At 38.2% G+C, this 60,948-nt stretch overlaps 1 protein-coding gene across 1 annotated transcript; it reads right to left on the bottom strand.

The window, feature by feature from the left end:
• Positions 1-32,437: 32,437 nt before the first annotated feature.
• LOC124165877 lies at positions 32,438-59,896 on the bottom strand. The gene is made up of 13 exons (XM_046543414.1): positions 59,700-59,896; positions 52,109-52,527; positions 51,909-51,967; positions 50,078-50,433; positions 48,072-48,282; positions 47,764-47,954; positions 43,533-43,837; positions 42,075-42,547; positions 40,569-40,664; positions 39,544-39,936; positions 34,886-35,041; positions 33,582-33,687; positions 32,438-33,426 (listed from the first exon to the last, which is right to left on the bottom strand). Exons 1-13 carry the CDS (start codon positions 59,894-59,896, stop codon positions 32,768-32,770), a joined length of 3,621 nt encoding a protein of 1,206 aa, XP_046399370.1. The 3' UTR covers positions 32,438-32,767.
• Positions 59,897-60,948: the final 1,052 nt, after the last annotated feature.

Genomic DNA, 60,948 nt, shown 5'->3' on the forward strand with positions numbered 1-60,948 from the left:
AGTTTACCCTTTTTCGTTTCGTAAATGAGCAGTGACGGAAACTTTTCTTAGAGATAGAAAAAGATATAAATTAAGTGAAGAATTTTACTTTTAAACTTTAGGCTTCAGTATTCTACAATCAGTGTTTTTTTAATACAGTAATTTTGTTGGAAAGGGACAGAATGTGAGACCAGCTGATCTACTAAGTACAAGCCTAGGAATAACCTATGTAATGGTAATCCTTAATCGTGCACGCACCACGGCCCTTATTTTTAAATATAGGAAAGGCTTATCTTGAGGTGTTTATCAACTATTTTTCTAGTGCGTATTTTCTTCAAGCAAATTGTGGCATCAACATGTATGTATGATAGGGCTACAAATTGGCCCTATTTTCACTATTTTGGAAGTACGTGAGAATCACTAATGCCCCGTTCACACTACGTCCTTTTTACGCCGGTTAGCCCCGACCATGGTTACAAAACGAGGTGTGAACGCAAGTTCCCGTTAACCGTGGTTGGGATTCTGACCACCGTTTTCCGACCATGGTTGGCGGTAGTTCATGCGTGTGTCGTGTGTGAACGCAAGTTGGTTAAAAGCTGGTTAGAAAAAGAAGAAGGCGAAGCAGCAACGAAGTGGGATAGGAGGAAAGAAAACAGAAAATAAAGTTTCGAAGAGGAGACGGCCGTTATTGTTGAATTATATTCGTCAGAATTAATTCAAAGGAAAGTGCTATTGATTCATTCCGTAATGTGTTGTATAGTATGAGATTTTAAACCTGATTTAAGTTATGCGATATACTTTATAGTTCGTAGTGAATTAGCTATTAGCTCGTATTGTATTGTTACGGACAGATTGAATAATCTATATTAATATTTTGCTAGAATTAAGTAAAATGTGCGAAACTACCATAGTAAAAATCCGAAGGTCACAATGATTTTAATAACAATGTTACATTGTTGTAATAATAAGGAAGGTCAGGAGAAGAAACTTTATTCAATGATTTTAATGTTTTGGTAAGAGTTCTTTGTCCCAGTTTGAAAAAGATCACTTATGCTCAAGCTCATCCTTGAACAAAAGTTCTTCCCATATCAATATAAAGTATCAGGCTAACGGCCAGTCAGATGTAACGATAGAAAATAAATTTAGAAACGTCGGGTGATACCACATATCGCAAAAATTACCACGTTCTCTCTCTTATTTCATAAGTTAAATTTCAACAATCGTCACATTTCTGCAAGTTATTCGTCCGCATTTGAAGAAGAGGTAAAAGAGTTTTAATTTACGGTATAGCATCAGAGTGGATCATGTCCTTTGTCAAAGTCAGAAAACAATAATATCTAAGAATGTAATGCAGCGAAAAGTGTATCTCCATCCCAAATCACAAGTGTCTCAAATTGAGGCTCAAGTCTCAAGATTAGTCCTCGATTTTCTTCACCTACATCAATGATTTGTCGACACATCCGAATCAAGGGCAAGTAGTAGTATATGTTGTTGATATCAACCTAATTATCAGCAATATTCGCTTTCATTCGTATTAAATAGAGCAGTAGAAGAATGCAAGCCACACTATGGATGAAATGATTAGTTGGACGAACACATTTGAATTACCTTCTACGTAGCAAGGAACAATGATTGTCGACGCTGGAATGCAATTTCTAATTCATAAGCAGCTCATAATATGCACATATGTTTAAATTCATCATCAATATCATTGCGATTAACACAAGAACTTTTCCCTGCACATTCTATATTTCCTTCCAACAAGTTATTCGCTCTTGTCAATTCATTTTTCACTTTGAATTACTCTACCACTCATCAGATGTCGCCAGGGTCTAACCATGGTTGAGTGTGAACGCGCGTTGGTTCTGACGTCATCTTACGCTGGTTAAGAAAGATGGTAATGTGAACGGGGCATTACGGCCTGCAAGTTTTACTCCAGGTAACCTACTTCCTCATCCCTGGCTGATAAAGTTGGGATAAAGATGTAGGGCAAGACGAGGTGCAGGATCTATTAGCTGACGTAAAGAACTATTTAATTCCAATCAATTAAATATGGTGGAGACGACAGATTCGTGTTTTTTTTCGGAAAATTGCCAGTTAATTTTTTTCATTTATTAATTCTTCTATATCGAACAAATATTTCAACAACTTAATATAAAGTCTCCTGAACGACGTTGAATCCCTAAAAAAAAGGGTTACGAGCGAGTTGATTTCCGTGTTCCTAATGGCGAAATCGTGCCCCCAGCCGGCCTTTTGGGGTTTACCAGTGGAAGCCAGGCGTCATAGGTAACTCTCACCACTCTTTTAACGGGTAAATATTTTCAATTATCTACTCCAGTCAACTACGGGTACAAAAATAATCTCAAACGCCGCGACGACTTAATAACATCTACGCTCGTTTACTCAACTGAACATCGTAATGATTTCCTACGTCTCACTCCCGTGTCACGATGACCCGTTCGTGAGTCGTTCCCGAGCTACCATGAAGATTCATACCTAGATAGTGAACATTCAATCTTAATGGTGGCCAGAAATCGACAATGGAGCGAAAGTGGCGCCGCTCGATTTGTTGCAAGACTTTTGCAAATGATAGTACATGGAATGTACTGAAACCATGTACCATGGAATCAACTGAATTAGGTACATAACCACGTCTAATTTCGATGTGACTACGATCCCAAGTCATACACACAATCATTTCAAACTATACAAATTGTTATACTTCCTAACCCACGGACACGTATTCAATGCATTATGCTACCTGCATATTTGTAAGTCATTACGCCATTCATTCCAACTTGTTTCACGTTCTTTTTGCCAAATTACTCGTCCAAATAACAACGCAAACGAACTTGTACCGTCAGTGACACAGTCTGCCTATTTATCGCCTAATTTACACGAGAATTAAAGTCACTTGCACTTATATTACTCTATCATAATATCCACATATATCAGCACTCATGAAATAAAGTGGTATGATTTTATTATAGCCAAATACTTAATAAAAAACAGCAATATAACATATCTCCACTCGCCACCGGAATGAGTTTCCGGCACCTCTAGCCCACTCGACTTCTATCCGATAGGAAAGCCGGCCTTGAGTCGATAGGAAGCCAGTCTGAAACGCACGGATTGCCTGGCCGATAGTAAGTGACGCAGAATCCGCGTCAAGTCTCCCGATCCGCTCGGAAAGGGAGACTCTGAAACACCCCCCAGGAGTTGGGGAAGAATTTTGGAATAGAGAAAAATGCATCGGTTAAGACTTTCGCGGACGGTGACAGTAAGTCAAACTGGCCAATTCAAAGCACAGAAGGCATAGGCAATACCCGAAGTTCGTGCTCATCGGAAAACGTAGTTGCTGGCGCTGGCCGTGGGGACCAACTTTTCAAAGTGACTGTACCTGGCAGCTCTTCTTTGCACGCGTTCTAACTCTGTTATTAAGCCTTTTTCATGAGGGTCCCAAACACTGGCAGCGTATTATAAATGGGGTCTAATGAGGGAAAAGTGTCTGATTTTACTCACTTTGTCGTCGCACTTTCGTAATATTCTTTTAACAAAATCCATTTTACGATTAGCTTGACCTGTTATTTCCCGAATATGTTTATTCCACGATAGATCATTATTGTGTGTAACTCCTAGGTATTTCTTGGATTCAACTGCCTTTAATCGGGTGCCCCGAATGGTATAGATACGTTGTAGGGAGTTATTCTTCCATAAATTCATTACTACGCATTTTTTAAAATTTAATTCTAACTGCCATGCATCGCAACACGCTTGGATAGCAGCAAGGGCATTCGTTAGTTCATCCCTTTCTTTGCTGGAACGGATTTCTCTGTAAACTACAGCGTCGTCTGCAAATAATCGTAACATAATGTGTAATACTTCGCCAATGTCGTTTATATAAATAAGGAATAGGAGTGAGCCTATGACACTACCCTGAGGTACGCCAGAAGAGACTCTAACATCGTTGGAGACTCCACCCTCTAATACTACTCTTTGGACGCGTTCGCTTAAAAGTTCTCTTATCCAGGAAATATATTTATCTAGACCAGGAGAATCCGATTTACTAGGCCACGAGGGCCACATTCCAAGTTCCGAATCCCCCCCGCGGGCCGGATATCGAATTTGCCGATGACTGAAGTATTCGATACCAACGCCTACCGAAGAATCCAGTGGCGTATTTCTTATTTACGAACACTTGAATGCGACTTTGACGTGCAGTACAGCGAGTACAGCGTTGCAATGCTCCTGGCGGCGTCTCACAGAGTTAAACGAGCGAGAATCGCGCGCTACTTGAAACGAGTGCGCGGGCCGTATTTTGGAGACCACTGATCTAGACCATAAAATTTCAGTTGTATTATTAACTTTCCGTGGGGTACTTTATCAAATGCTTTTTTGAAATTAAGAAAAATCGCGTCTACTGGAATGTTGTCTCCTCTGGAGACTTAAATATCGTGGGCGAAAAGCGCTAACTGGGTTTCGCATGATCTACTTTTCCTGAATGCATGTTGAGTTCTCATAAACAAGTTTTGCGCGTCTAGGTGTTTCATTGCCGAGCTGACTACGATGTGTACAAGGACGTTGCATGAGATGGACGTTATAGATATCGGTCTGTAATTAGATGGCTGTTCCTCGTCTTCATGTGTGAATATTGGCGTTACATTGATTTTCCATTCACTAGGTACTTTGTGTTGCTTGATGGATTTACTGAATATTAACTGCAAGAAGGGGGCAATTTCTGAGGCTAGTTCTCTGTATACGCGAGAAGGGATTTCGTCTGAACCAGGTGATTTATTTGGATTGAGCGATTTCAATATATTTTCTATTCCCTGCGTACTAATGTCAATCTTCGTATTTATGCGACAGACACTCCGTGACTTTCTACATGGCACTGATAGCACTCGAATACAAACTTCTAACCATCAGTTTGCGTAAGAGTACTGCATATACCGTCGCGCCCTTCGCCCATTTTTTACCATAGCCATTTTTATTCGCTGCAATGGGCCCAGTGGACGCTTCTCGCGGTTCTTTACTTCACTGGATTGCTACCGGTCACTCTCATAAATAACATGTTATTCATTAGTTCTTCAATTTTAACCACTTAATTACAATTTTCAATGGACATAATAAACGATGCGTAATGAGCTGTTAGAATAGATGAATGTCCGCCTAGTATTGTCGATACGACAGATATAAATATTGACTCCGATTATTGAATTAAAAATGAGGTTCCGAACTAATTTATCAAAAATAAACGTATCAAAAATAAACTTGATAAATTTAAATCGTGATCTCGGTGGAACAAAGTAACTTAGAATTCCAATTTGCACAAATCCAATACAGTTAAAGAATCTTGCTCAGCTTGTAATATACTAACATCGTGTGGTCAATAACTTCAATTTTTTTAGTCATATATTTAAATTTTGTAGTATGCCTATTTTTTAAAACAAAATAGTTGATACGATGTAATATTTCCCAAAATGTTTGTTTGCTATGTATTTCTTTGGTACTGCTTATTCTACGAATTCTCTATTGTCGCTATAATAATTATTAAAGTTATATATTTCTAAGTCAGTTTACATATTTATATAAACCTTTCACTGCTAAAATCAAGTGTATAGAAAGTATACCACATTAAAGTACAACAATTCAATCTGTTTACGAGAGATTTTAATATACTTGCCCTATTCAATATATCTTTAGGAAGCTCCCTAAAAATAGCCTGTTGTTTAAAAGTCATTGAAAATATATGTGTATTTCTAGAGAATTTTTTTGGTGTCCTTCTTTTTAGATAAACAGCATTTGTTTTAGCATCCATTTCCACGATTTTTAAAGACAGACTGGTATAATAGTTTGAGTCATTCCACCTCAATTCCATAAAAGCTTGTCCCGTAGGGTATCGGATTTTGATGAATTCATGGTTGATATTTTATAGTGGAAGCTATAGGTCATACTACTATGATACAGACTACCAGTCTATGAGTACACATCCAAAGACTGGTATTAAAAGTAATCGGAAAGCCGCACGGGAGAAAAAGTACAAGTTAAAATATTTTCCAAAAATATCATTCAGGAGTTGATTTAAATTTAATTTTTGTATTTCTAAGGTAATAAATGAGCCTACATTCTAAAGAATAAATACTTGAGCCAATTTTGAGATAGATTATTTGAGAAAAGTTGATTAACAATGTTTTAAACATTTAAATATAACAATAAAAGGGAAGTGTACTTTATATTTATCTTACTCAGAGTGACTTCCGAAAGGACTTAGCTGTATAATAGACAATAAATAATGGCTCTATGACAATTTGATAGTTAAGTTGCGGGATTTACATGATTTAAGGCAATTTTTTGGGAAAAAATCGATAGCGTATTAAAACCACATTAAAAAAAGGATATCAGGGTATTAAGTCTGAGGTTGAAGTAAACCCATCCAGATATCAAAATCTGAGTCTTTTAGGGACAAACGCTTGTTGAATTAAGGTGGAGTGAACCATGTTTAATAATCTAACCCCCGAATTTAAATTAATTTTTGCTCTCTCCTTAGGTGCAAGCCATCTCCGGATGTGAGGGGAGGAATGAAGGGTGGAGCAGGAAGAATGAAGAAGAGAAGAAGACGATGGCCTCGCGGGACGCCCCATGCTTATTCCTTCTATGTTATTCGGAGAGATTGGACTCGAATTTTAATCCACATTTTTGCTTTTTCAATTTCAGAATGAATATTGAAGAATTAGAACGCCATCCATCGACTCGAGTTGAATGCTGTGAAGAGTGCAATTTTCCTCGGACGCTGTGCATTGCCGTATATTTTCATCAGGTTTACATCAGGTTATCTTCAACGTGAAATGGTAAATTAGGGCCGACCTGAACCACACAACTGGAGTTATGAGAGACTCTTGGTGGAAAGTGAATTCACCCTCGATTATCAAAGCACGAGTTCTTGGTAACATCAGTACACGAAAGGTAACGGCTCGAAGGAGCAAGTTTAAAAAGGTTTCGAAACAGCGCTGAAACAAAGGTACCAGAAAGTGCACTTTTAAGTTATTTACTACGAATGAGACCGGTCCTAGGAGACAAAGAATGCATTCTTAGGCAGGAAATCCATGTGGGTATTTTTGTGTGTGTAGCTCTTTTAAGGTATTTGGGTGGGTTTTGTACTAACACCATTTATTGCAGGAGTGAAGAATGAAGACAGAAGACGTAGTTGAGGCCCCGAAGATTGAAGACATCGCAGGGGGCCTGAAGAATGAAGAGGGAAGATAATGTGTGTGTGTATCGGAATTGAGTGGACATTGACAATCCCTCACCTGAACTGAGTGTTTTTTTGTACTTAATTGTAACATGTTTGTAACTCTTTCCCTTCCAGCCACGAAGATTGAAGACATCAAATTGAGCTCGAAGAACGGCAAGAATCCGATTGCGTGTGTTATCGTGTGATTTCGTGCGATATTTTTCTGCGTGTGATTATTTATATTTGCGTGTGCTGCGAGTATTTCTCCGTTGCGTCGCGTTAGGGCTTGCATGTTAGTGTTATTTATTTATTTGTTTGTGCATGCACTAATCTTACCTCTTCACAGATTCAAGCCATCGCTGGACTTCAAGGAAGGAAGAGTGAAGACTGCACGAAGAAGAAGAGATTGCAGACGCAAGTATTCACAGAAGAAAGAGGAGGAGCATCGTAAGAGGACGTGTGCGATATTTGTGGCTTAGTTTTGGGCCCTTATGGCCAATGAATAAAAATTTGCGTAAGGCTAGGAGTTTTTTCCGTGCGTTAGTTTTAGTTTTTTTTGTGCCGTGGTTTTTCATTACATATTCCATTGCGTCATGCAGGAATGTGGCTGTGGCTAGGTAGGAAATTTATGATTTCCTGTTGATGCCATTGTTACTTTCTTGTGTGCTGCTTTGGAGTGGTGTAAATCCTCGGAAGGGTTATTTATTTGTGTATGCACTAACCCGCTCTCTCCCTAGGTCCGCAAGCCATCGCTGTATGTGAAGAGAAGAATGAAGATTCATCTGAAGAAGAGAATGCAGAACAGGATGGCATCGCGGGACCAGAAGAAGACATCTTAGCTTTGGGCCCCTCTGGCCAGTGAATATAAATTTGCGTAAGGCTAGGCGTTTTTTTCGCGCGTTAGTTGTAGTTTTTTGTGCCGTGGTTTTGCATTACATATTCCATTGCGTCATGCAGGAATGTGGCTGTGGCTAGGTAGGAAATTTATGATTTCCTACCGATGCCACTGTCACGTTCTTGTGTGCTGCTTTGGAGTGGTGCAAATCCTCGGAAGGGTTATTTATTTGTGTATGCACTAACCCGCTCTCTCCCTAGGTCCGCAAGCCATCGCTGTATGTGAAGAGAAGAATGAAGATTCATCTGAAGAAGAGAAGACAGAACAGGATGGCATCGCGGGACCAGAAGAAGACATCTTAGCTTTGGGCCCCTCTGGCCAGTGAATATAAATTTGCGTAAGGCTAGGCGTTTTTTTCGCGCGTTAGTTGTAGTTTTTTGTGCCGTGGTTTTGCATTACATATTCCATTGCGTCATGCAGGAATGTGGCTGTGGCTAGGTAGGAAATTTATGATTTCCTACCGATGCCACTGTCACGTTCTTGTGTGCTGCTTTGGAGTGGTGCAAATCCTCGGAAGGGTTATTTATTTGTGTATGCACTAACCCGCTCTCTCCCTAGGTCCGCAAGCCATCGCTGGATGTGAAGAGAAGAATGAAGATTCATCGGAAGAAGAGAAGACAAGAGGATGGCATCGCGGGACCAGAAGAAGACGACATCTTAGCTTTGGGCCCCTCTGGCCAATGAACATAAATTTGCGTAAGGCTAGGCGTTTTTTTCGCGCGTTAGTTGTAGTTTTTCGTGCCGTGGTTTTGCATTACATATTCCATTTCGTCATGCAAGAATGTGGCTGTGGCTAGGTGGGAAATCTATGATTTCCTATTGATGCCACTGTCACGTTCTTGTGTGCTGCTTTGGAGTGGTGCAAATCCTCGGAAGGGTTATTTATTTGTGTATGCACTAACCCGCTCTCTCCTTAGGCGCGAGCCATCGCTGGACATGATGATAAGGAGATAGAAGACACTTGGAAGAAGATGGGATTGTGCACCTTATCGAGCCGGCTTCTGGCGGCTCTACATGAGTTGCAGCAGATAAGAAGCGGTATGATCTAATAATATTCAATAAGTGATATTTCATTGACCTATTAACTTAGAATTGATTTGAAAAGTTATGAATAAATATTGCAATGGGCACAATATTTTTTGTGTGCCAACATTTTTCTGGATGGCCCATAATCACACATCAACTTATTTTCTTTACAAATGTTTTCGAGTCAAAATATCACCTCCCTTAACATGCTCCGCAAAATATTTTTACATTATAAAGCAGGTGGAATAACTCTTACTTAAAATTAGTTTCTAATTATCTTTTTGTTCATTAAAAATTTTATTTTCCATCATGATTTTCCATTCTGAATCAGAATTATTTAACTATTTTTTGTCCTGTGAAAGGTTACATAAAAGCAAGCCTTAATTTTTCCTGTTTAGACAAAGATATAGTTCCATTTAATTGGAATTATTTTATTTTAATAATTACTATTAATTAATTTATTTTATTATTTTAATTTCCTTTTAATTTATCTTGATATCTCACTTTGAAATTAAAAACCTTATTAATATAATAAAATTAATTGAGTAATCGAGACATTTTCAGCATAAGTCGTATGATTTTGAGCAAGCACTTTATTTCATTTTTTATTCACATTTTTCACTTCCAGTTAAATGTTAAGGTTATGATAAAATGTTAGGAATACATTTTTGGTAATTCTTTAGCAATGAACAGTGAGAGAAGTTAATAATTGCATTTACTCTGTAAACTTACTTGGTCTGTTTAACGATTTATCGTAAATCATCATCGTCTTGTTGATGGTTCCCCCCTTTGTTGCATATTATTTAAAATAACTGCCACATTCATTTGATTTTAAGATCTCTTTGGTCAGCCTTTTCGCGTTTGTAATTCTGCATTTATGTAAACTTATGCTTTTTTTCTCTTTTTAGATGTTCCAGCTTGGGGAATTCTAATTTGGGAGAAACAGAAGTGCTGTGGATTATGAAGACTTCAGAACAGATTGGACCTATTACTTAAGAGGTAGGAATTAATTTAATACATTTCCTTTTAACTTACGTGTTTTGATCCTTCACATGAAAAATATAACTTTTCATATGAGTAGAGTTCATCATAAAGTAAGCCACTTTTTTAACAATATGTAATTTTGACTTATTGTTGGTGTCGATAATGGCATTTGCTTACCTGCTTACAAGCTTCTTTACGTAATGGATTTCCATTTTGATATCAAAATTTTCGAGCCAGTGATAGTAAACTTTTATTTAAGTTTCTTCCGCTTTCATATTCCTTGTTGAAATGGTATTTTTTTTCGAGAATGAAAGATGAACGTGCCTTTTCATTTTTATTTCCAAATAGGTAACTACCTACTTATTAATTAATATCATCCCTCATTTACATATTTCGATGATATTTGTTCTTATTTCGCATTAGACTAATGATTGAAATTAATTTTTATTCTCACTTCCTTCGTGACATACCTATAATATTTGAAAATATTATAATTTTCTGAGTAGTTTTTTTGGAATTGATGTATTCCTGAGTCAATAATTTGAGAAATGCTTTATCACAATTCATGCATAAATTCAATGATTCTTTGCTGCACTCTTGCATACCCAAATACTACATTGCTTTGCTACGTAAGTTTATCAAAGTGCATCTTTTTAATGTAATCAGTGAAATAAATCATACAGTAATTCGTTTAGCTAATTCTTTTTACTTAAATTAGGAACTAATTTATTCCAGTCACCATCAAATTTGTAATTTTATGTGCATTGGGAAATTCATTTATTTTAAGTGCCTCATCCAATTCAGACTAACCCTGTCCATCTTTAATTATTCTTGATTCAAATTTAATTTTAGTACAGGGGAGAAAGCCTCAATGCGGTTGTTAGTTGTATTGTTAGTACAAGTGATGCTTCTTATTGCAACAGGTGACTCTGCATGATGCTGCGTTGTCGAGGGGAAGAGGTGCAATGATGTTTCTCTCAAGAGCCGAAGATTGAATAATGAAGAAATTGGAGAAGAAAAAGGCCTGAATTCGCGTTGTTTGGACTGTGCACTATTTTGGTGTGCTTTTTTATTGCTGTGTCTTATTGTATTTATTTATTGTAATGTGTTGTTGTTTTTTTACAGCCTTGGGGGAGTATATAGGCAGGAGAGTAGGAAATTAGAATCTCGGGTCGTTGACATGCGTAGCGTAACTACCAGGGAATTCGGTACTACCGACTTCGTACTTAGGTGGCTTAGCTAGGAACAGGAACTTAGGTCCGTATTGTTTTCGACCTTAGGGATCGCTGCGATGATGAGTACCCACTTTAGGTTATCATGGGGTGTATCGTAGGTGTGTGAATGTTGTTTGGTATGAGTGTGTGAGAGAGTTTGTGTGCTTGTAGTTGTAGTACTAATGGTAGTGTTAGTAGCAATGCTAACACTAACTATCCCTTCCTATCACTAAAAATCCCTACCCACCCTCCCTCCCCCTCAAAATCCAAACTGCTCCCTCTACGTGGGGAGGGGGATAAACAGAGGAAAGTCTATACCAATCATTTGCTGATTTTAATGAATCATATGCTATCTCCTGCTTGAATTATAGTGTTGGACTTTCCTCTGGCTAAAGCAGTGTGGTATCCTAATGCAATTTCAAATTCTGTAGATATGCTCTGTATTTAGGAGGTTTACAGTGATAGAATGTTATGCAATTTTTGGCTCGTGTAATTTTGTTCTATTTATGTTCTCTTTTATTGTTATTTTTATTATTTTGCTTGAAATATGTTTCATGATGACATTGGTGATTTATTTACCTTATTTATTCACCAATTTTTGGTATTGATTTTTTAATATTTTCTCATTATTATGATATGGTGAATAAATATTACATTTTTCATTCATTTTTTAAGGAATTAAAATAATTTAAAATGTACTTACTATCTTTATTTATTTTCTTTGCTTTTGATAATATTGTGATGTGTAATGGTATATTCTATAAATTTAAATATTAAGTGATATTCCCATTTAAGCATTTTTATTCCTCCTTTTTTGTTGGTATTGGGTATTTTATGTAATATGCATGATTAAACTGTCTCTATGTGCTAAAATATAGCAATAATTATATTATTACTTTTGTATATATTATTTTTTGTAAGTATATGCAGAATAAGCTTGAATTATTAAAAATTTGAAGTACTGCGTGTTTTCAATCCCTTTTTTGCTTTGTTGACGGCTTCCGCAGAGAGCACCATTGTAATATTATTTTTGTGGTGTGGGTCCACATGTAAAATTTCACATAGGTTTTCCATGCTAAAAGATATCGAGATGGAAATAAATCTAAATACCCAGATTAAAATGACACATCTGCGATTCAAGGTCATGAGAAAGTGACATAGCTACTTTTATAAGCAAAGAAAACAACCATGGCCCTAATGAGGTCACAAGGGTGGTAGCCACCGATGGCGCAGCGAGGGGGGGTTTTGGGGGTTAAAACTCCCCCCCAGAGCTCAGAGAAATTTTTTAGTTTAATCCATTTCACTTAATTGGATTGATATTACCAATAGCATAGTGTTAGGATTAATAAAATATCCCTCAGAAAGCCGTAAAACTCACCATTTTGAACCAATTATCTTTAAAATTCCGCGATTTATTAATCTCGCACCTACCGCTTATCCTGGTGGGTATTCCATACCTCAACACACCCCGGTATTAGTTGCACCTAAACCCCCCACCAGCCTAAATTCCTAGCTGCGCCCCTGACCACCGATGTCAAAGGGATGGCATAAGCATCATAGATGCTAAGATTTCCAAGTGTGCTCAAGTCGATGGTAAAATAAACATACCGATATTGTCAACTTGTTGATCTCCATGGTTCATGCGTGCTGCAAATGTTTATGATGTTTATTTTAGACTGCCTGGGCAGCCGAAATGACTTACATATATGTAGTGTATTTGCTTGCAAAAGTTATTGACGAGGTTTTCAGATATCCCAGTTCACCACCATCGGAGGCCATTAGTCAATGATGCATGAGGTGGAGTATCTGGACAAGCAAGGTGTCAAACCATAGTTTTGGAAGTATGAGTCAATGAAAAAGTGAGTGATTTTTAATGAACCTTCTTTCTCTTAGATCCCCTAAAACCCCCGATTTTCAAATGACTGTCGATGATGATTTAAGGACAGTATGCTGTGCAAGTATGGTTTTTTTGCAGCTGTTTCATTACACCTTTCTTACGCCCTGCAGTGCTTTCACTCGTGATTCGGCATTTGGGATTTTTCATAAGATGAATACTTAGTTAAATTAAGGATACATTTTTTAAATCAATGTTCCTCTATCTGAAGGTCATAGCTTGAGGTTAAAAAAATCACAAATTTTTACGCGAATATTAAAAAGAGGACACTCAAGTCGGCATACCGCACTGACCACTCACTGATTCACGTATACAAATTCCCGACCACTTCCGCACGCGCTGGGAGGACGAAATTTTTACCGGAGGTGGGGAAAAAATATTGATCAGGGGGAAAATCCGAAAACTCGAAAAAGTCGATTGGTTTTCGAGATATATCGATCCAAATTAACATGGGAGCCTTATGGGACTAAAACCTTTTTCCTTTTATGCGTATTTGCAAATATTTCAGAAAAATGAAATTTCTCCTGACGAAAACTAGATTTTTGGTTGAATTTTCAGTGTGGTTGTCCTTGCTATAATTTGATTAAAATTCCTTTTTATAAATATATTTTTTTAATTTGAAAAAAAATTTCACGGCGCAGTCATATATGGTCATGTTTAGCCATCTGCAGTATCCTCTGTGTACGCTGGAAGTGATAGCATCACTTCCGAACTTCACCTCGTAAGAATGGCTCCGTACTTTCCAGGGTGGGTTGACTTCAAACTAGCGAGTGTTTTCTGTGTGAGTTTAATAAAATCAGGTTTCGTTTTTATAAGTTTTATTTTTCTCCGTCTTTTTTTTTTAACGCCTCGGGCTGTCTGCTAGCACATGATGGTAGGGGTGGGGGTAGAGCAAGATACCTGGTGAAAACAAGAAGTGGGATGAAGCAGAGGGTCAAGTGGGCATGCCGCTGACGATTAACCCAACATTGTTCACGCTTTACACATTTCCTAAATTATATGAAAAATATGTTTATTAGACAGAAATATTTCAAATAAAAGACTATTTTTGGCCTCTGTGATCCATCATGACCAATCACTGCGCCGGTGAAAGCGGTTGATTTAGGCATAAAATGCACATTGCTCTCGTGAATACGTGTCTTGGAAATGGCGTTTGATGGATAAGAATTTTTACGTCTTAAAGAAATCTATAGTAACTGTCAGTAGCGTAGCCAGGAATTTTGTTCCGGGGGGTCCAAAACCAGGGGGGAGCATTTTGGAAAAACAGGGTACTAAGTAATGGGTTTTAAACTAATTTTAACACTTTTCATAATCGAAAAAACTTCATTTGTCAAAGAAATATTCTGTAAATTCATGAGTTTTCATTATTTGGTTTTCTTTTATGAAGGAAAATAAAATCGTTTTTACATTTCAGGGCAGGGGGGTCCGGACCCCCTGGTCCCCCTCCTGGCTACGCCACTGAGCAGCGTGAATGCCGACTGGAGAGAAAACCTTTTTTAGTAATGTAATCAGCTAAAATCTTGTTTGAATCCTTTAACGAATATCATAATTACTCGCCAAGATGCTGTGTTTCCTGGGACATTGGCAACCCAGCCAAACATTCCCGCATTGATCGTTTTCCCGCATTCGTCCATCCCCCTGAAAAATGATAGATCGAGTTTCCACCGTATCGATTCTAAGTGGCACACCACTTCCGGAGTAGCAAATGCAGACTAGGGAGCCTGTGACAGGTATATGGCCAAGATACAGTGATGCATTTGCAAAAGTCACCGTGGCAAACACTGCTGAAGCTGAAGTGGAAGCTTATTTATCAGAGAGGAATGCACCACCAAATTCCTTCCCTGTGAAATACTGGAAGACCTGCGTCTCCCACCCAAGACTGAAAGTAGTAGCGAAAAAGTTTCTTGCCATACATTATATTACATTACCAGACATTATATTTTAATGATATGAAAGATGCTTTTGTCAACTGATTCTTTCACAGAGTAATAATTTTTAAGTGGTTGTCTTGTTGCCTGGAATTAAGTGATATTTACTTGGAGCCTATGGCGTCTGAATTGATGGAATTGGTATCTGTAGAATCGGAATCGAAATTTCAGAATTGCAATCGGGATCGGAATCGTTAAAATTTTAGAATCGATCCATCACTAATTATAGTACAATAATATCCGTCTCTCCAACGGTCTGCATTGTATTGCACAATACTCTCTTCACACAATCACTTCACAATAAAGATGATTGCTGTAAATGCACGGGAAAGTAAACCATAAATATATAGACACTTGAGATCTTGTTGCTTCGAGATATTTCCCATATCATACACCTTGCATAGGACAAACGAACTGATATAGGTAACATGCTCATCATTTATTCCCTATAAATCATTATTTTTACTATGAAAAAATGACCTAACCCACCTGCATGCAGCAATCATGAAATCTATCCAAACCACCATCAACAACAAACAGCTGATTTTCTGAATGAGATTCCCAAAGCGTATTAAATATATCCAAGGTTTTCATAAAATTGTTTAATGTAAATATACCCATATTTGCAACTCAATATTCCATTGAAAAAAGAAAAATTTATAAAATCTCCTCTCCCTCATTGGTTGCGAAAACTGTTTCAGAAAGTTTTTCACAAAGGAAGAGGCGGAGCTTCCAAAAAATATTAAGATTCTTCTTCGTACTTCAAAAATTGAATAAACTTCTTTTTAATTTCTGATGCAACTATATTTATTAGTTTAAGCAAATCAATTTTCTCTAATGAAGTAGGTATTTTGCACTCTCAACTTTCATGGCCAAGGGTCATATCAAAAGTCAGCTGGCAGTGACAGTAATTTTGTGTTGAGCAAGAGTTCATTAAGTCGCTTTCTGGATGAATTGACTGAAGTAATTAACTCCCCTAATGTGATTTCCAATTGATTACCTTTCCAAGTGATAGCAAAGGAAAGAAGGGAGTTGAGTCGAGAGTTAGTTCAAATACTTGAATCTTGTATGTGAATAGTTGATCTTATAAAAATTATATTTAATTAGGAAATTTACCAGTATCATTGTGCCAGTGTAAAGTCATGTGAGATACATATTTTCAAAGTGTAAGGAGGTAGAAACTGCTGTTAAAGCATGGTTATGTAATTTATATGCAGTAGAGTAATATAGTCTCATTAAAATTGCCTATAGCAATTCATACTTTCGAAATTATGTTACCCTTCCCCAATCTGAATTTGAAAAAAAAAGATATATGTAACACCATGATGATTTTGTGTAGTTCACTTGTTTTACAGGAATTACAGAGAAACTAGATTCACTGGAGTAGTTGGCTTTGTGGATGGAACTCATGTTTCTATAAGCAGGGTCGCAGCTAGGAATTGAGGCTAGGGGGGTTTTAGGCACAACTAATATTTGGGAGTTGGGGGGTATGGAATACCCACCAGAGGAATCGGGAGGTGCGGGGGCCCTCCCCCAGAGAAATTTAAGATAAATGGTTCAAAATGGTAAGTTTTACGGCCTTCTGAGGGATATTTTTATAATCCTTATGTTATTCTATAAGTAATAGTAGTCCAACTAAGTAAAACGAATTAAACTTTAAAAATTCTCTGAGCTCTGGGGGGGGGGGGTTATATCCCTAAAAACTCCCCCCTCGCTGCACCACTGTCGATAAGGGCTCCTTCTACATACTCACACTTATATGTAAATGGAAGGGGATCCCATTCAATAAATTCCCCAATTGGAAACATATTTAGTTTATCTTTGTATGCCCAGATCATTACTGGATTAATTCATTTGGCAAATAGATAATTTTTTTCACTATCTTGAATAAAATGAGTGTTCACCTTTCCATAAATATGTGGTAGTGCTGCTAAATTGTGTCTCAAGATTCTCTTGAAGCTCTCACGATTCATATGTCTGGGGCCATAGTGAAGCTCACAATGAAATGAGAAGGGTATTGAGGAGTAGCGTTAGGTCAATACATATAACTGAGTAAGTCCTGATAATAAATTAGTATTTCAACCAATTCTTAGATAAAAAATAATAGAATGCTAAAGTTCTAACAGTACTATGGACAGACAACTATTACATTGCTGCTTTTAGTACAGCCTTTTGTAAATGATAAAGTTAATTTTGTGATAATTTCAATTCATAATGCTCTATAACTCCAACCATATTACATATATTGTATACTTTATTATATAAAGACTCAGGATACCCTCACGTGAGCTGGTTGCAAACCCCTATAACAAATGCTAATGAGGCAATGTATACATCTGCAATGCAAGGCTCGATCCACTGTTGAGAGGTATCTTGGAGCAATTCAAAATCGCTTTAAATTTCTTTTAAAACACCATCTTTTGAATGCCCTACACTAAGGCTGGTAGAATAACAACAGTATGTTGCATGCTGCACAACATGAGTGAGAGGAAGTGTACCTCTCCCTTAGCATATAAAGGAAGATGATGAACACCTCCCAGCTCCCAATCCCCCTATTATCCAAGAAAGAGAGTTAATTCATGTGTCACTACAGTTGAGATGGAATAATATTACGAATTGTCCCAGACGGCACAGAACCCTCCGTATCTAATTCGTATGTACATAGTACCCATTGACTAAGGGGATACTGTGCCGCTCCGTCGCTTTTCGTCAATGGATACATACCATTCGCGGCCTGTCGACGAAGCGCGTACGCAGCATGTGAATGTCCGCTACTAAGCACGTACGATTGGATACATAGCGCGCAGGAACACGGCACTCAGGCTAATCTCAATCGATTAGGTCGAAATTAGTTATATCGTAACTCGCACGATCGAAAAATGTATCGAACGCAACACAATCGATAACTACCGACCGTAGCGAGAACCTTGATACGAATGAATTGTAAGTTCTCAATAGGTAAATAACACCATATCATGAATTCTAATTACCATGAAAGACTCACGACCGACAAAGTTTTTGTCGGTTGTGAGTTTTTCATGGTAATTAGAATTCATGATATAGTATTATTTACCCATTGAGAACTTACAAAACTTACTCGGCCACTTAAATAACTCTGCGAAAAATGAGATTCTCACGGCTAATTCACGCACCACCAGCATCCAGCATTGTTAAGTGGCTCGTACTTACTTGGAAACCTTGAGATGTTAATGAGAGTAAATTCTTATTAATTTTGACACTAAATAAGACATCACATAGCCCACGAGCATTAAAAAGCTTACCCTAAAGCCTGACGAAATAAGATTTTTAAATAAAAATTGCCGATGAAACAGGATTGCTGACAATCCGCTATTAGTATGATCGAATTCATCAAAATGCAAGCAAAAATTAACGTATAGTTCAGTCTCAGCTACTAAAACTTACCCATATCAGGCGCTAAAGTATTTGAAAAATTATTTGGTATGAGTAAAAGTCCCTAGGTAACTGCAGTAAATGTATCAACCTATTAAAAATATGAAAGTCCTGCCAAATCACCAGCATAAACACTTGTAAAATAAAACATGTTATCTCTTAGATCACACCTCCGATTTTATACTTACTTTGCATGAAGTCACCACCGCAAGAAATTTTAAAGAGGCAGGAAAGAAAAAACCCACAGAAATACAATACATATATTATGTATTTTCTATTGTCAACCACAATAATATTTCCAATTTTCTCTTCTATCCCACATCTAATTTAGCGAAACAATTACTCTTATTCTCTTTCGAATAGAAAATTATTTAAAAGAGGACTGGTCGATACATACAAACTATCGTCAATACTTTCTCCGATGAACGTCCACTATCACTGCACCAACTTGCACAAATCAAATCCACATCCACAAATATGTCACTTCTGCCACAATGTCTGTCTTCTTGGCGACAGGTAACAGTGAAGCAATGGTACCTTCCTCCAATCTGGGCACCTTCCATTCAGCAAGAATTTTCTCCTCGTCTTCTCGTCCAAGGCCACAGATTACTTTCTGATATCACAATGGTGCAATGTGAAGCTCACACACCTAAAATTAATAAATAATAAAATACCATGTAACTTATTAGGTCAAATCATTTCCAATTTTTGGTATTTCTGCATGAGAAATCAAATTACTAGGCTCGTAAAAATAGTAAATATTTGTATGCCTGATATTTTTATTGTTTTAAACTATAGCATAAGATAATTTGAAATGATGAAAGCCGACGTGTAATACACCATAGGGCAAGCTAAGAAGCAATATTCGATCCTATAAACTTGGCAGCTTATTCCTAGTTTCTCCTTTAACCACACGTTTACCGAATGAATTAATACAAAAAAGACAACTAAAATGCAAGAATTTTCAAAAGAATTGCTGCTACAATATTTTGAATCACCATTTTTAGTACTGAATAGCCACTTCTGACTTAAAATTACATCCAAATAATTACAGCGAGAAAGAGTACATACCTCACAGTTTTTCGTAGGGGTGAAATGTTTTCTTCTTATCGCCCAAATGCACTTCTTCTTCAACTCAGGATCTTTTGGAGAGCTAAAAACTTGAACCATATGTCCCGGAGTTTCCATTACATCCCGACAATACACACACGAAAGGCATTTCTAACAAAAATATCTCACAAACACGTTTCTGAAGCCCAGTGAATGAAATTAAAGAATAAGGGAAACTTCCACATTACCAGACACTCTATTCTTCACTAACTTAACCACAAAAATCCCTGAAATGTAGTGAGACGTGACGTAAACGACGCGATCTCCAACGGCTTGTGAAGGCATGTGATCTTTCTAGGAGGATAGGGCACGATGGCACCAGATGGCACCACCCGCGAAAGAAAATAGTCCCAGACCGAATACAGTTTTATCGATGAGATACAATTTTATCGATGCATATGAATTTGCCAGTCCTCTTGCATCTTTTTTCGTCATTAAAGGAAATAAAGAAACAAAACCTTCTAAGTAACTTCCTAAGCGCGATTTTTGTATCTTGATTGTCCACCCTCGTATTTAGGTACGAAAACTTCCTGTGCCGTCTGGGGTTAGTTAGACCATAATCAAGAATATTTTACAGGGATATTTATTAATTGTTCATGCATTGCATTCACATCGTTTGCTTTTGGAAATAGACAATTATAAGAAAATAATAAAATTATTATAAAGTTATTTAGTGAAATATTGAGCCTATTGTCTCTAAAGCCTTAAAAATATATCACTATGTGATAATGAAAACTTACCAAAGGGTAAAAAAAACACTTTTGAGAAATGTATGCGATTTATATGTATGCTAATCTATATATATAAAAGAAAGTCGAAAATCGTGTTAGTTAGAACACTTATAACTCGAGAACGGCTGCACCGATTTCAATGAGATTTGGTTCTTTGGATTCGTCTCAGGCGGGGTTAACATATAGGCCATTAAAAAAAGGATAATTTCACAAAAAATATTCATCTCTTTCTAACAATATGTTTTTAGGAGTTAGCTACGCAACAGCAATTGATAAGTCGGTCAAAACTACCAATTAAATTATTTGTTTTGTTTTTACCCATTTAATAACTGAACTTCGTAACAATATAATATTTTAATTACTAAATATATTAAAAATATTGAAATTGCATTTAAAATATTTAATTCTAGCTAATTTTAAGCCCAGCTCGAGTTGACTCTTCACTACCGTGTTTGTAAACAAATCTCCAAGCAATTGTTGACAAAAGGTAATGTCCGTGTTCCTGTCGAGGAATCGAGCAGTTTGATTACACTTTCTCCGAATATTTGCAATTTTTTTTGGAAGGTGAGCTCATCAACAAAGAGTTCCAGAATATGATTGATCACCACAAAAATCAAAAATGGTTGATTGAGTGAGCAATTTCGACGGCCTAGAACGAAGATGTGGATCACTCAAACTAGGTAAATCAGGATCAAATAATTGGTACTCTGCATGAATTCAAATCTTTTAACTGAGTAATAAACGAAGACGAAGTCACCAACCATCTAACTGAATATATAAATTCCTTGGACGTACCTTGCTTACCACGGCACGATTAACAACTAAAGGAAGGCTCTGTGTTCATGATATTTCGAAACCTAAACTCACCATAGCTATCCAACGGAACGCGTTTGGTTATTTAAAAAATTGATAATGAATGTGACTCACGCGACTTTACTCAAAGGAAAACTCAAAGACGAGGAAGTTCTCATTCCTCATCTTTCCATGATCCCAACATATATGCCCTTTTGAGCTTAAATGTATTCAATTTCCAAGTAGTGTTGCATTCGCGATAACGATTAACAAATCGCATGGTCAGTCTTTCAGTTTTAGTGATGTTTGTGCTCATGTGCTAATGAAAACCCATGATTTTCTCATGGTAAATTAAACCTGCTATGTTTACGAGTCGGTAAACCATCCGCTGTATTTCTTCCTTCGCTTCAAGGGCGCAGCTAATACTACGGGTCTTTAGGGTATGGAAAACTCGCTAAGGTAAGCGAGAGGTGTGGGGGCCCTCCCCCAGACATTTTTTCAAGATAAATGGTTCAAAATAGCGGATTTTGCGGCTGTGTGAATAGTTAAATATGTTTTGTTTGTTACCTATCCGTCCCCCTAATATTAGTAACAAATTTTTTTATAAATAAGTTCTCTGAGCTCTTGGGGAGGTTTTAACCCCCCAAAACCCCCCTCGCTGCGTCACTGCTTCGCTTCGCCATATTTATTTAGCGTCATCTGTTTTATATTGCGCCTGATAAAAGAAAAACTGTTGTTTATCATAAGGTGCTTGACGCACTACATTAAACCAGAAAGTGTAGGACACACCGAGGTGCGTTTACGCAGTGCATTTTTTCCAAACAGAGATACTGTAACTGGCGCGCCTAAAGTCATTTGATACGAATGCTGCTGCTTCATAGGGGCTTTTCTTACACGATTTTGAGCATCAGTCAAGCGTCGGTCTGGCGTTGTGTTAACCTGCCCCGTGAACGGGCTAAGTTTACGCAACAGACTTGGACTTAAAAACTTTTTTTTACAGTTAAAAGCCAGCATCAAATAGCCAGAAAGTGAATGCGTATAATTTTTATTTCATTAACTGCTTTATAAAACTACAATGCCCAAAATTTCTTAAGCTATTTTCATGCTCATTTACGTAGTTTTATTGAATTAGTATCTTATTTTATTATAATAAACATGATTATAAACGATACAGCCGCTCTTGATTTATAAATGTGTAACTAAACTGTTAGTTCATTGATTGTTAGGGGGTACAAAGTCCGCCGGGTCAGCTAGTGAGGTCATAAAACTAACAGAATAGTCATACCAGGGTAAGGTGTTATCATTATTATTAGGTCATCAAGAGAATATCTTTTTCAGAAAATGGGATTGTTATTGTTACCAACTCAATATTTACATATAGAATATTTTTATTGAGCAAATGATATATTTACATATGAATTCATATTGACCTTCCTCTGGCTATGTTGGGGACAAAGGAATAAATAAATTAGCCTTACATGATTAAAAAATGAAAGTAAATTCCAATGTTATGCTACATTGAACCCTGCTCCCAGCATAATCCTTTACCTTGGAATGCTTTAAAATAGTGATTTAATGGGAACAAAATGTACTGGAGGGATTTAATTTAATTTTTCATAAAGTTGGATGCACTAAATTCAATATTGAATTAAAATCTCACACTTGTCACTGGCATCCTATACTACTTGGCAGGCCATCATAATATATTCTAATATTTCTTTCATAGTCTCTGCAAAACTAGTTAAGCCTTGTTGTGGTCTGCCCTTTCCTTTGATGCCATACCCATTATAATTGGATAGTATTCTGCAAAAATAATTGCCTTGTTCTATTATAATCTCAAGTCTTTCATTTAATTATTACTCCCCAGTACCTTAAAAAATTGTTATAACATCATGGACTGTTTTCTGATATCTCAATCATGGATTGTTCTTGGATAATATATTGATACAAGGATGATAATATTAGCTAAAGGTTGTTTATGAGTTGCAATGCAATATGACAATATTTCTATTGCAACGGCTGCTGAGCAATTAGGGATATTTTTGTCCCCTACGTAGCTACTATATCTGTAATTAGTATTTTTTACTAGTTGTAGATAGCAGCTTTCTTTCTCTGACACTTGGAGGAAGTTGCGCTGCGAGGGGGGTTTTTGGGGATAACCCCCCCCCCCCCCTCCAAAGCTCAGAGAAATTATTAAGTTTCATCCATTTTACTTTACTGGATTGATATTACTAATGGAATGGTGTAAGGATTAATAAAATCCCTCAGTAAACCGTAATATGTACTCACCATTTTGAACCGTTTATCCTAAAAGTCTGCAATTTAATAATCTCGCACCTACCGCTTATCCTGGTGGGTATTCCATACCTCAACACACCCCGGTATTAGTTGCACCTAAACCCCCCCAGCCTTAATTCCTAGCTGCGACCCTGCTTGCACGATTTGGGTAAGGAAGGGCTGCAGGGGAATGATTCTCTTGTGCTGGAAACGTTTTTAAGGTTGAAGCCAATGCTTACATTTCAATGTGCTTGGTAATTGTATTTTCAATGGCTGATATATGACTTTGGATGAATTCAAAATTTACTGGGATTTGGAATTGGTGGGATTCAGTTGACGTAATGTGATGCAATGCTATGATTAGAGTTTTTGTCTGGGGATGATGGAGGGAGAAGGTTATTCAGATGCTGGGAGGGAATGTGATTTTAGGTTTTTGTATTGCTGAGGAAAAGTAAAATATTTTTTTAGACATCAAACCATGACAATGCAATACGTCAGCTATCATTCAGAAATCTTGGATGTTCATGTCTTACATAGCCTGATGACTAAAAATATTATTACATAATTACTTTATTTAGATACTTCATACTAACTTCCACAAACATTTTAAAAGAGTTAATTGTCACTGCCACTGGGTGCTCCCACATGCGGTATCTGCCTCTGCTTATGCTAGATCTGTGCGTTTAGGAGACCATACTCTTGTCACTCGACTCTTACCATGTAAAATGAACAAGTATGATTTAATTAATATGCATTTAATACATGTTTAATTTCAGTTTTAATGAGATAATGTGCAGCTATTGCATGATATCGCAACGTCTTATTCTGTATACTATGTTGGTAATTAGGCCCACCTATTTACCTAAAATCCATGTGGAAGAACTTATTTCATTACCTTGCATTTGAGGAAAATCATTTATGCATGCAATGTACAATGTTATGGCAAAGTTCACAATAATTAGCAAGCATAGGGTTGAGAATGTTGAATAACACGAATCATTTTCATGTATTAGAAAAAATGTAAGTCAATATGTACTAGTTTATAGTAACTACCCCAATTATTATATTTGAAACATTTAACCATTTCCCCAAAATCTATGAAAATGTGTTTCAATTGGCTTCCTTAATCATTGAATATCAACGAAAAAACATTGAAACTTACTTCTCTTTTCGGAATCCAATTGAAGTTAGAGCGAGAAGCCTTGGGAAAAAAGAGCATCGAATATCAATGTTGACATTTCCCTTCGAATAACACTGGACGGCATGAAAATCGGCCATGACACCATTCCTGCTGATTCCAATGTTAAATGACCTCCTAAATCCGAATGTAAACTCCGTTTTTCCCCATCACCCACCATTTTTGGGGGAGCTCCCCCCCTCCAATTTTTATCACTTTTCGGTCATTTGGAGGTTTTAAAAGGATTATTTCAGCATTGAAGTTTTTTCTAGTGGTTTTGAGGGGTACAAAATTTAAAAAAATAAATATTTATGGTAATGAGGTACATTTGGGGGGAACTAGTCTCTGTTAATTGTATAAAAAAGCATTTAGAATGATCAATTTTGCCAATTTTTCTCAAATTTTCAAGTATTTTTTTATTTTTTCCAGCTTCCATGTCACATCATCCTACCCCGAATGATAAAAATATGTAACAACAAGAAACAGCAGTAAAAATAAAAATGTTTTACAGCATAGCAGAGCAACAATAATTAAAATATTTCGCAATAGCTCGGAAGATTGGCTTTACTATGCTGGCCCTCGCAGAGCGTCTCCCGCTCAGGCTTGGACGGCAATTCTCTTGCTTTCGCAGCTGAGAAAGGAGAAGTAATATTTTCTAATTTCACGAAAAATATTAGATTGATTTTTTATATTCTCATTGGAGTTAAAAAGTCTTCTTTCTCCTCAATGATCGAGTTCCACAAAGTATCAACCTCTCAAATCAATTATGTATATTGAAGTTGTCGTCATCTTCCCTTGGTATATCTCTATTTTCTAAGAAGTTTAAAATGTGTAAAACAAGAGAAGTTGTTTTACTCTTGTTTGTAACGTTTTACTCCATGATTTAATGTGTTATTATGCTACGCATGAGTAAAAATCATCCTCATCGCTTCTGCTATGTTTGCGGTGAATCCCTGATAAAAATAAACTCCTCCATTGTGGGGAGGTTTACCCTTTAATGAGGGTAAGGGAAGGATAGGACTACCCTTCCTATACCCTTCAGCAAGTCAGCCAGCAGGGTAGACGAAGCGTATTTTAGAACATTGGTGGGTTGGCCCTATCTTTCCTGGAGTGTAGGGGAAGGGTAGAGGAAGGGTTGGGCCAGCCTCAATGAAGGGTAGAGGAAGGATAGGTCTACCCTTCCTATGCCCTTCAGCAAGGGTAGACGAAGCATATTTTAGAACATTGGTGGGTAGGCCCTATCCTTTCTGGAGTGTAGGGGAAGGGTATAGGAATGGTAGGACTATTATAAAAACTAAAAATCCATAAATTAACATGAAAATTTAAAAAATCACTAAGCAACTAAGTTAAACAAATGGGGATGAGTTGTAAGAGTGATTTCTAAAATTATAAGACAAAAAAAAATTAGCCTTCACATGGTCTTGAACCTAGAACTTACATATTGGAGGATGATGTATTAGTACCTTAAAAACCTCAGCTATCAAAGTACCTGTAGAAGCTTCTCAATGGGACTTATACTACAAAATCTTTAGATGAGATTTGCACCCGGGCCTATGTGGAAAAAGTGTGACTTTTTTCTACCGTACCTATTTCATTTCAGAAAATAACATCGGCATTCAAATACCGAACATCACTCTTGCGATGTCTCATCGTCAGCCACACAAATAGGAATATCCTAAAAATGTGAATGAAAGAACTTCAAAATGAGCTTTTTTCACACAATTATAGAAACTATTGTGTATAGTGGCATAGCCAGGAATTTTGTTCGGGGGGGGGTCCAAAACCAGGTGGGGACATTTTTGAAAAACAGGATGCTAAGTAATGGGTTTTAAACTAATTCAAACACTTTTCATGATCGAAAAAGCGTCAATAGTCAAAGAAATATTTTTTAAATTCATTATTTTTCAATATTTTGTTTTCTTTTACAAAGGAAAATGATTGTGTTTTTATATTTCCGGGGGTTCCGGACCCCCTGGGACCCCACCCCTGGCTACGCCACTGAATGTGTATATTATTGTTTTCCTTAGGGGAATTTTGAAGATTAGTTGTGCAGCCCATCTATCTTTGCTTTCAAAGACTGCTTATGTTCTTGTACAGAACTCAATACTCTTTAGCAGGTGAAAGTAGCTGAGGAGACTAAATGTTCTTTATGTATATATATATATATTCAATGTTTTGCAGAAATGCGATGCAACGTAGCACATAATACCTCCTTCAATGCAACTTCTGCCCCGCTTTTTATATAGGCCAATGCTCCACCCCCCTCAACCTCAGAATAAATAATCACCGCGCCTCCTGTTGTCCGTCGTCTCCACACGCATCTCTCCCGGTCCCCACACATTGTTTTTCGCATGATTCCATCTTTAATCCATGTTTCAAAGTTTCTATCATTGCCTCCCTGTCACCCACTGACTCGCCCCTCAATCTCCACACCCTCGCATTGGCATGCATCTGGCGTTTGCAAGCCAACAAGCACCCTGGTCTGAATGTATCTTGTTGAGTTAGCCCCGCCCCAATACACCCCTCCCCTCTTCCCCCCACCTTTCCCCTTTTTCCAACACACTCCTTTTTCCAACACACTCCTTCCCCACTCAATCTCTTCTTGACTGATGAAGCGGCTACAACCGCGAAAGTCTTTCAGTTTTATTTTTCATGTGAGTGTTTTCTTCCTTTTTTTTCGTGTCTATGTTTAGTGACTGTGTTTTTGAACATTCATATATATATATATACTCGCTATGCTCGCTGGGGGGGCTCTGCCCCCCCTAGGCCCCCCCGAAAAAGGCCTACGGCCTGTTATGCTCGTTGTGGGAGGTCTTACACTTTTTGTTTGCTACTTGTTACTTAAGGATCGTTTACTTTAAAGCTGGCTAGCTTAGGTATAAGCGATATTTCCACTTTCACGTAAAACGAGCGCATGGTACGTAGGCTACAACATGAATGTAAATATTTATAAAGAGAAAAGTTTTTCTGAGGGGCTAAAAAAGTAAAATAAATTTCTACGAGTTTCTTTAACTTATTCAATTCAAATACAAAAAACGTTGAGACCACGTTCCACTGCAACACCCAATGCATACGTAATATCATAGCATAACGACTTTACGAATTACAATGAAAAACACGTTTATTAATTATTTTCCACAAAACTCAACCAAATTCTTATATCATATACGAATAAGATGTAACAGCTGTTCCCCGCTTCGTAAGCGAATTACGTAGGGACTGAATATCAATATCTAGAAACAAATGCGCCTAAGCATGAATTGGGGCTAGTATGACGAATTTTATCGAAATATTAATGATCCTGATCGCGAATGATTTCACTTCAGAAATACCTCTATTTAAAGTTTTAATGAATCGGGATACACAAATATCTCAGCTTTAATATCCAACGCAATGCGCAATAAATCTGGTGAGTAACGGATCACAGCCTTTGGTGTACAAGGCATTGTGAATGTCAAGATTTCGATAATTTTCACAGTTGAATAACTTAGTCACTCAAGGAAACGTGATTTTCGCAAGACAAATAATTGAATAAGAAATACCTTTATTTGCACTTATCTTCCATATTGTATTATTCACTGCCTATTCACTCCTGCAGCTCACGGATAACATTGTACATTAAAAAGGAAATTAACGGAAAAAAGAACGTGAACAAAAATAAAAAGTTATCACCATCACAAAACACGATAATAAAATCATTTTTACCAACCTATATTATGTAAGACTTGTTTAAAAGTCTTTCTACTACAATCGTGTATCGCCAACAAGATACGAACTATAGTCAACAGCACGAATCATATTTCTAATATGGCATTTAGAGCACTTGTTAACTTTGAAATTAATAACCACCACACTCTCGATGTAATATACCAAAAACAACAACTAATTTCTTACCTTACATTTCTCCGCTTTTGATTTGAATGCGCTTTGATTTAAACAGATGTTTGTTCTTGCGGAAAGAAGACGCAAAGAAATAGACACTTCAATTATTACTTTCTTAATTTCCTACCTTATATTTATCAGTTTTTCGTTTCATTTCCTTTATCTTCTTTCCCAATTTAGCTCCTCTTGTTTGCATAAACAAATATGTTGCTATGAATGTCCGTTTGTATGACTGCCGCGCCGCCATTGGAATTTGGTGGCCATTTTTTGAACTAATCCCCATACACTCAATTTTATATGAATAGACGGATAAATAATTGTAAATTTAGTGTTTTCATAATTTTTCCTGGGGTTTCAGACAATTTTAGAGGGGGTCTTCATTAGACTTTTTGCCGTATCTCGTCTCGTTCACCCCAAACATTTGTATACGTGAATGAATGAATGAATGAATGAGTGGTCGTTAAGGGGCTTCATGTTATATAGATATGTATATATTGTGACATACCAACCATATGTCACGTATTTTCTCTCGTTATGTAATGACCCGAGTAGGGGATGATCACATATGTGTGGATGAGCGTGGGTATGTCTGAGTGTGTGCGTAATAGTGTGTCATGCCCCGGGCATGAGGTACAAGTGACTCACAAATGTTCAGTGTTTGGTCAGCTCGGACCGGTGGTTGCCCCACCCAACAGTGAGGCCCAAGTGTAACCCCTCTTGTCCCAAAAAACCCATCCCCTGTGTATCATCCCCCTCCAATATCACTATAAAGCGGCGGACGGAGAGAGCCTCCTGGCGAGAAATGCTAGTTTGGTCGACGGGCGAGAAACGCTATCGACGCAGAAAGGGATTGATGACGTGCCAGATTGGTCGTCATTTTTCTGGGTGTACCCAAAGAGTGCTGTTAGCGGGACGAGATTGTCTACGGAGGTAGCCAGCAGCGGAGAGCAAGATTGCAGACGAGCGACAGGCAGGACCAACGCCCAGAGGTTGGGAGGAAGACAGCCCCCGATCCCACGGACATTTGGGGTCCAACGTGTCGCATCATCGACGGCTCCTACTGCTCAAGGCTCCGACGAAACCGTAAGAACGTCGCAGTCAGCGACCCGTCCCCGTGCTTGTTCGCCCAGACCCGATTTAATCCCCAAACTGTGTAGCCAAAATATTTGGGTTCTTTCTCTCTATCCCGGTGCGCCGTATGTAATCACCAAACTGTTGACTCCTTGTCAGAAATCTGATTCAGTGTTACCACGAGAGCAGCCTAAAAACTTAATTTGGGCAAATTGTAAACTCGGCCCACGAATTCTACCAATCACAAATTGTTGCTTTTTTGTATTTCTTTTGGAGGGGGGGCAATTGAACCATATCATCTTGTGCACTTTTCGTTCACCTCATTCTCATCAGGGTATTTAATTTCGATAAGTGTGTGTGTATGCTATGTCTGAAGTGGAAAATATATTTTTTTATGTCTCAAAGTACTCAATAATCGTTCGATCATTCCGTACTCAGGACCATTGATGCCCTCCCCACCCAGTAAAATAGGTGGCGTTTTCATGTTCCGCCACAATATATATATATAAAAGACCAGAAAATATTTTATGCATTACATAATGCAGGCATGAATGAACAATTGAAAACATAGCCAGCCAAACACGAAAGAGGCAATGAGTCGCTGTAGTAATACGTCTGGGAACATTTTGATCGGCCACAGAAGCTACAGCCATGACGTCCCAGTGGCGGATACATATTACTCGCAGGGGGTGCGAGTCCCCCCTCTTGCGGGGCCGCCCGCATTTCCTAACATGGACTAACTACCATTGTAACTTTTTTATATCATAAAATGGCATTGTCTTGTATGTGAGTATAATCAGTTTGAATAAAACTTTGCATGTGACTTGATTATTTTTAATTACGACAAAAGTACTTTAAAAAGTCGCCTCTCGCATTGCTGACAGTTACATTGATTTGAGTGTCACGAATAAATGATCTGAAACTAAGCCTGTTAACCCAAATTCATATTCTTGATAATATGATCTAACACATTCATAACTATTCAATGATATTACTCGCGATCACGTACAATGGGTAATGAAATCAATGGGAAAGAATGAGTCGCCCTATACTCATCTCCTCTCCACAGATATTTTTGAAAACCGATTAAGATGTGCTCAAAGTGGCAGCAGCTTCATCGAAACAGAGTGTTGCCTCATCTAAGCAGTTCCTTCGTGCCGTAGATTATAAATCACGTTCAAAATGGATGCGGATAATGAGTTTTGTATATTTTTATTGAGGTAAAACATTAACTGCGATAATTTATCATTTTAGAGCCTACTAGGTGACTCATCCAAGCAGTCAGCCTCCTGAAAATGGAAACATGAGAAGGGGTCGGAGGAAAGATTTCTACTTCCTGTTGCTCTCATGTAACGTGATAACTAAAGGAACTTTCTCACGTCCCCATTCCAACGGATTTATCCTTCCACTCCAGCTCCAACACCCCCTTCCACCTCCAATAGAGGCAACGCAAACTGTATCTCCTCCACGGCATTACAAAAACCGTTGAAAATGTAATTTCAAATCCTGTCGCTCTCGCTGAAGCGGCAGGGGGTGGCTGTGCTCCCTCGTGGCGGCCGATTGCATGGTCAATCAGCAACGACAATATATTTCATCCCTGCTGCGTGCATTTCCGCTAACCCCTCAACTTCGCTTACCCATTCGCATTATTGTCCTTGGCGGATGATCATGGAAGACCCGATGCTGCTCCTGCACCAATTTGTTGGGTGATCATGTTTATGTTGCGGCCTACGACATTGGCGAATTACACGATATTTAATGAAAGCATTTTCCAATTCATTACATTTTTTGTTTGAGCAATTGATATCGATTTTCTTATAGCAAATTTCAGTTCTCGCGTGATCAATCTCGTGTTTTAGCATGGTGAATGTGAAAGTATATCAATTACTCAAATAAAACTTGTTCGAACACCAACAAAATTAGCCTGCGATGCCAGCCTCGGAAATTGAAGGTGCGTAAACCCTTAGAGAGAGCGCGCATATTGACTCGAGTTGATGCTATAATCCATACGAAACTGCGCCACGGCTCCATTTCTCCCCCGTGATCACCGATGACCCTGAAGGCTGTAGGGTGGACCCCTTACGTGGAAGTCAATACCCCTGATAACCATATTACCTAAAAAAAATCATTTCCACTATTCCAAACTTAATTAATGATCTAAATTAATAAATGCCATTCAGTTAAGGAGACGAGATAAATTATTTGTGTAGATCGGCTATCCGGACGGCATGACTAGTAGGTAATATTTTTGGTCATTGTGCAGCAAAGATTTCAATGAATATATAAACAAAGAAGACAATTTGAGGCCAGTAATAATATAAATCTGCGTAAAATGAGAGTTATTTACAAGTGCTCTTGTAGTGTAGTGACAAGCTCACGTTTTATGAAGATGATGTTAAGGTTTCTTGATTACACTGAGCAACGTTGGGATGTTTGAAGGAATGAAGGAATTTGCACTATATTAAAGAAATTGCTCTAAACGAGGCATTATTGTACCTTCCATGAGCAAAACTTCCATTTACTATAGTACATTACGCAAGTGTTTGTCCAATAAGCCAATATTTAAGATTTTAAGATAAGATAACATTTAAGTCATGCAATAAGTGGTTTATTCACTTGTTGAAAGTTTAGGAAAATGAATCAACTTATTACAAACTTTGCAGGCATTATATTAAAAAGAGGGTGTCAGTCGCTCAATCAGTCGGATGTGGTGAAGTATGGAAAATTATCGGAAACGGAAATATTGGGTGGGGTTTCTATCTTTAACAGCATGAAATTACTCCTTAGAAAATGCTATAACCAGGAGGCTTAGAATTAGTAGAAAGAGAAGAGCGATTCAGTGATTAATTCAACATTTTAATTATGCCTGAAAGGGAAGTTGAGGCCCTCCTCATAACTGACACATATTCAGATTTGCATTTTGCGCAAAAGCAAACATTCTTTCAAAAATCTTTTGGAAGAAATCTATTTCCGGCAGCTCTCAGCAAAAAGTAAGTGACATAATGGGCACAATGACAAATTAACTTTTACTAGGAAATTGTTGAAGTGAATCGTTCAATATTGTTTTCATAACCAGAAAATGTCAGCGCATTTACATTGAATCAGCAATAAATTACTTTTGCAAACAGGTGTGCAATGCTTGGTTTTTAATGAATTAGGAGGTAACTATATAGGGCTCTTAGGGTATGGGTAAATAAATTCCACGACAGTCCTCTTCAGGTAATGTGGTCCCTCATCATCTTTTTCTTTCCTCCAATCTACTTGAGAGTTCATACTATTGTTATCTTCATATATTTCCTTCTCGTATGATCCTTGACTGGTAATTTTCAGGGGTTTTGATACTTCACTCTGAAATGAAGGGACTCTTTGGACCTCTTGGTATTCACGCTTATGGTCACCCTCCACCGTTTGAGCTTGCATTTCACGTGGATTCATTCTTTCAGAAGATGCTATCTTCTGAGAGTCTTTCATTTGAAAGATGAGGTCAACTCTGGAGTCATTGTCATTTCTTTGCATCGAAGCCGACACTAAAGATTCTCGGCTATCTTGAGGAGTTACACACAACTTATGACCATACACCCATTCTTCTGAAAGATCATCGGTTTTTTTGGGTTGCACAGCCTCATGAATCTTTCTTAAACTATCCCTCAAGCCACGGGGAGTGCGTAGGCTAAAATTCTCTGAATTTGACAAAATTGCTTTGTCCACAGCTTGAATTGAAAATGTTTCATTACGTGCCTTGACATTAAACGTATTATCTGATACTGTGTTCCAGCTTGAAGGAGCATAAGAATCATTTAACGTTGCATGCCTCTTGAAGATGTCTGTAAAATTTAGATGTAATTAGTGGCAGCTCATCACTAGATGAAATACTACGCAAGAGACGGCTTATGGTTATGACAGGTGGTTACAAAATCTCAATATTTAATTTTTATATTTAACCTCACTGAGTGCTTGCATTAATAAATTATTATCATGCCTGTTTTGCTCCTCTTATTCAAGCTGCCAACGGCATATTGTGATGAGTTAAGAGATGGATTTCCCAGTTGGCGAGACAGCATTGACTCCTCTAATCTTGCTTTATACTGCAAAAATATGAATAAAATTTCGTTTTCAATTTATTATTGATATATTTTGTAAAATAATATCTGTCACACCAGTTTCAGGATCAATTCCACTATAATTTTGGAGTGGGTCAAAAATAAAGTTCCCTATTTGGTTTCCAGCAGTCAAGAGGAAGATTACTAATATGTGTTTCTATACAAGTTTGTATCACATCATAGCCTTCAATTGATAATCGCAAATGAAGAAATACTCTAGTCTTAAAGCAGTCATTTATATCGTTTGGATGTGTTTGTGAGTGGGAGAAAAATAAAGTCTCAGCAATAGAAACGCATCAAAAGGAGGACTCCATAACTACAGATTTACATTTGGAAATTGATTCTTCCCTGGATTTTCTGAAGGCTAGGTCCTCCATAGTGTAAAAGTCTTCAATGTTTGAGTCATGCATTGAAACATTGACAACTAGGGAGGACTTAATGCACAAGAAATTCCAAGAAAATTTGTTCAACTCATATGTCAGGAAAGTACAATATGAGATTTAATGTTTGTGTTTCTATGAATATAATAATTTTGTCCATCAAGTCTTATTTGGTATAATAAGTCATCAATAAATCATCCTTGACTTTCAGCTTAGAAATATTTAGGAGACATTCAAAATAAAATTGAGCAAATTTAGAAAATATAACAGTTTATGAAATTTACTAAATGAAAGTTGAGGTACCCATTTAAAAATAATTACCAACCAAGGCTGTAGCAGGGGAAACATTCGGGAGGGTCCATTTGGAAAGGGGGAACATTTTCGGCAGTTTTAATTTGGAAAAAAATTTCTGATCATACCTTTGAAACATTTTTGGGGGCTTGAATCCCCTAAATCTACCTCATTTGCTAAAGCCTTGTAAACATCCCTAATTCGTTAGTGAATTTTCATGATTGATACACCCAAAAAGGAAATAAAAAACTTAAGATAAAAAGTGTTAATACAATCAACATTCCAAAAGACAAATGTAAAAAAAGAAAACATATTCTATTCATGGGTAACTTGTCATACTCATCTGTACGATTAGTTCTTCTTCAGAATATCAGGACAAGGAAGAAAAGAAGTATTAGAAACATTAAATACTGTTCTACATTTTAAAGGTTTGTTTGAGACCAAATGACCACTGAGTTTTGTTGGCATGAAAAACTTAAATATCTATGAATATAATAATGTACCTATCTAACCTCTTTCCAGGTAATATTCTGGCGTAATAATGAGACTTTTGTAGGAACAACCAAACGACATATCAGGTTCTTTTTTGATGTTGAACATATATTTTTTTGAGATGAATTTTTTCTTGAAAGTTCAACGTATTTGTCTGGATGAATCAGTCGACCACCCTACAAGAAAATCAAATGCCTATGAAATAATATGGTGAGAAAAACAGAATATATTTCCAAAAATATATGTATTTATCATTTAATAACAGGCCATTTACTTGCAGATATGGAAGGAGAATCAGGAATATCTGTGAGAATAAAGGACGATGTCATACCAAATAAACCAAAGTCACACCATTGATTTTCCTGAAGAAATATTCGACAAAATCAGGAAATAGACCTTGAGATCGTTTTCATACACACCAGCAAAGCTAGTGCCTTTGTTGGCTTTGAGCTGGCACCAGCCATAGGTTATTTTCACACATGCTGGCATTGCTATGGACCAGAAGTTAGTTTAAATGCAGGCATGTTTTAGGAATACAAGGTATCTGAATGTAAAAACTCTTATTTAGCATTAGCAAAGCTGGAATGTAGGAGGAAGCGTGCATTATGAATCATCAAAAGATACAGCCGGTACCAGCATCAGCTTCTGACTTGCCCATTTCTTAGCTGGCTGCACTTGCTGATGCCTTTGCCAGGGCTTGCACTGGTGCAAGACCTAACGTTTGGTGAATTTGAATGCATTAGCCCTTCAGCTGTGACAGATAGATTACCAGTCGTACACTCTGTGGATTGAAAATTTCCTAGTAGGCAAGAGCCTTTTTCTCCTCTGGCAGTGGCAGAGCAGGTAAAATACCCTTGCAATTCCCTGCCAAACCCTTTTCCTGGGGACCGTGGCCAAACGGATAGATAAGTGGAAGAAAAGATAATTTGATGAAATTATTTCAAGGGAAAAATCTACAAAACAAGGATAATATGTATATAGTTTGTACGTAATTTTCTGCTTAATTTTACATTGAACGCCAAGGAATTTGATTCATATTTAAACTGATTAATATCTGATATGCATGTAATTTCTCAAATCCAGTCCCCAGAGCACTGTGAGAGGATAATTAAAGGTGAAGGCCTTTAGAGAATGGAATGCTAACTCAGGCAAGCAAGCAAGGGAGGGACTATTCAGGGTAAGAATGAAGGTTTGCCAATTGTCCCATTCATGAGGCAAAGAGTTTGGGTCCTGGGAGGGGTGGGAAGAAGAGTTAGTCATATGATCTTGTACGTTTTCTCCACAGTCACTCAGTGGTGAAGCCAGGAATTTCGTTCTGGGGGTAGAAGGGGGTGTCCAAAACCAGGGGGGGAAATTAAAAAAAAAACAGGAAACAAAGTATAGGGCTTTAATAACTAATTTTAACACTTTTCATATTTAAAAAAACTTCGTTTTACAAACAAATGTTTTAATTCATGATATCTCAATATTTTGTTCTTTTATGAATATTTTTTTATTTTGTTCTTTAAGTTATTGTCATTGTGCTCAAATATTTAGGGGGATCCCAACCCCCTGTACCCTTATGAATATGACAGAAAGATGAAAGAAAGTAAGAATTGAATGAGAACTTATTATATTGTATCTATAGACAGATGACTATGAATTTGTCTTTTTTCGTTGGATGTGAATCTGAATAGGGTGGTTTCCTATTATTTTTTCATTGCCTAAATCGAAAGATTATTACTCCTGGAGTACGTATTTCATGCTTTTAGATTTTTAAATGACCATATCTATTTTTCGCCATCAAATGAAAAGTGAAAATTTTCAAGCGCGCGAAAACATGATGGCTAAGTATGAATGCTGGGAAAACGCCGTGTGACGTCATTCTAGTTCCCGCTGTCGGCATGTGAGGTGACCTTGGGGTGAGGTTATGAGCGCTGATACGATGCAGGCTGCTAGCAGGTAGTAGAGTACCCTGCTAGTAGGTAGCGCTTGGCTCAAATAAGGATTATTAATACCTTATCAAACGAAGGAAACTTTCCGACCATAGACAGTTTTAATAGGTGATTATTAAGACAGGTTTCGCTGAGCTCTGTGCCTCATACATGCATTGGTAATCTCAGACGATGTAAAACTCCTATCTACTCATATAGGAACTATATCCCAGTGACGTCGCACGGAGTGGCATCGCATAGCACCAATCTGGCCTTTTTCAAATGAGGATAAAATTGATCATTGCCATTCGTCTAAACTGGGATTTCTAAAACAAAATAATTTGTATATTATGAATACACTTATGGTGGGTAACGAATCGCAATCTATGCCTTTCGTTTTCTCTGATGACTACCCTATTATCTACACTATTATCGAGGGAACGGCATTTTAATGATATGCAGTAATCTCCCTTAAAACGTTTATCCTTGGTAATACGCAACCCACACAACGTTCATGGCCCGCGTGTGTTCCAGAATCAGGGGCAAGGATACAAATTTGCCAAGCCTTATGAATAAGCAAATAATATTGAGACACAAAGGCAAAAGCCTTCCTGCTGATCTAGATCTACTCCTTCCTGAAAGGCATCATAGGAATCTCACAGTCGGGTAGTCTGCGGCTTTTTCTAACATCAAGGTGAGAGCTACCAGAAACACCCATTGTATGAGGCAACTTTCCAATGGATTGATGCAGGGGAGCTAGGGCAAGATCAGTTTGCCACAGATTGAAACATCTAGATTTGAAGCCATAATTGCACAGCACAGCAAAGCTCTTTGCAGTGAGGTGTAGTTTTGAGGATAGATTTCATGTACCCTACCCTAAACTTTGATTGGTTGAGAGTTCTGAAAGAATATTATCTGTATCTTTCAGAGCAACAAGCATCATCTTCGACCTACCCCAATTTTCTAAATCTGACAGAAATGATAAAAATATGAGAGATATTTTGTGAACAGAAAGGTATGGCAATTTATCTTTACAACAATAAAGGAATTCATCAAGTGCTAGGGGGTGGCTAAATATCTCTACCATGCGCCATCTTTACATTTCTTTTCGTTCAAACGGCTGTTATCCTATTATTCCATGCCAAAGGCCTATTTAGGAGGCTTGCACGATAGTATGCAGATGAAGACATGAGATTCACATGCATTTAGCTTTGCTCAGAGTGGGTTCAAACCAATCCAAACCATCATTACATAGACGTCCTTGAATCTAAACAAAAACACCGTGGGACTAAAGGATCCTAGGAAGAATAGTGGGATATGCAGGCAGCTAGAAATAACCACAAAAGTATAAAAGATTTCTCTAAAAGATTACATAAGCAACAACTCATGAATAATAGTCCTTTAAATCAAACCTGTGATTCATATACATCAACATTCCAGAGAAGATGAAATACTATCAGTGACTTCCATGGGCGTAGCTGGGGTATTTATTTTGGAGAGACCATGGCACTACTCCAGGACCACCTGCCATACTAGCATATATGCAATAGCATAGTAAGTGGCTTTCTTACCTAGTAGGAGGCCACAAGGGGTAAACTGTCCCTCTGTGCTCACAGAATTGAGGTTGCCAGCACTGAGTGAAGTGTAGCCACGGGGCCAACAAAGCAGGCAAAGTTTGGGGGCTTTGGCCCTTCTCTGATTTTTTTTCCTTTATGGCATACCTACATATGCTGAGGAGACCACTAGTCCAGGCATTATAATTCCTTGACACTCCATTTTACTTTTGATTAACATATCATAATGTCTGCCAACATGCAGCAATGAATTTAACAATCAGCATAATGAAAATGAAATATATAGCTGCTTTAATGATGCATGGTTTCAAATGTGTATTAACTGGCAACAAAATATCAGTATAGGCAACAAGCCTCCTGGGGTACGCCAGCCCCATGTCTTACTTACCCCTCCTCCCCCCAAACCCCCTAGCTACACTCATGGTGACTGTAAATATTCTTAAGGGCCAACATAAGACTGGCAAGGAATCTAAGATAGCATTTAAGAGTAAGACTGGAAATATTTCATGAGTTTTTGAGAAAGAGACACTTTCCTTCACAAAATGCAATTTAAAATTATATTTCTATGAATGATCTGTTTTTTTTTCAAGTCTACTCCTAAAAAAGTTCTTAATGAGATAAGAATGTGAAAGGATGTAGCAACAGGAATGAGAATTCAGGTAACGGTGGCCCAGTAAAATTCATTACAAAGGCACCAGCATGGAGCTACTATGGCATTTATGAGGTCCAGAGTTTAAAGCAAATCCTAGATGACGGCTGATAAAACAATTTCAAAGAGTAAATATAACGACAACTTTGTCTATTCCCCATAGCTTTATTTGGTACAGCCTTGACTGGTTGCAATACTCCTTTGTCATCATTAAAAGCAAATACACAGGAAAATGATGCAGGGGTGTGGAATCGAGTTGAAGTCCTATCGAATAAAGCTGTGTGGAACATATAAAGTTATCAATATATTTATTTAGCCATGAGCAAGTTCCAAAAAGTTAGCTCACAAACAATCGAAGATATAATTTCAAGGAAACCTAAACAAATGCGATGGTTATTTTCAACTCATTCGAGGGCAATATTTCATGTTTGAAAATTCAATATGCATATGTGAACGGGATAGGGAATCCTAATGTATGCATAGGGCTGAAATTTTCTTTTTGCTTTGGTAAAACCTTTGGACCACCATCGGCCATCTACTACCTCCATTTTCAACGTGTGATGGCACTCATCCTCTCCTCGACTGGCGCACCGACCACAAACGTACTTTTCATAGTCATCGTCTGAGGAATGTTCCCCATCTTCTTTGTCACTTTTTTTAAAGGTTCTTTTTGTTGACCACTTCCGTGACCTCCTCAAAGATGCCACTGTGGGTGCTGATATTCTTTCAATCTCCAACTCTTTGTTCCTGGGGGGTCGATGTCCAAACTCTCCACTGTAATCGCTATCTTCAGAATAAGTACGAGCCTTCTTCTTCTGCTTACTGCCCTTTGCTGACTCAGAAGGAGACCTGTTCTTATCTTCAACCTTTGTCCCAAACAATCCCCTCGCTTCTGCCATTTGAATCAAGTATCTGTTGTTCAGCAGGACAAATTCCTACAATCAAAAGTTATACATTAAATTAGGATATTAGAAGAAATCCACTAACAATGTTTACCCTTAGTATTCATTCCATAAAAGCTGAAAGTCTGAACTTTTAAATCAACACAGTGTATGAAATACTGTTAAAAGCAATATATGTACTAAATTAAGAAAACTTTATTTTATATTTCACATTATCCAATATTTTTGCCACAGCATTAAATATATGAATAGATGAAAATGAGGACTGAGCCAAGTGAGAATCATTATGAACATGCATGAAGACTTGGGAAATTGACAAATTGGTAATTGACCCTGAGCAAAATGCATTCAGAATAAGAAAGATTTTGATACTGACAGTGATTTTATTGTTCATTACATTCATTGATAAACATATTTTAAATTACATCTTGATATTTGATAGCTTTAAAATTTACCGACCATGTTTTTTTTCATGGGGAAAGAGAATATTAAAAATATGTATTAGCACATCTAAAACTTCACCCACTCTGAGTTGAGCATAATAGAAATCAAATTTCACAAGTAAATAATATTGGAATAAATGGGAGTTTGTGGAGGCTTATTCAAACTCGACAATCTTAAAAAATAAAACTAAATAGCAATAAAATACATTGCTGTTAACTAACCTTTCTTCTTATCAATGAAATGCTGCATCCATCTTCTTTCGAGGTCTCTTTTATAGATGGAATATCTTCTATTTCAAATAAATCTGTCAATGGAATCTGAGACAGAAAAAAAATATATTAACAAAACATCACGAGTTTGAATTATGCATGGCTAAAATTCAAGTTAAGTGACATTTAAAGGAAATATGTACAATGATTACAATTTATGGTTTCCCCATGGTTGAGAGGAGGAAGTCAATGTTCTTATTGGCAATCACTACAAGTTTCAGATACACACAACTTTACATTAAATAAATATTTCTTTGAACTAGAAATCAATCATTCTCCATGAATCTTCTTTCCCAGCTTCAGTAACTACTTAACACATTCACTGCCATTTTGTTCATAATAGAATGAGTCACTTTTTTGGCCACTAATAGCATGCCGTTGGTCACAGCTAATTCGGTGCCGTGTATATGACATGAAAAACACGGTGCACTTAGCCGAATGCAATCCAAAACTCAAATGGAAAGGATACAAGTGTAAAAGTGAAAGGAAAAAGGAAGAAATTTGGGGGAATTTGTCTAAAAATCCACAGCAGAGAACGTGTTGAGAAGTGAAAGTAGGCATAAACTGTCAGCATTTATAAAAATGCAAATGTATCTTTTAAAACATAAGTAGCAAAAATATATGGCACACATTCCCAAAGCTGCATGTTCAGCAATAATTTTAGCACACAGTGCTAGGGACCAGCTAGCACATATAAGTCATTGAGATAAGGTGAAATGAAGAAATTAGGAAGGCGCTTATCAAGTAAGCTTGTTATGGGTTTCTTACGGCCAGGCCGACAAACATCCAGAGTAATGGCAAAATGGATGCCAAAGTTTCAGCACTTCCTTAGATGTTGTTTAGATTCCATAGTTTTTGAGCATTCATTAAGGGATTTATGTATAAGAATAATTTTTCCATTCTTGGCAGTTCTATAATATGAGTAGAAATAACATCATATTGCCATTATTTGAAAATCATTCACATTTATACTGATGGCGAAACGACGGTCGTAAGAAAAAAACATAATTTCACAAGAATAGCGATGTAGAATAATATAGAAATGCCAGAAGGCATCTCTAATATACATATTTTAGTCATCGGGTTATCAAGCTATAAATTAAAATTCATAAATGTTAAATTGAGTGGATCTTGAATAATTTCAGTTTTTCATGTACAAGTTTTTCTACAAAATTGGATTTTAAACTGGTAACTACGCCATTCTCTTTCATCAGCTGCTGTGGTGTAGTTGTTTGAGTACAGAACGTCAGATACGTAGGTCGTACGTTCGGTTCTCCCTGATGTTATTTTTTTTTCTTTCCGCCTCTAGGATAAAGTACTTGTATTATGCTTTATATCTTCACTAGCCAGTCGCATGCAGTTATTGATTTTTTTCTATCTGTTATCAGTTGTTATCAGGGAAAATCTGTTATCAGTTGTTGCTCTGAAGAATTTATTTAATTTCATGTTGATACTCACCGTGTGATCAATGACTGGAGTTTCACTTTCGGCCCGATTGCCTTCGTCAATGTTGATGACATCCGTTGCCTCTTTTGCTGCTTCCCCACGATCCTCTGCTTCCTCATCACCTTTCTGAATCACATTCTTCTCCTCGATGTACTTTTTGAAATTGGCAGTGGCCGCACTGTTTGCCGCATTGACAGCATTCTCCACCAATTCCTTGTTCTCTGAAGTTTTCATGGAGTGCGTCTCGTAGACGACGACTTGCGTTTGAGGCAAGGACAGGCAGAGGGAGAGGACCTCCCACTGCTCCTGGTTGAGCCGCACCAGCTTCTCCTGCTCCTCCAACTCCTCCCTCGCCCTCTCCTTGTTCAGCATCTTCAGCATGTACTCCTTATCCTCTTTCGACTCACTCGACTGCAAGATATCTTCATAAGCAATTTCATACTTTGCCGCTAAGTTGCGAGTTATCTCCTCCAGGAGTTTCATGTCTGGAATGCAAACAAGATGTTATTTTCACAGCAATGAGGAAGTAGGAAACACATTTCAAACAGTTTTAACCATGTTTACAGTGTGTCATCCATAATTATTTGAACTGAGAATTATCTAAATTAACATACCATACATGTAGAACTCAAGCATTTGTTTCCATGAAAAATTGCAATGGGCTTATTCACTAACACTTTATCATTGCTAACTATGATACAGTTTAAAAATAAAGGGACTCCATCTTTTCAATTTTTTAACCGATTGCCTACTTCTCAAGATGTTTGCGGCTTTAAAACCCTTCACCAATCCTGTCAATTAATAAAACCTGTCAATGGAAAAAAAGCTTTGAAAAGAGCAGAATCTACTTTTATTTCCACCTCAAATCTGGTCATGCAATTTAGCAGCTATCAGGAACTAGAATTGAATTGATAGGAGCAAATTCACATTAGATATTTCAGGATAGCCAACTTCAATTAACTTAGCTACTGGCAGAATTTAATATTTTATATACCTATACATATGTGCTTCTAAATGCCTTTTAAATGCCTAATTTTAACTTTTTTTCCTTGTTTTCACCTGCAAATAAATATTCTCAGTAGGATAACATTTAATTTGAACTTCACATTCATTTAATTTACTTGGAAAGTTTCTCTGGAAAGTTTCACCGAGGATACTTAGTGTGAACAACTATGCAGCCACTCTATAAAGATACATTATGTGTACCTGGTACTTCCCTCCTCTGATAGGTTGGACTAACCCAAAAATATTTCCAAAGCCATCCGTGGGCATAAATCATTAAGCAGCTTCTGATATCATAGAATATTAAACATTCGTAGAGAAGACTACTGCATAGCATAGGGAGAGTGTCATTTTGGCTGGAGGTATGGATTTCATAATTTATAATTAATTGGTAAGACATGTATTAATATGAAGATATGACAAGGAAGGAAATGTATTTTGTTGATACGAATAATCTACATACTTCACCTCCACCACGGCTGACTGCCAGCTCCACAGGGTCCGGAACGGCTGAGTAGGTATTTGGTGGAGTTGCGTATACAGCAACCACGTTATCTAGTTGCTCAAACACCTCCTCCATGTCAAGTGGAATCGGTATGCATGAATATGTAAAATCTGGAGAAATGGCAATGTTAGGGTAAGCTGCTTCATAATTTTCCGATGCATTGACTAAGGCTTGAATAACTGTGGAGGCTACTTTTATCCAAGGCTCTGAATACACAATGACATTTGAAATTCCCATTGCCTTCAGTGCTGTTTCATATTCATTTTTTCTGCAATGAATAAGAAAATCACATAGAACATTGATTGTTTGGCAATTTCTAAAGATTAGCAGTACTCCTTCCTAAAATCAATTCCTATCATTAGTTTATGATCCACATGAATCATAAAATACTGAAAAAACTACAAAGCACACACTCGAATGCTGTACAGTATCTCAACTCCTAATGTGGTGAGGAGTAGGGAAGGCTTAGATTAGCAGCAGAAATCCCATTTAACACGTTGCGTATCGGGGTATTTAAATTCCTAGGAACGCTGATTCTGGGTGGAGGTGTTGAGATTGGAAATATGCCTTTGGTTTAAACATGGTTAAAAAGCTAATGTTTAGAATATAACTTTACCCAATCAAACTCTATGATGCATCAATTCATTATGAATAACGAACAACAACTGAAAACATACTAACGAATACGTATTGTACGCTTTAAAATTGTTTAGGTTGATGCGCCTAAATGACGAGAATTCTCGCCATCCGTACGCAACGTGTTAATGGTTTCACTAGAGCCCATTTGTATATCTTTTTACTTTAGTTATAATACCTTTGTTAACTTATTATCAATTAATATTTTTTCCATTTAGGGAAATCTTAAAATATTTATAATTTCCCTTATTTAAAAATAAATTTATAATAATTACTGTAATTTGGTCTAATTAATCCAATTACAGATATATTGTAGATATGAAAATATACTACTGCTATAAGTTCAGTATATATTAGAATCACAACCAGTACTTGGAGGTTCGTTTATATTATCACCAAAATGGTTTTTTAAGCACTCATTTTGGGGAAAAACCCTTTAACCATTTGCCAAAGCAACATGGGTCGCTATTAAATGAAGAAAAACTTTTTTTCACATGCAATTGGTCGTCAGCAGTCACTATATTGGTCGAGAAAAGCAGTGGATGGAGAAAGCCGAGCTGAAAACCAGTGGAAACTAAAAAGAACAAAACTTGGAATGGTGGGTGCATCAAAGTGATTTATAAGTAATTCTGAAATTTCTCCAACTGGGACCACTTTTAACGTATTTATGCAGTAATTTATTCAATTATACAACCAGTCATCTACATTCTGACTTAATTTGCTTTCAAGAGGGCAGCAACCATAATTTTCTGCATGTAATACACACCCAGCCATGAGCGCTTTTGGGAAATGGTTGCACCGGCGACTTTAGCCATTTGAAAAGGAACAGTTTATTTAGAAAAGGAATACATGAAAAATGAGAGCAATTAAAAAATTTATTTTTAACAAATCTACTATTTTTTCACTGTTTAAGCATAAGCTTCACCGCCACACTTGGCAACATAGAGCCTCAGGGACGGCACTCAATGCACCCCCTGACAATTTTTCAACCAGCGTCCATGCACTCAGCGTACGACACAGTCATTTTTATGATGGTAATGTGAGCATTTTCATATCCTGACGTGAAATAGACATCTCAGAGGACGATATTACAGCGTTTGGAAAAGCATGGACCAAGTGAGAAGGGGGCCTTAGCGACTACAAGATGATATGCAATATCGTTCGCACCTCGGTGACATTATCAAAAGTCACTTATTCTTATCTTCTCCTCCTTTCGGTTCGTGAGTGACTTAAGAAGTATTTGTTTCGTGTTCATTCATAAAACGCAACCGGTAGATAAATGTACATTCGCAGCACTGCATGAAAAAAGTAACTTTGTAGGTTGTCACGCGCGCGGGTTCCGCAGAGTAAATGGTAGACTACGTCAAATGGTTTTGATTTTGAGGCCGTAAAAAACGAGTGTTACCCATTATAATACGCACCCAACTCTTTGACGATATTTCGCGGAAAAGATCAGGAAAAGTTTTGGTGATTTAAGAGTGATCACTAAATTCGCCGAAACATTTTCCTGAAAATTCATTCATCCATTCCCCTTCTAATGGCATCTATCGAATTGAGTTGCAATCGAATGCAAATTCTCTGAAAAGAACCTCTAGTCACTCGGAGCGTCAGGCACGATGACGTGTGACGAATGACAATCAGAACTTCTTCGGTTCTTCAGCCACTTCCCTTCCGCACGTTATTCCTTCACTACTGAAATTTGACGACAGAAAATATACCAGTTTTTACTGCGAATTTGTGCTTTTCTAAAAAGAACTTAAACGGTAAACTATTTTCGGCGTCAAAATGATGAGCCGCTGTACTTTGCACATTTATATTTTGACTTCAGTGCACGCCATAGCAATGAATAAACTTCATTTTAAATGAAATTTTATTCTCCATTCTGATTTATTTTTTGTTTCATGAAAATTTCAAAAATCAGGACACGCGAGTGCAGTAAATGACTCCACGCACCATAAAATTAGCCGTTTTGTCAACTTCATGAACTTTGTAACTCAACCCAGGGAAAACTACAACGTCTACAGCATTCATCTTCCACAATAAGTTCCAATCGTAAATTTAGATTAATAAAATGGCTTTTGCGTGTTTTTAAAACGTATATTTTGTTGTAAAATAACAAAAATGTTTAAACATTGTCTAGTCCTACAATTTACCCCGAAATTAAAAATAAAATTAATAGAAAAACTTCTTAAATCATTTGCATTTTTTATATGATCCATAATCTATAAAAATACTGATATTTGTGAATGTCAATAACTTCCTTTGATGCCATGCTGCCAAACGGGGCCCCACCAGGCCAGTGCCGGTCAAATCACCCTGAGTGCCGGTTACCAGGAAGCAAGGTTTCGCGCGCAAAACGTGGCAACGCAGCATTCGTTCGCTTCGGCATATTTTTTTAACGCCCTTATATAATCCATACTCCATAAAAATCATGTATTTTCGGATCAAAGAAACATTGCAAATAAATTAAGAAGTGTTTCTATCAGTTTTATTTTTTTTCGGGGTAAACTGTAGGACTAGGTAGTGCGGAAACATTTTCGTTATTTTACAACAAAATATGCGTTTAAAAAAAACGCAAAAGCCATTTTATTAATCTACATTAATGTTTGCAACTTATTGTGGTAGATGAATGTTGTAGACGTAGTAGTTTTCCATGGGTTGAGTTACAAAGTTCATGAAGTTGACAAAACGGCTAATTTTATGGTGCGTGGAGTCATTTACTGCACTCGTGTGTCAACATTTATTTCCTTTTCATAAGATCAAAAATAAATCGGAACTGAGAATAAAATATCATTTAAAACGACGTATTATTATTAATTGTTATGGCATGCACTGAAGTCCAGATATAAATTTGCAAAGTACAGCGACACATCATTTTCACGGTGACAGTAGTACAGAGGTATAATAGGTGAAGTTAAGGATGTGACCGACAGCTAAGGGCATATGTGCCATGAGGGAAGGGTAGGAAAGACAGAGAAACCCGGCGTCGATGCTAGCCCGCTATTAATCGAAAGGCGCCAAAGAGACCACAGCATAAAGTTCCATCCGACGGATGGTGTACTGTGCTTGAAATGCCCTCCACACAACAATCGAGCAGGGATCGGGCAATCTCTGAAAAATCTCCGCAACCGCCGAGATATGAACCTGGTACCAAAGGGTGAAAAGCCAAGAGATTTTGCGGAGAAATTAAGGTACACGATTCGATTTTACGCGAAAGCGATATAGGCGCGAGAGAAAACGAACCGAGTTCATCCAAGAGTGAGCGACGCAAATAACCTCACGTGGTACAAAAAAAAGGACGTGATGTTTTCTGGCACACAACAGCCGATATTTTTTACGTTAAATCCCGGGAAAGTCGCAATTTCATTCGTGGAAGTTCAAGCAGGAGGTGAGGCGGAAGGGTTTCATATCTCAGACTTCGTATAAATTCGCGACATGTCGTCTCGTGAATCTCACTAACAATGAGTGTTTAAAAATATTATGTCAAAGTACGATATCGATACCATTTTACAGATAGTAAATACGCAACTTACTTTAAATATAAAATATGTTACTTGCCTCTCTCCAGCACCAAATGCTAAGACCATTTCGGGTTTTACAGCCGTTTCCGATTTATACTCATTCAAAAGTGAAGCAAGATATGCAGTCACCCTGACGGAACTTATGTGGGTTTGAACGACCGATCCACTGATACCCCATTGGCTTAATCTGCTGCAAAGTAAAGCAGGCCCCACGCAGAACGATCGGTCCTAGAGAATAGCGCAAAGAAAAGAAAGAACACAAAATGAAGTCCAAATAGCAAAATTTTCTCACCAAAAAATCGAAATCCATACATGCAAATTGGTAATAGAAAAGACATCACTTGCCTGTATCACAAGACGGTTCTCTTTCACAAGCTGCGAGTGAGTTATCGCACCGCGCAGGTAAGGATGGCAAAACATTAGATTCATGCAAGTGTGATCGTAAAAGTAGGACATTTCTTCGAGCAATTCGATCGAGGACGAACGCGGCTGCGAGAAATTCCCATCCACCAGATTGATCCCTGAGTCGTGAAAAATCAAGTCCACTGTTTCCCTCCTGCGAAAAAAAACATGAACAGAGTCAAAATTCGTTTTATTTTAAATTTTATACTATTTAAACACGAATCATATCGCCCATATTAGTCGATCTCAGATCAAAATACTGAGTATTGTTTTAGCTGATAAAAATTAACGTGAAACCGGCTATTAAAATATAGACGATACTTACCTACATGAGGCATCGTTCGCATGGTTTATGGAATTGACAAATATTCACTGGAAATCTACAAAGCTTATTTGATTCATTCATCAGCTTCTCAGCAAACCATTACAATTCACATTAATGTCGCCAAAACGTTTGATCAGAATATAGCATTGATTGTTTGATTACTGATAGCGCTAACTACAAGACGATAAATAACCATCATTCTAACCCATCAAGGCATGAAATATCAGTCTTAATGGCTGGTCACGAAAAACTAGCGCAATTTACTATTCGAACTTGGGATAAATCTGTTGCTCCTTATTACTCGCGTAGTATAGTTTAAAGGATTTGAAAGTGATTATTATTTCCTGGATTCAAACTGTCATGAAATGTATTTAATAGTTGACGAACAGACTTTTACTGCACTTTAATCAATTTTCCTACACGCAATGGAGCGAAGGACTGAATTTAAATTTAACTGATAACTTCAGGCTTGACTCTGTGAAACCTCTCCATATTGAAATAAAAGATAAAAACTTTGTAAGGTTCACTTGTATCACAAAGTTTTATTCTTGAATTTAAATTGCCTAGCAATTTTCCTTAAACACTGTTGACTAGGCCGTAGACAGAAAAATGTCTCGTGTGGGAGTTTCACCTGGGAAAGGGATAATTCGGGGGGTGGGGGGTTATTATTAAGGTACTTTGGTTAAGTTGGTTGAATCACTCAAACATTTTGGGGGGGTTGGGGGGTAGAACCCAAAGACTCCTCTTCGATCTCTCTAGCGTCGTCTCCTGAAATTACTGTCTTGAAATGTTCAGATCACAGTGCGTATTGATTTGAACTGCCTGTTTTAAATTCTCAACGGCTAGTATAAAAGCACCGTCTGCCTCTCGCCCATCGAAGCGGCGTGCATGTGAATCACAGTATTACTCTTCTCGACACTTTTCATTCGCGACACTTGCAATATCTCGAGTGCAGGTCATATGAAATGAAAGAAACTTATCCACTACCAATGTTTGGGGATTTAATCCCTCGTATCATCATGGAATGGGTATTCTTTCAGGGTATCAAACCAGGAGTACCAAATTATTAATCTGATGAAATTCGTTGACACACTCAGAATAAGTATATATACTGAAATATATAATCACGTGAGGTTGTTAAAATGCTCTTCTTGTATTTCAGCCTGTATCTTCATTACAAGAGTGCTAACAGATTGTATCATATTAATAGTGACTGCGAATAAAACACCCTAGAAGATGGAAGAGATTAATATCCAGCAATAAAATAGCATAAGATTATTTCATCACGCATGACTTAAGGCCGTTTTACACGGAACACGGAATTGCGCAGGTTAGAGCTGCATTAATTTCTAAAATGGCGCGGAATGTCGCGAATGCATTAACGAAATTAGAACAGGCTATTTTGCCGTCTCTCATCCACGCATTCTCGCATGTGTTGTAGCAATTCACCACTTCACACGACGCAATTTTGACTGCGCCTTCGCACGTACGTCAGATTGCGCAATTCCGTGTACCGTGTAAAACGGCCTTTAAACTCGGAATATTGGCATTGCTAAGAGAGTGTAGATCTAACTGTGTATCAGTATTGAAGAGGCTCTTCTTTCCCCTAAGCTGGTGTGAATACCTGATTAAGAAGTTGTTGATCCACAAAGACAGGGCCCTTTTTGCGGATCCGTCTAGGTGCGATGGTCCCCTCAGGTGTTCCGGCAGCAAGTGGATGAGGTAGAAGGCGTGCCGTTTGATTCGGAGCCGCGCGACCGAAGCGGCCAGGTGAACTCTCAAACCCCACAGCAGCTCCTCCACCTCCCGCACCAACTTGACCACCCCTTCGTCCTGCCCCTCCTCCCCCGCATCGAATATCAGATCGCTCAAATTCTTCGCCTTCTCCGACTCCGCGAACGTGTAGCTGTCTCTCGACTGGAAATAACGCTGCTGCAAGTCGAAGAAAAGGATGTGAACGACGCGCTCTTGTTTCTTGAGCTGGAAGAAGAAAAAAAGAGGATCACCACGGTGACTACGTTCTATGGGTGGCATATTCATTCCCACACTGCACACCAGGAATATTCCACTTTGATCCCCAATATCCCTATTCGATCCCAGGTACATTGCGAATTATTTGTGATAATTCTGTCGTCTACTTACACGTCAATAACGTACGAGTATATAATTTATATGTACAATATAATGTATCGTATATAAGAAGTTGACAATCCTATTAACCAGTGCTTACATATTATTAATTACACACATTTTCAGATGAAGTCAGACGGATTTCATACTCATCCTCGAGCAATGCGAAAAATATCCTATGCAGCAGACAGGTAGAGGTTTTAATTTTTAAGAGGTTTCTATAGGTGCCAATAATTATCTCAATATTTGCAAAATATCCTTGGGATACACCGGGGATCTCCCAGGAATATTCTATTGGAAAATATGTCCGCAAACGTTTTTTCATTGTCTTCGATGATCATTAATGGGGTAGAGAATAGGTATTTACCCACCTAGGGCTAGTCATGGCCTTGCCCTCAGCGGGTTAATACCTGTTCCACACCCTGTTCATTTGCCAAAGGCATTTGGAAAACCGCTTTCAGAGGTATTTTCTTTCCATAAGTAATTGGTATTTGGATTTTTGTCTTCGGTAAATTAGCTAAAGCCAATTAATAGCTCAATTTAATTACTCCAGGATAAGCAGTGATAAAATAATGGTAAAGGATGCTACTGTTTCAGCAAAATATAAAAATTAATATAAAAAGAATAAATATAAATGTATATTCAACTCCACTTAGGGTTGAAAATGAGAGAAGGCTCAGGGGGTTCGGAAATAAATGAGGAAAAGTTTTAGCGTTTAGGCTGCCTACCGACCGTCGATCAGAAATACCATAGTACTTTCTCCACTAGTTTTTCATTTCAAAATTATTTTTAAATATAAAATATCACGGTCATATACAATTGCTTAACCTAACCGTATATTACCTCGGTTCCGCTAACGATAAAATCTGCAAAAACAAAGCTGACTCCATTCAAAATATTATTATTTTGTCAAAATAAATTGTTTCCAATAGGAAACTATGAATGAGTAAACCAAATGGCAGTGTAACAGCTGAGACATATTTAATTTCCAAATTTGCAAAACATTTTCTTCCTTAATGTAATCATGACTCATAGGAAAATAAAATAAATCATTGAAAGGTTTAATAGCTATTCTGAAGTTTCCTGAAAATTATTAAATTGTTATGGACAAAAAATAAGATAAATCTATCCATTTCAATAAAGTTCGGAAAGTAAATACAAATCGAAAAGCAGCTGTGCTCCATTTTGACATTGATGAGAAGTTCTTGAAAAATATTGGAAACTATATGCCTCAAATAATATTGCCATAACGCATGCAACGATAAATATTTAATTAGAAAGGTACTCAACACAATTAACATCTGCATTAATACATAATTACTTACCTTAGGATATTCATCAAAGAAATTGATAGCCTCTAGAGTTTGGTCAAACACTATTCTGTCTGAAAAAAATTCCAAAATAGGTTACTTTAATCATTCCCGCGTTGGTAAGTATATAAAAAGCGGGATTTAAGCATTAACGTTCATAATATTTAATCCTTAATTACATAAAAGCCTTCAATCACACTACACTTGCGACTTACATCTCAGAGCGTCGTATATGAGCTGATAAACTTGAAGCATTTCCTCTTCATTCTCAAAATTAGTTGGTATTGGCGGGTTGTGTAGTAGCCTCAAAGCTTTGGCTAGCTTAGGTGGGGGTATGACGAATCCTTCTATTTCTACGTCACTTCCACGGTCAGAGGAACTATGACGAGGTCCAAAAGAGCCAGAGCTTTCTTCACCTGAAAGTATACTTCTCGTGTCTATCAAAAGAGATGATTCATACGATGATTTCCTTCCTTCTTCACCCGACGTGGACTTCACCAAGTGGCCAAGGCCTAATTTTTCAAGGGTCGCATCATCTAACAGTCCAGCGGTGGTTGCAGCCCTAAATGTGGATGGTGCTAAGGTTATGGAAGTATCCCATTCTGATCCTTCTTCGGACAAAGACATCATATCACTAGAAGGAAGGAACGTAAGTTTTCACTCACTGGCCATATAAATTTACAGAATAGTTCAAATCATTCGTAATAAAAATAAAAACCTATACAGATACTCTTGTTCACAGATCAAAGACGCAATTAATTTAATATGTATGAAAACATCACTTGAAAACACCAATAATTTCAGACATGTACTTTACGCAACTGATTATTTTGTAACGATTATACACTACACTACATGCAACTGATAAACCTGTTGCTATGTAAATATTGTTGACTTCCGTCAAACCAAAGCTATAATCGGCTATAATAAAATTAACCGTATGAACCCTAATAAGATACATTCAGCAATATTAATCATGAAAATATTACGAAAAAATTGGCTTATCAGAGCATCAATATGATAAAGTAAAGCATTAAATCACAAAATACAGATTAAACTATATCCATAAAAACTCTAATAAATAACCGAAAGTGCTAAAATAATTAACACCTAAAAGTAATTTAGGACTCACTAAATTAGTTGTATGACCACTGAGTATTGGTAAAGGCAGAGAAAATTATGTACTTAATCCGAACACATATAAAAATAAGGCTTAAAATGATTAGAGGTATGAGACAAAATCGCTAATACCTATTGAACACATTGCGGGTAGTTCCTGGTCCGCCACGCACGGTCGCGCCAAGTTACAAGGACCAAAATCCAAGACCATTCTTGTGTAATAGTCATGCTCGGAGCAGTGTATCGTTTAATTCAATAAAATACTCCAAAATAAAAAATGGAGTAAGAAGTGTACTCCTAAAAAGACGCAAATTAGGTCTCATTACCTTAAACTCTCAAAAATCATACCAATATTGGGGATACGAGAATTGAAGCTACTTCACGAGTAAAAATATTCATAATGGGCAAAAGTATGGAAGCTAAAAAGATCAACGTATTAAAATTTAAATCGAATTTTATTCGATAATTTTTCATAATAATTTCGTTAAAAATATTGCATACATTTTTACGCTGAGGTGGTGACGATCCTGGCTGAGGTAGTAATGGAGTGAGTTGTGGAGGGAGATGATCAGATTTCGTCGGATGCGACCAGTGAAATCTCGGAGGGAGGCTATCTGGGGGACGTAGAAGACGACGGAGAGGAGGAGCTTCTACTTGTCTCCCACGATGACATTGGTGAGGGTTTGGGGTCCCATCGCCACCTTCAGCCGCTGGTTGATGGGGTCTTTTGAGCGCAGATTGCTGGCTCGAGATGAACTCTTAGTGGAGGACATCTTTCGCGAGTGAGTGAGTCAGCAAGCTGTGGAGTGAGTGAGGATGAACGGGGCCAGGGGAGGGTCACGGCCCTACTCTGACCTCGGGGGTGCGTGGTATAGGCTTGAAGGGGACCGTTATCCCCACAGGATAACGAGCCGACACCGCGGCCTCCTGGGCTCGGCATTGAATACGCTGAAGAAACGGTGGAACACAACAATTGTTCAACACAAATAAAATCGAAATCAATCCATGTAAATTGATTACTTGCTCAATTAAAATATATTTTCACTTAACTGTGTTATGTTTTCATTAATCCTTCGGACTTCAATCCCGACGGAAGGACTTGGATATTCATACTTGACCTTTGCCTACGGTATAAATGTTGAAAGAAATCTACATCTACATAATACCCCGCAAGCAGCCTAAAAGGCGTATGGCGGGGAGTGTTAGGACACCAGCCGTTTACAGCTTAAAAAAAATAAAGTGCTCTAACGAAGTTGGGACTAGCATTTATTAAAGTCCTTTATGGTTCGGGGGAAAAAACGAATTCCCATATCTATCCGTTCGGCAAAATTATTATTATTATAGTATTCTACCGATTAAGGTAGGTTTCCATGGAGTATTCGAGAAGTGATCTGGGAGCCTCCCTTTTCTTCCAGCACTGCCTTCTTTAATTCACAGTAAGGCCTACTCTCTTTCAATCTGTCCAAAAATCCTATTCTTTTCCTTCCCCTCCCTCGTTTCCCCAACATTCTACCCTCCAACACCATTTTCAACATCCCCTCACCGCTAAGCACTAACTCCATCCATACCTTCTGTCTCCTGCGTATCTCATCTAAAAGCTGCCACTCCTCGCCAACCATATCCAGCACTTCGTCGTTCCTTTTCCTCTCCGTGCATTTCACCCTCTCCATTCTTCTCCATACACACATCTCGAATGCCTCCAATCTTCTCTCGTCTTCTTTCCTCAGTGTCCACGTTTCCGCACCGTAGAGAGCTACGCTCCAAATCAAACTCTTCACTAACCTTTTCTTTAAACTCTTACACAACGATCCTCTCAGAAGCTCCTTCTTGTTCATGAACGCCTCCTTCGCTAATGCTATTCTCTTCCCGATGTCCATTCTACTGTATCCGTTTTCCTCTAACGTACTGCCTAAATAGTTAAATTGCTCAAGTTTTTCACCACCCACCTTTATCTTGAGTCTCACATTCCTCGCTCGTGATGCTTTACAAAACCGCATAACCTTAGTTTTCTTGTGATTAATCCTCATCCCATACTCCTCGCAACGCTCGTATAACGCATCCACTAGAGCATGAAGCCCCCTCGCTGACTGGCTGATCAACGCCTGGTCATCCGCGAATCTCACTGATTTGAACATCATTCCTCCCACTTTTATCCCAGCTTCTAACTCATACCACGCTTCCCTTACCATCTCTTCAGCGTACACGTTAAAGAGCAGCGGCGATAGAGGACAGCCTTGCCTCACACCTCGGCCAATGCTTGCCCACCCAGATTCTCCGTCCGCTACCCTCACTTGCGCAGTCTGGGCCATATACAGATTACGAATCAGTCGTTTATCCCTCCAATCTACACCTATTCTCTTGAGAATATCCATTAACTTTACCCAGTTCACCCTATCAAACGCTTTCTCAAAATCCACGAAACACGCGTATACGTCCTGGTCATATTCTAGGTTCCTCTCCACGAGGGACCTCATTATTGCTATTGCATCACGAGTTCACTTCCCTCTTCTAAAACCAAACTGATCTTGGCCCAAATACTCGTTTGCCCTCGCCTCCATTCGTCTGTTCAATATCCTCAGCACCACTTTCGCCGCATGTGATATTAGGCTGATAGTCCTATAATCTCCGCATTCCACAGCTTTCTTCTTTTTCGGAAGCGGAATTAAAACCGTCTTCACGAAATCCTCCGGCCAACATCCCTCCTCATAGATCCTGCGCACTAGTTCGAAAAACCTATTCTTACCTTCCTTCCCTAGATTCTTCAGAAGCTCACACGGTATATTGTCCACGCCAACTGCTTTCCTAGCCTTCATATCACGAAGTGCTCTCTCTATTTCCGAATCTAATATCTCCGGCCCAAGATTATCCTCCTCCACTGCACTTTCCTCCTCTACAGTCAATCTCTCTGGTCTGTTCATTCCGTCATACAGGTCCTCCACGTATTCCTTCCATCTACTCTGTACCTCTCTTCGCTCGGTTAGCATCCTCCCATCTTTAGCCTTCATTTTAGACATGGCTTGTCCTCTTTTTCCGCCCGATAGCGACTTTACTTTGGCGTACAACGCGCCTACTTCTCCATCCTTCTGGAACTTTTCCATTTCCTCACATTGTCTTTTCCACCAAGCCTCCCTTGCCCTCTTAGTTTCACGTCGTAATCGATTATTCAGTTCCCTATACATTCTTTTGCCCTATTCTGTGTCCACGTTTTTCCACGTCCTCCTCTCCTCCATTTCTTTTACCATTGCCTCCGTTATCCAAGGCTTCTTTATCCTTCTACTATCAACGTAACCAATTGACTTCTCCGCCGCTTTGACTATTCCCGTTTTAATATTACCCCATCTTTCCTCTACCGTCTTAGTACTTTCTATCTCCCGTATACTAATGTCCACTAGTTCCTGATATTCTCTCTTCATACTCCCCTTCAGGGCTTCTACGTTCCATTTCTTCGCCTTCCTAACTTTCATAAGTCTTTTGAATCTTACAATGCATTTCATGAGCACTAGATTGTGGTCCGAATCCGCATCCGCTGCAGGGAAGCTGCGCGAGTTTTTCACACTATTCCTAAACCTCTGTCTTACCATAATTTGATATTCCCCTTGGATATATTAGTCTATTTGATATCTCCCCACATCCCCTGGACTTTTCCATGCGTACCTTCGCCCTTTATGATGATTGAACCACGTGTTTGTGATGAATAATTTGTTTCTCCTACAAAATTCTGCTGCTTTCTCTCCCCTGTCGTTCCGTATTCCTAGACCAAAATCTCCTGTTTCGTTTCCATCCCTCCCTTCCCCGACTGAGGCGTTCCAGTCCCCCATCACTACCAGATTTTTCTTACCTGGTGTGTCTCTAATTATTTCCTCGAGCTTCGGCAAAATATCTCTCTTAATTTATCGCTTCTATCGGACCTGGAAATATAGTGTGGCTCTAATATTATGTTCTCTGTGTCGCTCTTAAAGATATCCATTCTCAAATTTTCAAACAATCTCAGCCGAGCGCGCAGCCTCCGAGTCTCCAGCGGCTCCCAGCCTAATTCGCTTAACATCTGGGTAACGCTGTACATATGTACGCCCGCAGCAGTTTTTGACGAAACGCGCAGCCTTCCTTTGTATTTTATTCAGTTCGCGGATTAAGTCTTTCCACACCGGATCCCATAAGCTCGCTGCATATTCAAGGTGCGGTCAGACGAGAGCGAAATAGCACCTTTCTTTTACTTTCTCATCCGAAAATCTTCCCACAATACGCTTGACGAATCCTAATTTCTTCAGAGCTACGCCGCAAAAATTCTTTATATGTATTCCCCGCGTGAGGTTCGAGGTTATCGTAACTCCCAGGTACTTCACTTCGACTGTTACCTTTATGTCAATACCATCCACTGCATAAACATGGTTATAGTTGGATGAAATAAATGAAAAAAGTCAAGCTACAAGTAAAATCTGAAGGTCTTACATCTGGTGAGAATGGAAATTTACAAAATTGAAGAAAATGGAAATGAATTTATTTCATTCGAGTACTGAGTAGAATTTATACGCCACTTTTATCATGCTAGAGGTTACACTGAGAGAGTAACTGCAGATGAAAACTCATTTCAAATAAGAAGTGACAAGGGGAGCGTGAAGAGTCCTGACGCCAGCTGGGTCAGGAACTCGGTGGCGATCCTGAGAACTGTTTACGCAATCTATTCGTCGATGAAGCACCAAATCTTTCCAATGAAAAGGGAAGTGATTGGAACAATGAATATGAGAACGACTAAAAAAAGTGAAAATTGATAGAGCTAGACAACAGGGACACATTAACAAAATTCATGCAAACATTCGTTTCTACTCAATTAGTAATAGTAGTAATGGCTCAATCTCTCAGCAACTAAGCTCAGTAGTAGTGTAAGTGTTAGCTCAACCAGTGATACGGTAGACTATGGGCACGATTTCGTTATAAATTGACATATTTCCACCGAGAAAACTTTCTGCTTGCGATTACGAAGATGTGCGTTGCTCCTATGGCCGTCTTCAGTAATCCAGTGAAATATTTTGGTGATGCATCGACTGATTTCTTCAGAACGATAGTTAGCTGCAAATCTTTACTGAGTAATAATGAGGTTAGAATCTAATGTTGTTCGATTTCTTCGTGTGACTTTGATAGAAAGGATGAATCTTCAAGGAAAGCTTGTTTTTGGAAGAGGGAATTCTTAGACGACCTTTCCAATGCCATTTCCAGTTTATTTTTATGATACTTGTATTTACCTTATAGACGGCAGGTGTCCATATTGAATGTCCGCTTCGCAGAGCTATTTTTTTCTATTTCTACCAGCTTCAAAAATGAACACATGAGAGGACTAGGTAATTACAATCTTCAACGAAATATGTTCATGAAAGTTCGACAGCAAAAAAGAGTGTGGGTTTTCTTCGACGGTTGTTTACATCATGTCATCAAGATATGATATTATAGATAAGGTCGTTCCGTCTTCTTATCAAGGTTTTCACGAGGATTCTCTTCTCTCCTGTTATCCTTAGGACTTCCTCATTGCTCTCTTGGTCCATCCATTTCAATTTCATATTGTATTATAATTTTCGAGATACCTCTAGGGTGTTTGGCAGGGAGTGATTAGGTACAGGTCCAACAGAAACGATAAATATAAAATAAAGCCTTACGTAAAAAGGCATCCACTGTGTTAAGAAAGCAATACGATTGACTTTAAGGAGCTATATCGTCAAAACGATTGAACCAATTTCGATGAAACAGAAAGTATGAGTGAGACCATTCATTTCTATAGAGAATTGCATACTTTTATAAAATAGTGAACAGTTTTAAAATTGAAGAGAATTTTTTTTCCCGTTAAATGAGGAAAAGAACTCTAGGTATTCGCCTCGAATGCATATGATATTCGTAATATCGCGCCGCGACGTAAAAGTAAAGAGCAATGTTCTACTCCACGGACTCTCGCGTAAAAAGTCTCCACCTTGATTTATTTCCCCCTCCCTTTCCGCAAACATTTGCACAAGCTTGACAGTGGAGTGAGGGAGAAAAAGAATCCTTCCCCCCTCCTCTCCCACAATTTCGGATTTGCCTATAATCTGGGGGCAATCGGCTAAAATCATATCACTTTTCGAAAAATCCTTATTTCAATCGTAAAACTTCCATCAAAAGACGTACTTTTCGCTTCATTGTGAAGAGTTAGATAAGTGCATTTATTTATCTCTAAGTTTTGGAATAAGTAAAGCATAAAATTCACTACGACAGGTCATATCGGCAGGGGGAAGGACCTTCACGCAGTGACGGCCTTTTCCTGAGGACCCGAATTATCTCGCGGAGATCAAGGAAAGGTCCGAGAAAGGATCGTGCTCGAGTAGTGGTTGGATCTGTTATACCTGGAGACCCCACAAAAGTACTATGAGCCAAAACTGAAGAAAAAACCACCTCAAGAGCAGTAATGAATGGAAGACTCGCAATTCATAACTGCTCCGAGGACGACGGAAGAGCGTTCCATTGAAACGTCAGCCAAAACTTTTCTCACTCGGCGAAAAATCCGATTTATTAACATAATTCGTCGAGAATTAGCGAAATCTAAAAATTAAAACTGAAATACTAATCTGAGCATTTCAAGGACGGTTTAAGTCCCTAGACTGCATTCCTTGCTTTAGCCAGAACGTGTTATTATTAGTTGAGAGCAAGGAGGACCATTCTACTCACGACAGCAGCCGCTGATCCTTGATGAGCATGTTGTAGTTCTTGGACCGCCACGCATTGTCGCTCGGAGTCACGAGAACTATGGTCCCACCGGAGAAGCACGGCATCACGGGGGAAGGCGAGGTCAGCGGCGGAGAGGACCGCACCGGGCCCTCGGCCGCCGTCTGCAGGTCATCAGCCGCCGGATCCTTACGACCCATCGCACTCTACACGTTCATCCGCTCCCGCACCCTCGCGGCGACTGGCGGAAAGCGCCGTTGCTGCACCCGGTGGGCGGAGGGTGAATGGGGGAGAGGGGAGGCCCCTCCGTAACTACTCCCCCCCCCCCCAACTCCCTCGCTCGCCACCTGTTCAACTCCGCCCCCCCCCCCCCTCCGCCTATCGCTTCGAAACGAAAAACGTTTCTTGATCGTCCCATTGGAACCACCATCGATGTTACTAAAGCAAGTCACGCATCGCAGAGCATTTGAGAGCATCTGCGCAAAGAAAAGGGCAACATTTTCCCTTCTTGATAAATTCGATTCGGATTCGCATTTATTTTTTGTTACGATTTTATGGGCATACTCCGAAATATAGCCATGCAAATTAGCCTCCATACTCGCTACTGCTGACAATCGCTACTTACAAAAGCCTCTAAAATATAAGGCAACATTTTTCCTTCTTGATAAATTCGATCCAGATTCTCATTTCTTTTTACGATGTCTTTTTTACGGTAGTTTAGGATATTTTTTCAAATATCATCACTGGTCAACAATCTAGGACAACGGGTGGATATCAGCTGAAAATGAGCAACCAGAAAACTAGAATATTAGCATATAGCAGCAGAATAGCTCTGGCGAAGAGAGCATTCCACCGAAAGAAAGATCTACTTACAGCGGGAAACTTAAGTGGAGAAGTAAGGAGCATACATTTGTCAGAAATTACATTTGCAGCATGCTTCTCAACGGGGGTAAGGCATGGACAATGACAGCAGCGGAGAAATCAAGTGTGGAGATCTTCTAAATGTGGTGCTACAGAGGAATGGTGAGGATCAAATGGATCGACCGAGTTAGTAATGAGGGAGGCCTCAGAAGATAAGGAGAGACGAGACACCTCGTGAAAACCTTGATAAGGAGACGCTAAAATTGAATAATTAGACTACCCACAGCATGGAAAATCGCATACATTAATCTATAAATGTAATCGGTCAAAATATTTTCCAACATTTCAATACAATTGACGTATTACAAACGCATTTTGACTTCAATTACAC

The sequence above is a fragment of the Ischnura elegans genome, chromosome 9 (genome assembly GCF_921293095.1).
Source record: "Ischnura elegans chromosome 9, ioIscEleg1.1, whole genome shotgun sequence".
NCBI classification, from domain to species: domain Eukaryota; kingdom Metazoa; phylum Arthropoda; class Insecta; order Odonata; family Coenagrionidae; genus Ischnura; species Ischnura elegans.

Excerpts from the sequence above, each read along its gene's own strand:
- LOC124165877 (XM_046543414.1), bottom strand. The coding sequence starts at position 59,896 with ATGGGTCGTAAGGATCCGGCGGCTGATGACCTGCAGACGGCGGCCGAG. Across the intron at positions 42,548-43,532 it reads GGCAGTCAGCCGTGGTGGAG|ACATGAAACTCCTGGAGGAG; the intron begins GTGAAGTATGTA and ends TTTGCATTCCAG. Across the intron at positions 39,937-40,568 it reads TTTCATTGATAAGAAGAAAG|GAATTTGTCCTGCTGAACAA; the intron begins GTTAGTTAACAG and ends TTTTGATTGTAG.